At 33.8% G+C, this 51,622-nt stretch overlaps 1 protein-coding gene across 1 annotated transcript; it reads right to left on the minus strand.

Annotated features, from left to right (window-relative positions):
* Window positions 1-17,214: 17,214 nt before the first annotated feature.
* LOC114102064 (transmembrane protease serine 11G-like) lies at window positions 17,215-47,254 on the minus strand. Its single transcript, XM_027947315.2, has 9 exons — window positions 47,041-47,254; window positions 45,916-46,034; window positions 42,887-42,954; window positions 39,512-39,672; window positions 29,920-29,958; window positions 28,866-29,037; window positions 22,030-22,289; window positions 19,301-19,443; window positions 17,215-17,376 (listed from the first exon to the last, which is right to left on the minus strand). Exons 1-9 carry the CDS (start codon window positions 47,252-47,254, stop codon window positions 17,215-17,217), a joined length of 1,338 nt encoding a protein of 445 aa, XP_027803116.2.
* Between the last annotated feature and the right edge of the window lie 4,368 nt (window positions 47,255-51,622).

Below are 51,622 nucleotides of genomic sequence, written 5' to 3' on the forward strand. Positions count from 1 at the left end.
TGCCACCATGCGTGGCTTATGTTAAATTTTTTGAGAAAGCAGCTGTCATACCATTTTTGCAATAGCTATAACATTTTACATTCCTATCATTTTACATTCCTAAATTCTTGAGTTTTAGTTTCTCCACATCTTTTCCCATAGTTGCTATCTTTTCCTCATTCCATCAGGTACTGCTATGGTTTGCATATGGTTTGAGTGCATCTTTCAAGACTTCATGTATTGGAAATTGGTACTCTACATGGAAGTGTTGAGAGGTGATGTAGAACCTTTTAGAGGTGGGACCTAGTGAGAAGTTCTTAGGTCATGCAGTGCTGCCCTTGAAGAGAATTGATGTAGTTGTTATGGCACCCTGGTGGGGTTTCATGAAAAGGCTGTTACAAAAGAGCATGCCTTGGTTGTCTCTGGCTGTCTGACTTCTTGAATCACCATATGATCTCTCTCTTACACATACACTCCCATTATGATGCCATTGACCACAATGATCTGATGCAACCAAGTGACCCTCATCAGAACCAGCATCATGCTATTTGAACTTTCCACTTCTGAAACTGTGAGCTAAATAAATCTCTTTTCTTTATAAAGTGCTCAATCTTAGTTATTTTGTTATAATGGAAGAAAAACAGATCAATATAGGTACAAAGTGAAATCTTATTGTGTTTTTAAATTTATATTCCCTAATGATTAGTGATGTTTTAACATGCTTCAAGTGCTTATGGTCATTTGTATATCTTCATTTGAAAAATGTCTATTTAGTGCTTTGGTCACTTTTTAATGTGTTGTTTATTTTTTAATTATTGAGTTGTAGGAGTTCTTCTTATATTCTGGATATGAATCCTTAACAGACATATGATTTGCAAATATTTTCTCCCATTCTAAGGGGTCTTTTCACTTATCTTATAGTGTACTCAGATGCACAAAATTTTTAAATTTTGGGATAGTACAATTTTCTTTTTGTTCTTTTGTCATCAGTGCTTTTGGTATCATAAATGACAAACCATTACCAGATCTAATGTCATGAAGATTCCCTCTATGTTTTCTTCCAAAGGTTTTGCACTTTTAGCTCTTACTTTTATGTCTTAGATTCCATTTGAGTTAATTTTTGCACGTGGTATAAAACAAAGGTACAGGTTCATTTTTTGGCATGTATATATCGAGGTTTCACAGTACTATTTGTTGAAAAATTCTATTATATTTCCCTTTGGATGGTCTTGGTACCTTGTTGAAAATCATTTGATCATTTATACAAGGGCTTGTCTGGACCCTCTTTTCCATTCCATTACTGTCTTTGTCTTTCTTCAAGTACCACCGTCTTGTTTAGATCTGTACCAAGTTTTGAAATCAGGAAATGTGAATCATCCCACTTTCTTCCATTTTAGATTGTTTTAGACATATAGGGTCCTTTGAATTTTAGAAAGGATTTTTTTAATTCTGCAAAAAAGTCATTGGAGGTAATTTAAGGTCTTTGCCTAATAAGTCCAAAGGAAATTTTGTGAAACTAGCAAAGAGGTAAAGTAATTTGCAAAACATTCAAAGAAGAGACATGACTGATACTAAACAATTCAATAACTGGGAAGCCTTAGATTTTAATCACATATCAATGTAAAAAAATTGTGTCTCATATAACTTTAATTTTAATTATTAATATAACATGAATACACATATATGTATATATCATATATATATATATAATTACACATTTATAGAAAATATGAATAAATATTTTTTAAAAACTTCCATGACCCAATGCCTAACATCATTCAGTATTTTTAATACGATATTTTGTTATGGAATCATGAGTTGACTAATATAATCTGGTTGTAATGAGTGATTTCCAGTATCCTCTATCTCTAAAATTCCATTTAACAAACAAACAATAACAACAAAAAACCCTATTCATACCATATAATTGAAAAAAAAATTTTAAGAAGCCAGTCAATTGCATCTAATGTCAAATTCACAGGCATTTTTCTTAGTCCTTGCCTTTCTTGATCTTCTCTTTTTTTAAGAGAGAGAGAGAGAGAGAGAGAGAGAGAGAGAGAGAGAGAGAGAGAGAGAATTTTAATATTTATTTTTTAGTTTTCGGTGGACACAACATCTTTGTTTGTATGTGGTGCTGAGGATTGAACCTGGGCCGCACGCATGCCAGGCGAGCGCACAACCGCTTGAGCCACATCCCCAGCCCGTCTTGATCTTCTCTTAAAATAATTCATTCCTCATAAAATTCTCTTCTTTAGTTTCAAAGAACACAACTTTTTGGTTTTCCTTTATATTTCTATGGCACTATTCTAACTCCAGTTTTCCTGAGTACTTTTTTTCTCATTTGGTGGTCTATTTCATTTGACCTATAAATTTCTATACACATTTGATATTAAATTCTACACTAAAGTTCTGCATTCTCATCTGCCTCCTGAAATTCTGTGTTTCTGACATCTCAAATTTGATCTGTGCAAATTAGACATTATTGTCAAACTCCTCTTCATCCATTCCTTTATATCTCATATCCATTGAATTGTTCTTATCTCCCATATTCATTCACGTGTTCTCATATCCATTGAATTATCCTCCAAATCTCTCTCCTATTTACACAAGAATCTATACCTTACCTTTGTTCTTATCAATATTAAATTTGAGTCACAAAATATAACAAATAATGAATTACAATATAAGCTTTTGAAGGGAGGAGTAACAGTGGAATCATTTGTTCTAACTGAAATTTATTCTGAAGCTAAACACATAAAACAAATCACATTAAAGCAGTTCTGGTTGAAGTGGGCAGGGTATACCTAGAATCCCACCTAACCAGCATCTCTAACTCCTGAGTGATGGTGCATGTGACAACTCTTATCCTTGAGGTTTAAGGAGGAGCCTGTTTTCCCTGTTCCACATAAAACAAAAGGATATGGCTTGATAAAGATCTAGGAACATCACAGTGATGAGTATCATACTATTCGTGCTTTTAATTAAGTAGAACAGAAAGATGGAAATGTGTTAATTTTGTGCTTATTCCAATCAAAGTTACCAGTTAGTGCAATGAGTTACAAGTATTTGTTATAAATATGAAAATTTATTGAAATGAAAAGATTAATGTTCAAAAGATTTTCTGTCATCTGCCTGCAATGGGAGAGATCAATCATATTTTTTTTTTATTTTACATAGAATGCAAGAATATAAACTTTTAGTTTAAAAACCTTGAAAAATTTATTCAGTTTGAAAAAAAAACAACTCCTCTCCTCTCCTTTTAGCAATTAAATAGAATGGATCTTGATCATTAGTCTAATCTGAAGAAAATATTCAATTTGAAACTGACTTAGCACATGATGTAGAATGTAACAGAATATCTGGTGCATGGGACATGCATACAAGTAATTTAACTAGAACTGATTGCTGTGCCAGCATTCAATGAGGGCTCTACATCCTTGCCTACACTTGACATTTATACTTGTCTATTAGGTATAAAGTGATGCCTTACTTTGATTTTAATTGGATTTCTTTGGACACTAATTTTTTGAACATTTCTTTATATACGGGCTATCTTTTGGAAATTCTTTTTTTCCTTTTTATATATTGCCTTTTCATATTCTTTGACTACATTTCTACTGACAGTACTACTTTTCTTGTTGATTTCCCTGAGTGTTTTATATATTCTAGATATCCTGCCTTGTCAATTTTAGGCATTTAAGATAGCTTTAAACCTATCCACATTGTTAATTGCAAGACAGAAACAGTGAAGGCCAAATGCATCTATTCTTTATACTTTTTCTTTTTTATGCTTGGAATTGAAGTATAATCCTTAACCACTGCCACATTCCCAGCCAACCCCCATGTTTTAAAATTTTGAGACAGGACCTTGCTAAATTGCTTAGGGTCTTGCTAAGTTACTGAGGTTGGCTTTGAACTTAAGATTCTCCTGCCTCAACCTCTTGAGTCACTAGGATGACAGGTATGTTCCACCATGCCCAGCTTACACTTAATTCTTTTGATGCTTTGTTTTAACAAATTATTCCTTATCCTAAGTTGAAAGACATTCTTCCATTTCTTATATTAATATGATTGGTTTCTTCCTTTCTCACTTAGGTTTCTAATCCATTTTTGGAATCTATTTTTTGTGTATAATTTTTGGCAAGGATTTGCAGTTAAGGTGATCACGAAAATATGCCTCTCAGACCTACTGCTTTGGGGAATAAATATAATTGACAAGTGGCCTAGCCAGTGGGCTGCAAGCCAATATTTGCACTATTACTAAAGCAGCACCTCTCACTGGCTCCTCTCAGCCAATGTCTAAGCACAGCTGAGTTGTTAAGGCAGGTCTATAGATGAAAGACAGGATTCCTCAGAGATAACTTTGACTTGAGGACTCCCAAAGGCTTGGTCAAATTTTCTTGGAACTGCACCATCATATGGAACTCTTCCTATCCACCTTTTCTTCCTTCTTTCTCTATTTCACAAGGGTCAGACCTGCAGTGAATTCTGAAGTCTCTCTGACTCCTCTAGTGTGTAGTCATTTTCTTCATGTAAATGTCATTTTCATCACATAAATCTCCCTCTAATGAACTTCTTGCACTTCTAATATTATCTTGTGATCTGATAGGGTGATCCCAGAATATTTAGGATGGATTAACTTACTTCACTGACTGCTGGACAAAGAGGATACCATCCTAAGTGGCTTTGTATTAAAGATAATCCCTGGCAAAGCATAGCAGCTGATTTGCTAAAGATTTCACCAAAAGTTAGTGGGGAAACTTCCTGGTGCTTCAGGTTGAGAAGTCACTATTGCAGGTACAATGATTCTGAGAGTGCAAGAATAGGAGGAAGGAATGCCTTTTAAAAATATAGGGTAATTGGTTGTTTACTGTTAAATAGCCTTGTTTCCTGAATAAGGCTACAACTCTTATGCAAAATCTAAAAATGTTGATCTAATAGGAGTTGAGAATAAAATAGGGGTGAGCAGAGACTGAAGAAAGTACGGGGAAAGGAGTTAGGAAGAGGTTGGTCAATGGGTACAATGTTACATTTAGATAGGAGGAATTTTTGGTCTGTCACAGAATAGAATGAATGTAGTTAACAATAATGCACTGTTGTATTAGGGTTCTCTAGAGGAACAGAATCAATAGGAAGTATGATTATAAAAAGGGGATTTATTAGATTGGTTTACACGACCAGAAGATAGATAGTCTACAATGGCCATCTGCAGGCTGGACAGCTGAAGGAATTAGTAGCTGCACAGACCAAGAGGCTGAAGCCTCAGAACAAGAGGAATCATATTCCAAAAATATATCACATGGAATGTTTCAACATATTTCCTGGATTAAAACCATTTAAATTATGAAGTATCCATTTAGCAAGTAATGCAGGATCCATGAGATTGTTTCTGCTTTCCTGAATATCCTGGATGTGATGATGTAACTCCATAAGATCCAGATTGTCATTATTTTTATGCCAAATGCCCAAATGGTTTTTAACCTTTACCCAATCCCATTGGGAAACCTAGTTGGCTACAGTAACACAGACATATTTATAACTGGCATGGCATCGAAGCCTTTGCTTAAATTTGAGATCAGCAAGTTCATTTCTGATATTTATGATAGTAGCTTCCAAAGCATTTAAGTTAGTGTCAATCTTTTCATCAATATTTACCTGATGGTGTAGAGCTTTGGAAGTATTTTGAGCCAAATTATTAGGAAAATGAGCATTTCGAATGTTTTAAGATAAGGCCACAGAAGCTGTCATGTTAGAAACCAAAAAAGATATTAAAGTGACCACTCCAAGTACAATAAGACCAACAGCATGCTGGGGACACTTAGTTGGGCATTCATGTGTCATAAGACTTAAAATCCATCATCAGCATACCAAGGCCCTGAAATGTGGTTGGGCGTAAACCAAAGAAGGCTGATACACTACAAGTATACTCTTTCTCTTATTATATCTAGTAATGCAGTTGGTCAGATTACCTCTCTTACAAGTCACATGATATTTTTCTCCTATTCTTTTTACTTGTACTTTTAAATTTCCAGAAATCGAAACATAAGGAGATTGAACATAAGTCCGCAGGCCATAGTAGGAACCCTTTTTGCAGGTCTACAAAGTTAATCATGGGGCCATCTGTATAATGGATAAAATCCAAGACTGCTATTAAATGCCTCAGATCTTTTTGCATGCCACCACCACTGAAAGTCAGGACATTACCAACAAATCCTCCAGGAGTCATGGAATCCTGACATAGCTCTCTCATCAATTCTTGGAGACCAATCCAAAATATATCCACCACCACTTCTTGAGACTTTATGCTGTATTAGCAAGGTATTTGTATATTCCATCTACATAGGAAAGGTACCAAATTCTATTGAAGAACTATTAGGGGAGTAAGTCCTTCCCACAGAGCATCCACAATTACCATACAGCCCTAATAGTTCTGCAAAAGAACAAAACTGTTGAAAAGAAGAACTAGTATAAGCTGGGGCATTATCAGTTTTAATTTGTAGAGTGTGGCCCAGCACTGCAAAAGCAGCTAAGCAATGATAAAGAACTTGATGAGTATTTTCTCCTGTATAAGCAGTGGCAAAAATTAAATGAGAACAAGTATCAAAAATAACATGAACATAACACTGTTTAGCAAATTAAGGGATGTGAATTACATCCATCTGCCACAGTTGGTTTGGCCAAAGACCATGGGGATTAACCCCAGTGGGTGATACTGGAGTGTGCACTACACAGTGCACTGAAGAACGATTTGGCAAGCTTGTTCTTGAGTAATATGAAATTTCCTGTACAAGCTGGAAGCATTCTGATGATGTAAAGAATGAGAAGCTTGAGTGCAGTCATATGGAGACAACTGATGATTGGCTGCAACAAGATGATCAACTTTAGCATTACCTGATGTTAAAGGATCTGGAAGTTTGAAATAAGCTCTAATATGACCAATAGAACCAGTATAGTGATGTACTTGAATTGCTTTTTGTAAAGTATGGAATAAATGAAATAATTCTTCTGACTCTGAAGGTCCAATAGTAGCTGTTTCAATGTGTGTAGTGACTTCTATTGTATAGGCACTGTCATTGTAGATATTAACTGGCTCATTAGCAAAATGAAGAAAGGCCAAATGAGAGCTTGAAGCTCTGCTTGCTGTGCAAAGTTGTAGGGAGTCTATACCACCTTATAGCATGGCTATAAAAATGAACTTTTGTTGAACTGGAGTCATTGGTGAATACTGTGACTGCCCCAGCTATTGGCTGAGTACATACGATCTTTGGGGGAGAAAAAGAGGTTAAAGTAGTAAATTGAGTAAGTTTATCACAAAGATAATAACATTCTACTTGACCATGAGAATTAACAAAAGCTATTTGCCAAGTATTTAAAGTTTGCCAAAGCCAACTTTGTTGTTGATCAGAGAAAGGAATTATAAGAGTGGGCTCAGATCCTATTAATTGTATAACTTGGACTTTGCCTTTGAAGTTGGGCAACAAAATCATGCAATGGAGTTAAAGACTTTGGAGGAGAACAAGCAAGGTGAAACCATTCAATAACTCCTGAAGACTGCCATACTGCTCCTGTGGGAGTATGAGTAATGGGAAATATTAACACATATATAGATTATTGTAAATTAATTCTAGTAAGTTGTGCAGTCTTGAGGGCAGCTTCACCCTTTGTTAGTGCAGCCTTTGCTTCTTCAGTAAACTGTTGAGGAGAAGCAGGCGTAGGATCTCTACATAAAGTATCAAATAAAGGACTTAAATCTGCAGTAAATTGCTGTGGTTCTGGTCACTGATGTGGTCAATTAGTTGCTTGGCTACCTTGTCGCGGGGGCTAGAGACAAGGAATCAACACACAGACTCCAGGAGCTGGTGAGAGAACTGGCTGGAGACCCACCTCAGGTCGTCATCCAGTAGCTCAGTTTATTTTTGGAATGCATACAGTTATTATAGGGTTCGAGTGGGGCATGCCCATCAAACATACACAAGCAAGACAGTATCCGTAAGCCAATCATCTTATGCCTAATGTAACCTCACTATGAGGATGCTCTAAATGTTGCTATCATCAGAAAGGTCTTTGTCCCTAGGGGAGGGGGTTTCTAAGTTAAGAGTTCCATGTCTGAAGCTCCTGGCTATCAGTTTCCTGGCCTGGCAGATTGGCAACACTAACCACAAGTACTAAGGATGCGGTTTCACTAAAGGCTCGCTAGAGCAGAGCATCCCATCCTGCAGGCGTTCCTATCAGGCCTGAAGGAGCGTAGATTCTTCAAGCACTCCGAGCTGCTCATAGCTGCTAGCTGCTAGCTGTAAACTGAAAGTTATTCCAACAGTAAATAATTTTAGAGTAGGCCAAAGCCAATTAATATCTCTGAACAACTTTTGAAGATCATTAAGAGTATATAAAAAATCAGTTCTAATTTGTAAATTCTGTGGATGAATCATGCGTCCTTTAATTAAGTTGCCTTGATACTGAAAAGGAGGACTTTTTATACTTTTTCAGGTGCTATGTATAAACTTACTGTGGTAAATGAAGTTTCTAAGAGAGCAAAAAATTTTAAAGCATATCAGAATTAGAATGTGCCCAAAGTATATCATCCATATAGTGAACAATATGGAGCAATAGTTTGCACTATAAAATTCTGACACAAGGTGGGGCTGTTAGCCATTTCCTGGGGCAAGACCTTCCAGCAGTATCTCTTTCCTGACTCTTAGAAATTTATAGCTGGAATGCTAAAAGCAAAACTTTTATAATCAGCTGGATGTAAAGGTATAGTGAAAAAACAATTATTTAAATCTATTACTATTAAATAATAATCAAGAAGAATAGCTGTAGGAAAAGAAAGCACAGGCTGCAAAGCACCCATTAACTCCATAGTATGATTAATTTCTCCAAAATCTTTTAACAGTCTCCATTTACCAGATTTTTTTCTTTTTTACAGAAATAGTAGTATTCCATGGGCTAAAGTAGGCTCATTATGACCAGCTTGAAGCCGTTCTTGAATTAACATATGAGCCACTTGAAGTTTTTCCATTGTAAGGGGACACTGATCAACCCAGACAGGATCATCAGACAGCCAATTACTTTTTTCTGCCATTTTATGGGCCAGAGAAGATATCAACATCCCAATTGAAAAGGTAAATTTGACAACTATCCTAATTATTATCATCCTTGTTGAAAGGACTATGTTACAGGTGAACACCTTCATGTTAATTTTTTTCCCAGTCTCTTAGTGGGGATAAATCGTTTATTTAGCATTTGAGAAATAACCACTCATTAATAAAATTCCCATTTTCTTGTATATCACAACCCCATAAATTCACTGGCAAACTCTTAAAGACATAAGGTTTAAAAAGTCCTGTGTTGCCTTCCTCATCTTGCCATTAGAGATATTATGCACGATGGGCAGGCTGAGAAATATGCCCTATGCTTTCTAAGTCAGCAGGACTTCTATGTAATGCCCATCCTTTAGGCCAGTATCTTGTAGAGGTTACAGAGAAATCTGTCCCAGTATCAATGACCCCTTTAAAATTTTTTCCATTTATTTTAAGAACAAGGCTGAGTTGCTTTTGCTTAACTAAATGAGCCCAGTATTCTCTGAGTGCCTGAAACCTTTATCATCTGAAATTGAAAAACCAGCCTCTACCTCAGAGCAAAGCCTGTCCAAGGAATAGGGCTTAACCTTTGTCCTTGGAAAGACCCACAGAGCACTCCTAGGCACATACCCACCCTGCTGAGTTGTTCATCTACAAATAACAGGAGAGATCTGCTGCGCCAGGTGTCTCTGACTCAGTCAGGCTAGATGGGGACCCATAGCAACCCCCTAGCAGCCATCAATCAGCATGAGACAGGGAAATACCTGGGATGCCAGATGGCCCTCTCAGTAGTTTATGGTGGTTGATAACATGTTGGGAAACTATGTAGTTCAGCACATACTCCCCTCATGGCTTAAACCAAACAGTTCAAATGAATCTCCCTCTCGTACTAGCCAATCACCCTTACTCAACTTGTTCCCCCAGTGAATGTGCTAATTATGTTTTAGAGTTGTTTTATGATTTTCCCACGGTGCATGATGATTTGCTAAGAGATGCTATAATATATGTAAAGTCCCTACCTTCCCCAAAGAGTGTATAAAACTGCTGCAAACCCTGGGCTCGGGGCCTCTCAGTGTCACTAGTTGCTGTGGGCACAGAGGACCGAGCTTACATGGATCTTGGTCTCTGGTGGTCTTTTGGGGGTCCAGAACTCGAGCATAACAATATGTTTAAACATCAAAAGGATTTATTGAAAGAAAGCTTCTTCAAGGTAAATGAAAGGGAGGTTAAGCAGGAACAGGCTACTTGGGGTTTATCTACTTGGGCCACATCTTCTCTAGCTCTGGGCAAATGGTGCATCAAAGATGTTGATCACAGCGGTATTTCTCTTACCCCTGGGTAGCAGGCTTTTGAACTAAAAGCTATGAAACCTATAAATTCTGTGCCACGCATAGGATCTACCCCATTAACAGCAGCCACCTGTGAATGGGTGTCTCCCTCACTACCATCTCACTGAAAGATTTCTAGAAGCCTTATCTGGCTGTCCAGGGCCACAGGGTTCAAAGCAATGATTCATTCACTGCTCCCCACACTAATTGCTTGATTTGATTATTACATAACATATACAACTTCCCACCCCTCTGCCCTATCTAGAGTTCCTCTATTCCTCCCATGCTCCCCCTCCCTACCCCACTATGAATTGGCCTCCTTATATCAGAGAAAACATTCAGCATTTGTATTTTTGGGATTGGCTAATTTTACTTAGCATTGTCTTCTCTAACTCCATCCATTTATCTGCAAATGCCATGATTTTATTCTCCTTTATTGCTGAGTAATATTCCATTGTGTGGGTATATATGCCACATTTTTTGTTATCCATTCATCTATTGAAGGGTGTCTATGTTGGTTTCACAGTTTAGCTATTATAAATTGTAGTATGCTATTTTTAAGTTCTTTGGGTATAGACTGAGGAGTAGGATAGCTAGGTCAAATTGTGGTTCCATTCCCAGTTTTCCAAGGAATCTCCATACTGCTTTCCATATTGGTTGTACCAATTTGCAGTCCCACCAGCAAAATGTATGAGTGTACCTTTTCCCCCACATCCTCGCCAACACTTTTTTTTTTTCATAATAGCTGTCATTCTAACAGGAGTGCAATGTAATCTTAGAGTAGTTTTGACTTGCATTTCTCTAATTGCTAGTGATGATGAACATTTTTTCATATATTTGTTGATTTACTATATATCCTCTTCTGAGAAGTGTCTGTTCAGGTCCTTGGCCCATTTATTGATTGGATTATTATTATTTTTTTTGGTGTTTAGCTTTTTGAGTTCTTTATATACCCTAGAGATTAATGCTCTATCTGATATGTGAGGGGTGAAAATTTGCTCCCAAGATATAGACTCTCTATTCACCTCACAGATTGTTTCTTTTACTGAGAAGAAAATTTTTAGTTTGAATCCATCTGATTTATTGATTCTTGATTTTAATTCTTGCGCTATATGAGTCTTATTAAGGCAATTGGGGCCTAATACCACATGATGGAGATTAGGGCCTACTTTTTCTTCTATTAGATGCAGGGTCTCTGGTTTTATTCCTAGGTCCTTGATCCACTTTAAGTTGAATTTTGTGAATGGTGAGAGATAGTGGTTTAATTTAATTTTGTTGCATATGAGTTTCCAGTTTTGCCAGCACCATTTGTTGAAGAGGCTATCTTTTCTCCAATGTATGTTTTTTGCACCTTTGTCTAATATAAAGATAATTGTAATTTTGTGGGTTAGTCTCTGTGTCTTCTATTCTGTACCATTGATCTACCAGTGTGTTTTGGTGCCAATACCATGCTGTTTTTGTTACTATTACTCTGTAGTATAGAATATGGCCATTTTGACAATATTAATTTTGCCTATCCATGAGCATGGGAGATCTTTACATCTTCTAAGGACTTCTTCAATTTATTTCTTTAGTGTTCTATAGAGGTCTTTCACCTCTTTTGGTAAGTTCATTCCCAAGTATATTATTATTATTTTTTTTTGAGAATGGGGTAGTTTTTCTAATTTCTCTTTCAGAGGATTTATCACTAATGTATAGAAATGCATTTGATTTATGGGTATTGATTTTATATCCTGCTACTTTGCTGAATTTATGATTGCTGAGACTAGTTTTTGATAAAAAACTTAAAAAGCTTTTCTCTTAACTGTGTTCTTATTCTATCCTTGATTTCAGCCACCTCTCTCCTTATATACTCCAATTCAGGATAGCCTCTTTTCCAGTTCTGACCCAGTATCCTATGTTTACTTCATTTTTTTTCTGTAATTTATCTGGGATTTTAGAGGACGGAGCAAATATACTGTTCCAGGCCACCATTTTGGTAGAAACAAAAGCCTACACACAGTTCTCTTTCTCTCTCTCTCTCTCTCTCTCTCTCTCTCTCTCTCTCGCATACACACATACACACACACTTATTTGGATTTATAAAATTATGTGCATTCATAAAATTATCTATTTTTTTGAAACAAATTGGATAGATCCTTTATAAGTGAATAGATGTATTTGTTTATGTTTGTAACATAATAGAACAATGTAAAAGGATATACAAAGCCTTATGTTTCAATTTGCTTAGGACAATATTGGTGAAAGATTGCCAGATTTTTATTTGTACTACTACCCTGTATTGGGAAATATACATTGAAATTAAATTACAATAAACTGCGTTTTGAAAATAATCTGGACCAGAAGATGGCAGCATATAGCATATTTGGTCTAAGTGTTTTTACTCTCCTTCCTGCACACTAGTGTGAGTCTTGGTGACCTGCTGTTTCCCCATTTTCTGCATTTAGCTATAATAAAATAACATTCACAGACTGTATGATTCAATTCCTGTTTGTATTGGCTGCTTGCTTAAAATGTCATTAGCTGTTTTTAATCTGTGTGACTAAGTCACCTAATGTTCTTCCAATGGTTGTTATCCTTTTCTTTAATTGCCACTAATATATCTTCCTGAGTTATAAGAAATATTCCATCAATTAAAAAAAAAACAAACAACAATATAAGCATTCTTTGATTCTGTAATGTTCTGTTAATTGGAAATATTCTGGGATCTTTTTCTAAGGCAGGTTGAAAAACCAGCTTCTGATCACCTCAGCCTTACCTGCGATTCCTGCAGGCCTGCTGTAACTCACACAGTTCCTATTTATTTATTTCTAATTGACTGGGACACTTGAGGGAGGAAAGTCAAAAAACGATCATGCCATGTGGGGCTAATCTTATTCTCCATAAGTCTCCTACTTTCAAAAGCAGTTGTTAAGAAGACTTTTGCCTCTTCATATGGCCTTGAGAGTTGGGTCTTGATTTTATATACAATGTGTATTTAATGTCTAGAGTACTCAGTACCTAACACAAAGAAGTTCAAGAAGTGTTTGTTAGATGCACATAAGGTGATTATGTAAGTGGTTGCCTAGAGTGCTCTAGGTCAGTGATGTTCAGTGGAATTTTCTGTATTTATGGAAGTATTCTATAGCCACTAGTCACATGTGGCTATTTTGTGCTTGAAATGTCATTAGTATGACTAAAGAAATTAATTTTAAAGTTACTTAAATTTAATAAATTTAAATCTAAATAGCTTCATCTGGCTAATGGCTACCATATTGGAGACTACAGTTTTGGTGCTCAGTGTTGTTCTGTTCTCCATTCTACATGTTAGTAGATTATGAGTTTAAGGATTCTGCCTCAGTTGAATTCATAAACCTCTTCAAGTGGTATGTATTTAAACATTCTGAAGATAGTATACAGATACACTTGAAGCAGGATTTAGGCATTTGACAAATAAGCCATATATATATATATATATATATATATATATCTCCCCACCATCTCTCTCTCTCTCTCTCTCTCTCTCTCTCTCTCTCTCTCTCTCTCTCTCCATAAAAATATGGATAGATAGATAGAGAGAGAGAGACAGAGAGATGGTGGGGGAGATAGATTCTATCATAGTTCAGCCTTCAGTGTTTTTTCTCCAGCTTCTGCAACCAGGTTCAGTTTCCAAATGATCTTAATTTGTTTGGAATTTTATAGATATGAGTGATGATAGATTTTATTTTAGCATTTTAATGCATCAGCATTATAAAAATGAAGAGAATAAAATTATTTTCAAATGCATGTTGGAAATTGTGAGTGCATTATTTTAAATAGTGACTTTTTCCCTACAACTATTGACCTATTATAGTGGCTCTTAACTGAAGATTATCTTGCTCCCTAGAGGAGTTACTTTTTGTTGTTAAAACTTTTGGTGGCTCAAGCGGTAGCGCGCTCGCCTGGCATGCGTGCGGCCCGGGTTCGATCCTCAGCACCACATACAAACAGGGATGTTGTGTCCGCCGAAAACTAGAAAATAAATATTAAAAATTCTCTCTCTCTCTCTCTCCCTCCCTCCCTCCCTAAAAAAATAAAATAAAAATAACAGTTAAGATACCAATTTACATGCTGAAGTAAATATGATTTTTACTTAAAAAAATTTTTTTTAGATGTTGATGAACCTTTACTTTATTCATTTATTTGTATGCAGTTCTGAGTATCGAACCTAGTACCTCACACATGCTAGGCAAGTGCTCTACCACTGAGCCACAACCCCACGCCATGATTTTGATTTTTAATTAAAGAAATAAAAAGCAGATAAAGTAAGAAAATTTAGGAGATTTTTATTTATTTATATTGGTGTAAAATCCTTTTAAAATCTTTAAAATAATTGAATAAAGAAATTTTGAAGAATTATTCAAGCAATTCCAGAAGTACAAAGTTGATATAACAGTTACCAAACACATTACACTAATAAGAAATAATAAAATCTTTATCAGTGTAATGTATACTGAAAAGGCACTTAAAATTCAACTATCTCAAATGAAACTAAATGAAAAAAAATTCTAAAAGAGCATCTTTTTTTAGTTGTAGATGGACACTATACCTTTATTTTATTTTATTTTTATATTTGTTTTTTGGTTGTAGTTGGACACAATACCTTTATTTTATGTATTTATTTTTGTGTGGTGCTGAGGATCGAACCCAGAGCCTCGCACCTGCTAGGCAAGCACTCTACCACTGAGCTATAGCCCCAGCCCAAAAAAGAGCATGTTTTAAAACCTAAGAACAAACATAATATTTGGTGAAGAAGAAAGAATCACAGAACCTCAGAAAATTAGAGATGTAAGGGACTATAAAACTGTTACATTCTGGTAATGTTTTGCAAATGAAAAACACCCCCAGGGAGACGAAATGACTTATCCAAGGTCATTAGCTTGATGAAGGTCTTTTGACCACTAGCCTAGCTTCTGTTACTTGTTACTTTTCTTATAAGTAGAAACAAGCATGTTATCTGTCATGTCTTGTCTTTAACATAATAAAAAACTTGTTCAAAAGGAAAAAAAAAAAAAAAACTTTTGGTTGTTAAAACTTGGTGATGTACTACCAGCAGTTACTGAATAGAGGTAAGGAATGTTGCTAGGCATTCTATAATAAACATAGCAGCCTTTTCCCCCCTTCTAAATAAAGAATTATTTGTGACAAAATGACAATACCACAAAGGCTGAGAAACCCTACATATATTACATTGATGATCAGAGAGGATGAGTTTGAGTTTATTATCATAAATATATTCTAACATATATAAAATATAATATGAAATATTATATTTCATGGGGTAAGAGAGATTCTTACTGAATATAAAACCCCAAAGAAAACCTTAGACCACAGTTATATTATTAGCTAAATTATTATAAAAAGAGGGGATAAAGATTTAGATGTACAGAATAAGTTTAAATTTTGTTTAATACTAGTCTATAGTCATGTACAATACTATAAGATATGCAATTAAATACATATGAAAATGATAATTTTATCATAAAATTAAGCTATTCCAAAAATGCTTTCTTATTATCTCAATATTTTCTGTAAATACAATTCTTCAAAATGTGCCTGCCATTTTAAAGCTAAATTCAAATACTATACAATAAGGTCTTTACCAAAATCTCATAGCAAATTGTTTATGAATATATAACTTTATTTTGGTTTCCCATGCAAGTTATGAATATCCAAATTATATTTACATCCAAATCTTCAGGCCTATTAATTGTTCTGAAGTTATTTAAAAATAAAAATAAAACCATTTAAATAAAATGAATTAAGAGATAATGAGACAGGATTGTGGCTCAGTGGTAGAGTGCTCACCTATCTCGTGTGAGGCACTGGGTTCAATCCACAGCACTACATAAAAATAAAATAAAGATATTGTGTCCACCTACAACTAAAAAAATACATGTTTTTTTAAAAGAGATAATGAAATACAAGTGAAAATTAAATTTACACAAGGATTGGAACATATCTTCCTTTTAGAGCAGAAAATAGCTGCTTCTTATTAAATCCTTGCATCTTTACATTTTCAATCAATGAAAAGTCCAAGCAAATTTGCCTTTAATTTCTTAACACCAAAGGTATTTTTACATAGTTTAGAGAAGAATCCAGTGAAAGGCAGTATGTGACTATTCTCCTGCTCTCTGATCCAAGGATTTAGTCAGTGCTTAAAGATATACCTCAGTTTATTTAAAAAAAATTAAAATTTGCACCATTGAATGAAAATATAAATATCAATTTATTTCCAAGTTTCAAAGAAAAGTTAAATGCACATCTAAGGGCAAAAGGGGATGGTTTCACAGCAGTGCCAACTCAATTATTAAGTCTTAGTTTCAGGTCTAGTGCTTCCTCTTTCATTTGTGTCAACATCAGCTAAAATTATCTTGTCTAGTCAGTGGATCAAGAGATTCTTTTTGAGGATTATTTGATGAAGACAAAAACTTGGAGTCATCAGGGAAGGAAAGAATGCTCTGTCAGAAAAAAGTAGAGAATCCCTTGTCAGTTTGTACTTATCTGGTTAAACTGCCAGATTACTCTAAAATGAATTGTGGGAAAAGAAAGATGAGCAAGAGATAATCAGAGACTTTTCAGGAATGGCAGATTTTTGTGGAGCTAACAGTGTGGTCTGCACTCATGGTCAGCAAATCACTTCAGGTGACTTGAAAATATCCTTTCTTCATTTTTAAGGGGAAGGGCATCAGACCACACTTATTTGCATCTTGAACTTTATGATAATACACAAGACAACACACACTGAATACATGTTGCTAGAGACCACATATGACAACTGCAGTTTAGTTGTTGAGCTAGTTGTTATATTAGATGTTGGTTTTAGATTTAATCCAGTCCCGATAATGAGTCACTCTGGTATAAAGTCCAGGTTTGTTTTCTTTTCCACAGTCTATTCCCCAGCTTACTATTCCAATTAGATACCAGATGTTTCTACCCTGTGCAATAACCAGAGGTCCTCCAGAATCACCCTGAAGAAGAAGAAAATATGGTCAATGTGATAAATGAAAGGGTGCCAGAAATGAAAGTCAGTTGGCATCTAAAGAAAATCAATAATTTGGACTGAAATATGTGAAACTAATTTTAATATACTTCCCATTACTATTAATACGATAATCTATTTCTTAATGTTTTGCTAATGCCTTTTTCTCTGTCTAAATAGGAACCACAACGAGAACTATCTAGATAGGCAATTCTTTCATAAGCAATGACCTAAAAATTCAACTAACATGTCACTTTCTCTATGAAGACACTCCAAACTCTATTAGCTAGGAATATAATCTCTTACTTTTGAATTAGTGTCTCACTTTGTTCTAATCACACTAGTTAATAGAAAGGTGTCTGGAATGTTGTATCAAATGTGCACTATTTATTACTGAAAGGATTTTGCTTGAAACTAAGGTGGAATCTCTACCCCTAACGAACCAGTGCAAAGTATCTAAATCATGAGAACTTCTCTGTGTTATCTTTAAACCAGGGTTTAGTCAAAGGATGTTAAGTGTGTCTTTTAGCAATGGACCAGTTCATCCAAAACAATTGTCATATGAAAGTCCACTGTAAATTTCTTAAATAAGAGAAATGATCCTGTTTGAGCAGGCAAGGAGTTCTAGAGTCTTATGTCTTTAGTCCGGTCCCTTCTATTTTCATCCCATTTTTCCCTGGTGCATAGAGTATGAAAATCCTGTTCTACCAGAAAAAAAAAACCCTTGACTCTTAGTTCCCTCAGGCCCACTTCCTAATTTAGGTCCTCGCTATTTTACTGGGCTAATAGTGAAAGAAAGCAAGGCAGAGTGAACTCATGAAAAAAAGAACATCTGTATGTACATATACATGTGTATGTTTCTTCTCTAAGTCATAATTGAGTTTTATTTTTGACCACCATGTTGTTTCTCTCTCTTGGGAAGTAAAGTGAGTGTTAATAATACCCTGTATTTTGGTATATTTAGGCAAATTCTGACATCTCTTCCTTTGTTTAAGTTACTTGTGTGCTAGATTGTAAATGCATTATGATTCTTCTAAGGTGTTTGTTTCTTTCAACAACTTCCAAGTGCCTTACAAGTCAAAATTTTTTTGAATGGATAAGTGAAAGAATGTTTATTACCCTCACATGACAGTCAAAAGCAGATCAATAGTGGCATGTTTGCATGTAAGAAATGTGCACATATAACTCAAATTCTCAAAGGGATGTTATTCTTAAAAAAAAAAATCACTAAATTGTTGTACTCAGTTTCAAATACTGTAGGTAAAATCTTTATTATTTTAGTTATTTGGGTTTAGTCCTTTAAATAACAAATTTTGACATTCTCCTTAAATTATGCTTATTGCCTAAAATTAATGTTTTGTTGGGGAAAATGCTAAGTGCATCTTTTAGTTTTTAGATATGATCAATGAGATAGCACATTATAAGGAATAAATGTACATAAATACATTATTTTTTATTGGTTTCTAAATAATGTAATTATATCTGGATGTACATTACTTAAGGTCAAATATTTAGGTACCAATGAGGTAAAAACTTCATTGGCCACGGAGATATTTGCAGATCTCATCTCACAGCAGCTTGCTTTTAGTAGTGATTAGATACCTAAATCTTGGATATGAACATGCCTTGAAACACTGAATATATGCTTTCTAGATTAGTTTCTACTATCTGTTTGTATTATTTCTCTCTAATCAAAGCTCTACTTTGCAACTGATTACTTTTTATTTTACATGGTCTGTAAAGTATTAAATAAGGTATATGTCTTATGATTCTTTCATCTCTTCTTTTTATACTCTCCTCTCCTCCATAAGTTAATATCATAGAATTGTGTGATGTGACATTGGTCTGTGGTTAGTAAGATCATCTTTATTCAACAGAGTCTTTTTTTTTTTTTGATTTGAGACTATTCTTACCTCACAGGCATCGAGTTTTCCTGTCAAGAATCCAGCACATATCATTCCTGATGATACAGCACCACCATACACCTTAACTTGATTACATATATCATTACTTATGATCTCTACTTCAACTTGTCTCAGTGTATTTGAAAGGGGACCTAAATGAGGAAAAAGGTAAATAGACTATATTTACTCTGAAAACAGCTTGACTTGCTTTTCAGAACAAATACTAGAACAAGTAACTAATTCTAGGACAAGAAATGATCATGTTTTATTAATTAACTACGCATTTGTTAATTCATTATAATATTAAAAGTATTATTTTGTTGCATACATATTGTTTTAGCCATTATATTTTCCTTTTCCTACCTAATACCTTCTATTTTAAAATTATATTAATAATTCACATAAAGATAGATCTCTGAAACAGATTCAAAGACAAAGGAGAAGATGAGGGATTCATTTGAGTAGTAATTTGAGCAGTGAGTCAGGGCAATTCTATGCTTAAGAATCCTGGTCTTAGAGTTGGCAGATGTAAATTTGAACACTATTTGCACAATTTAAGAGCTATGTGACCTTGGAAAAGTTATTAAGGATCTCTGTACTCACCTGTAGACAGGATAAAATGATACCTATCTCATGTTTTTTGTGGGAGTAAAATATGATACATAAAATCAGTTATGGTGGTAACTTACCCACATTCAGTTCTCAATAAATGAAAGTTATTATGATGAATTGAAGATATTAGGGTAATGTAAATAAAATTCTCATGGTCTTGAAGCTGCACTTCAGTGTTAATGATGGATAGTTAGAAAGTTAGAGCTCTTCTAAGAGTTGACCTAGATTTCTGGGGTTTTTGTAAGAAACTTTTGAATACAGAAATCCAATTCTCTGTTTTGAAACTTGCAAGTACACGCTCCTAATATTGACTGGCTTGCTGAAAAATTAAGTTCCATTTCTCTACATTCTTTAAAGATTATCTGGAGTCTAGTGAAATTTTTTACCTCAGTTATTATCTTTAAGCATGGAAGGGTCATTGAACATTTTCTCTTCTCTCCATCTCTGATTTTGCTTGAAATGCTCCTAGAGAGAGAATTTAATCACAAACTGCTCTTTGTACAGTTTTTTACACAGTCTGATCTATTTATTGTGTAAGTGCTTCAGCAATATTTAGTACTATTTTGCTGTCTGTAATGGCATTTAAAAAATTTTAGATATCCCCAGGGTTTAATCAACTGCATTCCAACTACTTGTAATTTTTGTGTAACAATATTTAGTTTAGCTAATTGTCAACGATGCTAGTTTTAAATTGCAAATGCTTATAATTTTTAAATCTCAACTTTAAAAATTTCAATTAAAGTGCCTAACAATATAAAAAGTTATTCTATATTATCAACTACTCAAGGAAGAAACTATCTAGAAAGTAGAAATTTTAGTTTTGTAAACTATCTAGTAAGAAGATTTCTATCTAGAAAGACTGAATAATTTTGAGGAGGGAAGAGAAAAAATTGAGTAGTCCATATCAGCTTTAAAATGCAGAAAGAAACCATAATAAAATATGTATATGTATGCAGTTAACGTTAGTCTGTTGTCTTACAAGTTCATAATGTTATATCTGAAAATATGCAACTTATTAGAATAAATAGGTACACTAACTTGCATACTATTGGACTTTAAAGAATTCATAATGAAATATCAAATTACTCCCAAAGTATAACTCTGTATTGATGAGTTACTAATTTTACATGTAAAGAAAGTGTAATGGTGCTACTCAAGTGGTAGATGTTTTCCATTTCTACTGTGACTCAAATGGCTTTAAAACTCAAAGGATTTAATTCCTCTTCCTTCTTATCACATTTCCTATAGAACAATGCAAATGCCTCAGACATGAGGAAAAGAACTCTTCAAGATATGACAATAGTGTATCAGCCTGGATTGAAGTTTAGAATTGTTAAGTGCATTTGTAAGGAAGTAAGTTTCTATAAAACTCAACTGATAAAAATTTAGTAGATCAAAGCTATGCTGTGAGTAGTACATAAATAAGATTCAAATTTATTAATAGCCTAGAATAAGAATCAGTAATCTAAGGGCAGAATAAACCATAGGTAAGAAAACATTCAGCTAAAAAACATAGGAACTGAAGACTCATCAAGATTTAAAAGATTATTTTTGCAATTTATTGTCTGTCATTAAGTGGAGTAAAATATAAAAATGTAGTTTCAGACTTTAATAATAAAGTAAAATAATGAAGTCACATACTCAAGAATAGCTGTATAGGTACATGAGTCAGAAGAACCCCATTTAGTACTCCTTTCTGGGTAAAGAACAACAATTCAGATCCCTTTCTTGGGCTGTTTCTGCTTAGTTGCATGATACTGAAGTTTATCATACCAGTGCTTGCAAATTGTATACTTTAGGAATCATGCAGCCATGGTAGAATCTTTACATATGAAAGATGATAAATAAAGAAAAACATTATGTGAGAAGATATGCTTTGTTCATTTTGAAAAGATGGTTCCAACATGTTTCCAAAATAGTGTGTAAAAATGACAATAAATATAGGTATTGTGTTTTACTAATAGTAATGAAGTTTTCAAAATCCATCATATCTGTTTTAATTTTGGTGTATTTGACATGAGGTGTTTTGATATTTTGATTTTATGCTTTATTTCATATATTTATGAAAAAAGAAGCTAGGTCCAAGTTTGTATTTTTTGCTTTGTTGTTTTTACTGAGATACTCACCATTTGCCTTTAATGCTCCCCATCCAGTGACAAACACTTTACTCTTAGGCAAGACTTCAAACGTAGCATTTGGGAGACAGACTCTGTGCACATCTTCAGAAAATAGGACTGGGGTGGAGAGCTTCACCACAGCGATGTCATCATCACGCTTGTGGGCAGCATAGTTTTCATGAACAATGATTGACTGCACCTGTCTTCTCATCAGTGGAGGGTTCAGGGTTGTTCCAAAACTTGCCGTCCATAGTTTGGGGTTTTTGTAACTGATCACAGATTAAAAGGAGCACAGTGTGTTCACTTATGATATAGTCTAGAGTTGCCCGGACTCTGGATGGCATGGGGCACTAGTGTGAAAAAAGGGCACATTTTCAAATGTAATGGTTGAGTGGAACCTTCTCACCTTCTTATTTGAGGCTTCTCTCCTAGAACAGCTTTACTTTCAACTAGCGGATTATTTCAACAGTCCTCATTCTCAGGTAGCTTAAATTACTCCCTGAGCAAGAGTTTGAGGGGAGTTTGTATTTTTTAAAGGAAAAAACATATTTTGCCATTTTGATTATGAAATAATACTGATTAATTGAAGAAAATATAAATAAATAAATAGGAGACATATTTGCCTACATATTTTCACATACACAAACATGTACTCATGTATCCTTGTATAGCTATATAAATATATGCATAGCTATGGAGAGAAAGAGAAAGGGGTAAAAAACTGAGTCGGGCTGAGAAAGATATCTTAGAGATATATATGTTATGTATTGTTTTCTCTTGCTCCCTTTCTATTTAGCATTTTAACCAGAATATGATCCCATTTATGTGAGTTTCACTATGGTTACTGTATATCTTCATTATCTCCAATGGTCTCAGATGTTAAAACTTCAAAAAGCATACATGGGTAAAAGTACAGCACTAAAGATGTTCATTTGGAAGGTAGGCAGACCTGCTACCGACCGGCAGAACAGGCCCAGCGGCCAGCCGGCATGGTAGGCACATTGCCCCAATTGGAGGAGGGGCAGAGCCACTGCCCGCGCCTGCGAGGGAGACTTTGCAACTATATGAGAGCAATATAAATATATAGGGGGAAAATTCAATAACACAACAGTTTCACCAAGCAGAAAGAAACACGAACAGTATGAAAAGACAAGGAAAGAAAGGACCACAAGCAGTGCAGTTCAACTCAACGTTAGAAGAGGTAATATCTGCAGCAGATGGAATGTCAGATAAAGAATTCAGGATATACATGCTTCAGATGATCTGGAGTCTCAAGGAAGACATTAGACAGCCAAATCAGACAATGAAAGATCATTTCAACAATGAATTACATAAACAAATCCAAGAAGCAAAAGATCAACTATACAGGGAGATAGAGGTTATAAAAAACAAACAGAAATCCTAGAAATGCAGGAAGCAATAAACCAACTTAAAAACTCAATTGAGAATACTACCAGCAGAGTAGAACACTTAGAAAACAGAACATCAGACAATGAAGACAAAGTATTTCAACTTGAAAAGAACATAGACAGCTCAGCAAGACTGTTAAGAAACCATGAGCAGAACATCCAAGAAATATGGGATAACATAAAGAGACCAAACTTAAGAGTCATTGGGATACAGGAAGGTATAGAGGTCCAAACCAAAGGAATGAGCAATCTATTCAATGAAATAATACGAGAAAACTTCCCAGACTTGAAGAATGAGACAGAATCCCAAATCCTAGAAGCCTACAGGACGCCGGATGTGCAAAATCATAAGAGATCCACACCTAGACACATTATAATGAAGATGCCCAACATACAGAATAAGGAGAGAATTTTAAAAGCTACAAGAGAAAGGAAGCAGATTACATTTAGGGGTAAGCCAATCAGGATAACAGCTGATCTTTCAACACAGACTCTGAAAGCTAGAAGATCCTGGAATAACATATTTCAAACACTGAAAGAAAATGGGTTCCAACCAAGAATTGTGTATCCAGCGAAATTAAGCTTCAGGATGGAAGATGAAATTAAAACCTTCCACGATAAACAAAAGTTAAAAGAATTTGCAGCTAGAAAACCATCTCTTCAAAACATCCTCACCAAAACATTACAGGAAGAGGAAATGGAAAATAACAATGAAAACCAACAGTGGGAGGTAGGACAGTAAAGGGGGGAAAATAATCAAAGAGGAAAACAAGCCATGTTTAGTAACATAAATAAACAAATATGACTGGAAGAACAACCCATATCTCAATAATAACCCTAAATGTTAATGGCTTAAACTCACCAATTAAGAGACACAGGCTAGTAGAATGGATCACAAAACAAGACCCAACAATATGCTGCCTACAGGAGACACATTTGATAGGAAAAGACATACATAGACTGAAGGTGAAAGGTTGGGAAAAATCATATCACTCATATGGACTTCGGAAACAAGCAGGAGTGTCCATACTCATATCAAACTAAATAGATTTCAAGCCCAAGTTAATCAAAAGGGTTAAAGAGGGACACTACATACTGCTCAAGGGAACCATACACCAACAAGACATAACAATCATAAATATATATGCCCCAAACAATGGTGCAGCTATATTCATCAAACAAACTCTTCTCAACTTCAAGAGTCTAATAGACCACCATACAATAATCATGGGAGACTTCAACACACCTCTCTCACCACTGGACAGATCTTCCAAACAAAAGTTGAATAAGAAAACTATAGAACTCAATAACACAATTAATAACCTAGACTTAATTGACATATATAGAATATACCACCCAACATCAAGCAGTTACACTTTTTTCTCAGCAGCACATGGATCCTTCTCAAAAATAGATCATATATTATGTCACAGGGCAACTCTTAGACAATATAAAGGAGTAGAGATAATACCATGCATCTTATCTGATCATAATGGAATGAAACTGAAAATCAATGATAAAAGAAGGAAGGAAAAATCATGCATCACTTGGAGAATGAACAATAGGTTACTGAATGATCAATGGGTTATAGAAGACATCAAGGAGGAAATTAAAAAATTCTTAGAGATAAATGAAAACACAGACACAACATATCGGAATCTATGGGACACATTGAAAGCAGTTCTAAGAGGAAAATTCATTGCTTGGAGTTCATTCCTTAAAAAAAGAAAAAAACCAACAAATAAATGATCTCATACTTCATCTCAAAATCCTAGAAAAAGAAGAGCAAAACAACAGCAAAAGAAGTAGAAGGCAAGAAATAATTAAAATCAGAGCTGAAATTAATGAAATCAAAACAAAAGAAACAATTGAAAAAATTGACAAAACTAAAAGTTGGTTCTTTGAAAAAATAAATAAAATCGACAGACCCTTAGCCATGCTAATGAAGAGAAGAAGAGAGAGAACTCAAATTACTAGCATACGGGATGAAAAAGGCAATATCACAACAGACACTTCAGAAATACAGAAGATAATCAGAAATTATTTTGAATCCTTATACTCCAATAAAATAGAAGATAGTGAAGGCATCGATAAATTTCGTAAGTCATATGATCTGCCCAGATTGAGTCAGGAGGATATAGACAACCTAAAGAGACCAATATCAATTGAGGAAATAGAAGAAACCATCAAAAGACTACCAACTAAGAAAAGCCCAGGACTGGATGCGTATACAGCAGAGTTTTACAAAGCCTTTAAAGAGGAACTAATACCAATACTTTTCAAGCTATTTCAGGAAATAGAAAAAGAGGGAGAACTTCCAAATTCATTCTATGAGGCCAACATCACCCTGATTCCTAAACCAGACAAAGACACTTCAAAGAAAGAAAACTACAGACCAGTATCTCTAATGAACCTAGATGCAAAAATCCTCAATAATATTCTGGTGAATCAGATACAAAAACATATCAAAAAAATTGTGCACCATGATCAAGTAGGATTCATCCCTAGGATGCAAGGCTGGTTCAATATACGGAAATCAATAAATGTTATTCACCACATCAATAGACTTAAAAATAAGAACCATATGATCATCTCGATAGATGCAGAAAAAGCATTAGACAAAGTACAGCATCCCTTTATGTTCAAAACTCTAGAAAAATCTAGGGATAACAGGAACATACCTCAAAATTGTAAAAGCAATCTATGCTAAGCCTCAGGCTAGCATCATTCTGAATGGAGAAAAATTGAAGGCATTCCCTCTAAAATCTGGAACAAGACAGGGATGCCCTCTCTCACCACTTCTGTTCAACATAGTTCTCGAAACACTGGCCAGAGCAATTAGACAGACGAAAGAAATTAAAGGCATAAAAATAGGAAAAGAAGAACTTAAATTATCACTATTTTCAGAAGACATGATTCTATACCTAGAAGACCCAAAAGGGTCTACAAAGAAACTACTAGAACTAATAAATGAATTCAGCAAAGAGGCAGGATATAAAATCAACACGCATAAATCAAAGGCATTTCTGATTATCAGCTTCGGAAACGGAAATGAGGAAAAACACCCCATTCACAATATCCTCAAAAAAAATAAAATACTTGGGAATCAACCTAACAAAAGAGGTGAAAGACTTATACAATGAAAATTACAGAACCCTAAAGAGAGAAATAGAAGAAGATCTTAGAAGATGGAAAAATATACCCTGTTCATGGATAGGCAGAACTAACATCATCAAAATGGCGATATTACCAAAAGTTCTCTATAGGTTTAATGCAATGCCAATCAAAATCCCAATGGCATTTCTTGTAGAAATAGATAAAGCAATTATGAAATTCATATGGAAAAATAAAAGACCCAGAATAGCAAAAACAACTCTAAGCAGGAAGTGTGAATCAGGCGGTATAGCGATACCAGACCTCAAACTATACTACAGAGCAATAGTAACAAAAACAGCATGGTACTGGTACCAAAACAGGTGGGTGGACCAATGGTACAGAATAGAGGACACAGAAACCAATCCACAAAACTACAACTATTTTATATTTGATAAAGGGGCTAAAAGCATGAAATGGAGAAAGGATAGCATCTTCAACAAATGGTGCTGGGAAAACTGGAAATCCATATGCAACAAAATGAAACTGAATCCCTTTCTCTCGCCATGCACAAAAGTTAACTCAAAATGGATCAAGGAGCTTGATATCAAATTAGAGACACGGCATCTGATACAAGAAAAAGTTGGCAACGATCTACATACTGTGGGATCGGGCTCCAAATTCCTCAATAGGACACCCATAGTACAAGAGTTAATAACTAGAATCAACAAATGGGACTTACTCAAACTAAAAAGTTTTTTGTCAGCAAAAGAAACAATAAGAGAGGTAAATAGGGAACCTACATCCTGGGAACAAATCTTTACTCCTCACACTTCAGATAGCGCCCTAATATCCAGAGTATACAAAGAACTCAAAAAATTAAACAATAAGAAAACAAATAACCCAATCAACAAATGGGCCAAGGACCTGAACAGACACTTCTCAGAGGAGGACATACAATCAATCAACAAGTACATGAAAAAATGCTCACCATCTCTAGCAGTCAGAGAAATGCAAATCAAAACCACCCTAAGATACCATCTCACTCCAGTAAGATTGGCAGCCATTATGAAGTCAAACAACAACAAGTGCTGGCGAGGATGTGGGTAAAAGGGTACACTTGTACATTGCTGGTGGGACTGCAAATTGCTACAGCCAATTTGGAAAGCAGTATGGAGATTTCTTGGAAAGCTGGGAATGGAACCACCATTTGACCCAGCTATTCCCCTTCTCGTTCTATTCCCTAAAGACCTAAAAAGAGCATGCTACAGGGACACTGCTACATCGATGTTCATAGCAGCACAATTCACAATAGTAAGACTGTGGAACCAACCTAGATGCCCTTCAATAGACGAATGGATAAAAAAAATGTGGCATTTATACACAATGGAGTATTACTCTGCATTAAAAAATGACAAAATCATAGAATTTGCAGGGAAATGGATGGCATTAGAACAGATTATGCTAAGTGAAGCTAGCCAATCCCTAAAAAACAAATGCCAAATGTTTTCTTTGATATAAGGAGAGTAACTAAGAACAGAGTTGGGAGGAAGAGCATGAGAAGAAGATTAACTTTAAACAGGGGTGAGAGGTGGGAGGGAAAAGGAAAGAGAAGGGAAATTGCATGGAAATGCAAGGAGACCCTCATGGTTATACAAAATTACATACAAGAGGAAGTGAGGGGAAAGGGGGAAAAAAAACAAGGGGGAGAAATGAATTACAGTAGATGGGGTAGAGAGAGAAGATGGGAGGGGAGGGGATGGGGGATAGTAGAGGATAGGAAAGGCAGCAGAACACAACAGACACTAGTATGGCAATATGTAAAACAGTGGATGTTTAACTGATGTGATTCTGCAATCTGTATACGGGGTAAAAATGGGAGTTCATAACCCACTTGAATCAAAGTGTGAAATATGATATGTCAAGAACTATGTAATGTTTTGAACAACCAACAATAAAAAATTAAAGGAAAAAATAAATAAAAAAATAAAGATGTTCATTTGGGTTAATCAGATATAAATACTATTAACAGAGCTTTAAAATATCTATAGTATATCTCAGGAAAACTAGTGAAAGTGTTTAATTTTTTCCAGTGTTCGCTTGTTTCTTGTTAAAATTGAGATCACTAGAGAATGTATTTTTGGATGGAGCTGAAGATTGTCTATAAATTTTCTGCTACTCCTTAGTAATTGCCACTCTTTGCAAGCCTGTGGGCAATCATAAGTGCCATTGGGAGGTTCTGGGTGTTCATGAAGGAAATGAAAAGAAGATAAGAATTACTGGCTTTGAAAATGAGAAAAAGAGCTGAATTTGGTGATCCTGTGGTATGGATTGAGGACTTACAGTTCAAAACAGTGAGCAGCTGTCAATAGCCACTCTTCGCTGATCAAAGATGCTCCACAGAAATGGCCCCCGTCTATCTGCAGGCTGGCTTGCCATGGCCAGTCAGCTTTATTTGCTACTTGGCCATTAGCAATTCTTTCCATGGGTGGGTACTCCTTCCCTAAACCACAACCTGTCAGAAGGGAAAAGATGTTTAATTCCAGAGTTATAGACGTGTCTAGGTATGTTTGGTACATAATTAAAGTTAGAAACATTTTTAGATGGGACTTTCCTTAAAAAATTTCATTGACATTAACATTACATATAATAATAATTATTTACATTGAAAGTGGGATGTTCCTATTTTGAATAATTAATAACATTTTAATAATTACTTAATACCAGATTTTATGTTTTTAAAGCAATTTCCTTTAAAATTTTTTTTCATATTTTCCTGGATCATGTTCTCAATGTGTAACAATTTATCTCAGTGATATTGAATATATTTGAGTGTTATTTATTGCAGAAAAACAATTGTGCTCTTGAAATACTTTAAAATACACTACTATAGCATAAATTTAAGCTTCTATATTAGAGTTGGTGGATATAATTTAACGTTAAGCAAAAATTTCTACTCTAAGAAAAGGAGCCAAATAAAAATAAATATGAAAAAATACAAGAAAATTGGGGCTGGGGTTGTAGCTCAGCAATAGAGTGCTTGCCTTGCACGTGTGAGACACTGGGTTCGATCCTCAACACCACATAAAAATAAATAAACAAAAAAAAGAATAAAAAAAGAAAGGTTGAAAATATATTATTAAAAAAAGAAAAAAATACAAGGAAATTGTTAAAGAAGTCATCAGTGAAATTTTCTTGGGAGAAGAGAAAATATTGTCAAAGAACAATTCCCAAACTATTAGTAGTAATTGTTTCCCTTGAATATAATCACATTACATATCAATTTAGAGATAATATATGCATTTGAGAAACTGTAAACATGGAAATACAGAAAGGCTATGAATGTTGTGCTTTATTCTTTGATTTATAAAAATCTCCATGATATTTTTGAACTTACAACTGTTCAGAATATGTTCTGCTTGTGCTCCATTCATTTCTGGAAAAAAAAAACCAAATTCATTGCTTGGTGATGGAACTGTTTTAATTTAAAACACTATGCATACTTAACATGATTTTTGCTGACTGGGAAGAACTGCATTAGTCAGGAAATTCTTAATTTAAATTTAGTAGAATAAAATTTTACCAAAACTAGTGACCTACATGTAAATTGAATTCTTCTGACACATGTGGACTCTAGGAAATTCCTGGCTCATGACTATAAAATCATGGGTATAGAGTAGGATATTGTTTTTCATGAAGGAGAATTCCATTGACTTAATTAACACCATACTAATTTATAAAAACAGAAGTTAAACAAGGTGTAAGACCAATGTCACATGCTTACTCTTATATATCTAGAGACCATTTCTTTCTATCTTCATTTGTATGGTTGGATTATAGTAAAGCTATTTAAGGCATCCTTGAAGCCTGATATCTAAGTTTGGTCCAAAGAAGCAAAATAAAGGTATTGTGTGCTTCCTATGGAATCCAAATTCACCAGTATACTAATAAATCCTCAAAACATGTTACCTTGTTAGTCCTATTGTTCATAAAGTAAAACAGAGAAAGAATACAATCTGTGACTGTTTCCCCAAGTTACTTTTATTGTTCCTTATGCCGCCCAGTATAATGAGAATTCAGACCCATACTGTGTTAAGATGAAAGCTGGGCTAGACTTTTGGTGAGCCTGCAAAGGAATAAGTCTTTAATATAGGTCAGACTCTAAAGAGGAACATTAAGATCATCTGAAAGGACTATGCTTAGGGAGTTTGTGTAAATCTTGGAGTTAGATTTTGCCAATAACAGTAACAATTCCCTAATGGCTTCCCTAGCCTTTAGAATAAACACAGCCTTCCTTCCTAGACTATGTGACATGGTCACCATTTATGTTCTTGATGTCATTCTGAATAGCTCTTGCTCTGAGCCATTACTCAGTGGCCACCTTGGCATTTCTGTTTCTTGACTGTGTGGAGGTTGTCATTACCTTCAGTTTTTCTTCATGATGACCCCTTCATCAGAAATGTTTTCCCTTGGTCTTTTTATGGTTGTCAATCATATCACAACTTAAAAATCCCCTCTTCAGGGAGACTTTCCATGACAACCAAATCTAACATAGTCTCCTATTTTCTGCTCTCTGCATGGGGTTTCAGTGTTTGATATTACCTTGTTTATTTAATTACTTTTTTGGTCATTATCTTTCTTACTGCAATTAGAATATTAGTTGTATGAGGACAGAGACTTCTGTTCCTGCATCAAATAGACTTCCAACACATTCTTGCTAAGGAAAAAATGAACAATAATAACAACTACTAATTTACTGAGTCCTATGCACTAGAGCGGTGGGGTTACGGTTAGTTCACAAATTAGTTTAATTTAACCCTAAATTCATTGCTGTGCATTCAGAAATTTTTGATCAACTTCTATGAAAGGGCTACACATCTTATATATGAACATTATATAGTAGATGTACACCTCTTTCAGAATGAAAAATTGAACAGCTTCAGTTCTAGAATAAGATTGTATAAACCAACTTTTCCCTACTTTTCTATAAATATAATTGCCATTGGCATTCTATATTTGTGGGTTGTGTATCTGTAAATTCAACCAACTTTGGACCAAAAATATTTGAAAAAGTTGTATATTACAACATATACGTTGTTTCCTGTCATCCTTACCTAAATAATACAGTATAACTAGTATTTGCACAGTATTTGCTGTGTATTAGGTATTATAAGTAATCTAGATATGAGTTAAAATACATTTGAGGATTGGGTAGGTTATATGCAAACACTAAGCCACTTTATGTAAGGGAATTGCTACTGAGAGACAACTATATTCTGAAAATTCTTTGTTAGATAGCAATAAGCTAGAAAAAAAAGTATAGTTAAAGTCTTCAAAATTTGAGGAAGGACAAATGGTGGAATTTTTTGGTTTTCTTTTTGTTTTAAACATAGCCTAGACTGGGGACCAGAAAGGCCAACAATCTGTCATTATTAACAAGCATAGATAAAATATCCCGAGAATACTCTATTCTCTCTATCCAAAATAATGGGAAGAGGTAAAGACAACAGAGATCTACGTTACAATTTAAGCCTGGCAGTTAATTCTTCTAGAAACAGTAATCAAAACCTTCACCATTCCAATCCTATGTTAAAACCAAGCCACTGGCAGGCAAACTGAAGTACCCACAGAGACAGTGTCAGCAGATACCTGCATCCACCCACTGGCGAAAGGAAACTCAAGCCCAATTCAGCCTCCATAGAGGGAAGCCTCCTGATTCAGGTAGCCAAGAAAAGCATATTCTACTCTCACAGGTGGCACTGACAACAGTGATTGAGAGGAAGCCCCAGCATAACAGGGTAGCCCTGCAAAGATCTGAAAACTGAACTTTCATTGAAATAACAAAAGTAGGTAAGAATCTATACTCCTCACCTAAGTAGATTGACTGGTAAAATGGAAGAATTAAATAGGATTAAGGGTCTCCTAAAATAATAATTAAAATATTCAGGATATAAAAAATTTACTTTCCATACCCTAAAACAGAAAAAGTATAATGTGAATACGACAACTACCAATGCTAATTTTGAGTCAAATAAGATGTTAGAAGTATATGATATGGATTTTAAAGAGCTGCTAAAAATTCATTCAGAAATCAAGTATAAATTATCTTGAAACAAATGAAAATAGAAACTATCAACAAAGCAACACAAGTAATAAATAACCATGGAAAATTATAGGACTGAGAAATATAATAACCATGATAATAATACTGATAACAACAATAACAGTAATAACCAAACAGTTTGGTGGATTATGCCAACAGTATAGGGAAAATGATAGAGACTAGAATCAGTGAACCTGAAATCAAGTCAGTAGAATGTACTCAGTGTGAAGAGCAGAGCAAAAATAAATCAGAGTGAAATGAACAAAACTTCTGGGATAGGTGGGATAATAATAAAAAAAATCTAGGAGTTATGTAATCAGATAACTAGAAAAAGTGGAGGAAGAATATGGGACTTAAATAGTAATTTTTAAAAAATGGTTGAAAATTCTTCAAATTTGGTGAAATACAGAGCTTTACAGATTCAAGAAGCTGAGAAAATGCCAAAGAGGATAAATTCAAAGAAATTTACCTCAATATCCATTATAATTAAATTACTAAAAACTAAAGACAAAGAAAAAATTCATAAAAACAGAAATATGATACATTATCTATGAAGGTACATTATATTAAATGACAGTGGTTTTCTCATCTGAAGTCACGGAAGCCAAAATTATTGCATAGTATTTTTCAAGTTCTGAAAAGAAATAACTATCAACCCTAAGTCCTATATCAAGTGAAAATATCCTTAAGGAATGGAGAGGAAATAAATATATTCCTAGATGAGCAAACAGAAACTGAAGTAATATGTTTCTAACAGATTTACTCTTAAATATGGCTAAGAAAACTGTCCAAACAGAAAAGCAAATTATAACCAAAGAGGGTTAAAACTTTCAGAAAGGAAAGGCACAGAATGAATAAATGTACAAATAAAAATAAAAGACTATTTTTTACTTCATGAATTTCTTTAAACATATTTTATGGTTCAAACAAAACACAACTGATGTTGTGTTGGATGTATGGTGAAGAAATACTTAGGAAAAGTATATTTAAAAAGTGGAGAGAGTAAAGATACCCAAAAGGAAGTGAAGTTTTTACATTTAATTTGAAGTGGTACAATGTTGATACTTATAGGCTGTGTTAATTACATGTGTATGTGATGACACTTGCAACAGTCTATAAGTAAATCAAAATGAAACTGCAAAAAAAATGTTCCAGTTACCCATAGGGAAGCAAAAAGTGAGGAACTGTGGAGCAAGATACTGTACAAGCAGAAAACAAATAATGAAGTGAAAGATTTAAGCCTTAACATATCCATAGTTATTTTAATATGTAAATAGTTTAAACACTACAATTAAGAGACAGATTGGCAGAAAGGAATTGAAAAATATGACTCAACTATGTGCTATCTACAAGAAACTCATTTCAGACATATCTACATATCTGAATGTGAAAAGAAAGAAAACAGTATAACAATAATCCATAAAAAGCAGGAATAACTATATTAATATTAGATTTTGATATTGATATTAGATTTTGATTTTGCTATTGATATTGGTATTTCTTTGCTCTGAACTTCAGAACAAAGAAATTACTAGGGACAAATAGGGAACTTATATAACAATGGAAGGATAAATACACCAAGAATATGTAGCAATCTATGTTTGTAAATTATACAACACAATTTCTAAATAAATGAAGCAAAAGCTGAAAGAGATGAAAAGAAATATAGAAAAATACACAATTATAGATAGGAACTTCATTATACCCCAATTTCAACAATTAATTAATTATTACACAGAAAATTTGCAAGGATATAGAACTAATAACATTAGCAATCAATAATATCTAATAGAACTTAAAAATACTTTGCACAACAATAGCAAGAATATACTCAAAACACTCATGGGAATATTCTTCTAGTAGACATATCCTGAGTCATAGTCCTCAACATACTTGAAAGTACTGAACAGATCATCTACTCTGTCCATAATGGAGTCAAACTGAGAATTAAAACCATAAAAATAATGGGAAAATCTCCAAATGCTTGGAAATTAAAATACACTACAAAATAGATCATTGGTCCAACAAGAAATCTCAAAGAAAATAAAAATTACAGGGAACAGAATGAATCTGAAAATAAAGCATGCCAATTATTGTTGGATGCAGATAAAACAGTTTGGAGAGAGAAATTTATAACACTTAATGTTTTATACATTATAAATGAATACTGATATTAATATTCTAAATTCCTATTTCAAAAAACTAGCAACATAAAAGAATAGACCTAAAGTAAAGAAGAGAAAGGAAATAATAAAGATAAAAAGCAATCCAGATAAAAATCTTAATGAAACTGAAAACAGAAAAAATAGAGAAAAAATCATGACACACAGAAAACATGTTACAAAAAAATTCAAGAAAATCTATAAACCTCTGGGAAAAATGACAAAGAAATAGAGAAGATTGAAATCACCAATATCAAGAGTAAAATGAGGGGATATGATAAAAGAGCTTAATGAGAAAATAATATTCATTATTAATTAAGAAATACTACAAGTAACTTCATAAGTTAGATAGCTTAGAAGTCCAGATGAACAAATTGCTTTAAAATCACAAACTGTCAATCCCAGCAGTTTGGGAGGCTGAGGCAGGAGGATCGAGAGTTCAAAGCCAGACTCAGCAATGGTGAGGCACTAAGCAACTCAGTGAGACTCTGTCTCTAAATAAAATTACAAAATAGGGCTGGGGATGTGGCTCAGTGATGGAGTGCCCCTGAGTTCTAACCCCAGTACTAAATAAATAAATAAATAAATATCACAAACTATTAAAACTTGCAAAGATGGTATAGATAAACTTAATATTGCTACTAGTAAAGAAATTGCATTTGTAATAAAAAGAATCTTAAGGTCCACTTTCACTGGAGAATTTTTACAACAGTATTCAAAGAAGAAAATTTTTTCCGAGCTCATTTGGGGAGCCCAGTATTACTCTGATACCAAAATCAGACAAACAGGAAAAAAATTTACCATTGCTCCTGAATTTAGATAAAAATTTCTCACAAAAAATTTAGCATATACATGCAGTGTTACAGATTTCTCTACGTATACAAGGGAAAGGGTGCAAGGGAATGAGGTTTTCCTGTAAATTTGTAACTTTGTGTGAATCTATAATTATTTCCAAATAAAACTTTAAGAAATTAAGCATAGTAGTAGAAAGTCTGAATTATTTTCCTACTCTTTTTATAGAAAATATTCCCAAAGTATTGTCATTTGAAGAGGAAATTCAAGCATATGCGGTCAAAAAAAGAAAAAAGTAAGGGGAAAATGGTAAAATATTACTGAGACATACATACATCTGAAAAGAGAATTTTTTTTCTTGATAGTATGTAATTTAGAATATTAGTTTTAATTTTTTGATTTGTTAGGATTTCTTTCAGTTCTACTAAATATTCATTTTCCTACCTAACAAAATAAATAGTGGATGAAGTATCCAATCCAACTGAAAAAGAGCACTATTTTTGTTTGAAATAGAACCACAAAATGAGACAAATGAAATATTAAAGATTAATGTTTTTAGTTAACCTACTCTAATGTTAAAGCTGCTATAAATATGGTAAATACAAAATTTAGAAGGTAAAAGTGTCAGTGACTGAAAACTGCAAATAGCAGTATTATTGTAAAAACTTAAAAACTTTTAGATTATGGTATTTTGAATAAAAGTAATACCAAATATTATTTGATATTTAGATTTTTGATGTTTGTATCTGAAGTGATTCTGATAGATTTAGAGGAAGAGCTTAAACATTATATGACATAGAACAAACATAGTTGACATAAAATGAAGTTTTTATGACCACTATCTCCATACAATCTATTTTTCTTTTGATTATGGTGTAAACTAGAAACTTCTGTAAAAATATAGTCATTTTTAAAAGCAACCCCAAAATTACCACTTCTCGCTTTTCCTAAAATGAATTCTATGTGTTTTTTTCTAATATATTATGTGCACTTGAATGATGAAAAGAAATGAATATATATTTTAGGATAAATAAAATAATTATCCAAAAATTTCATGAAAGATTATAAAAAACAAAAGCAACAACTCAAAATACAGATTTAAAAAATAATTAACAATTTTGGCTGATTTGCTCTTTAACTAATTGTTTTCTCTTTTTTGTTGATCTTCTTTTTAACTTAGTCACTTGAAACCACTGGGGTGAATTCTAACTTCTACAAAATGAAAATAAATGTTCACATATAATAAATGTTAAAATAAAGTCTTAACTTTATTTTAAAGTTAAAATTAATTATGTTTAATCTGCAGTGTTTCTTCAAAGATACAGACAACTGTTTCTGTAATCTACGTTATATTACCTCAGAAAACTAAACTCAAACTGACCCTCATTCTTTATTATAATCTTATAAAAACATTTTAAATGATTTAGCTTAATACATTTCTATATTGTTTCTTTTGTGTTGAGCTTTGTATCCAGATAACTCTTATAATATCCATTTGTGGGCCCATGTATGTGTTTTATCTCTTCACTTATCTTTCAAAGCAAGTTAATCAGTTCTCTAACTTCCCAGAATCAAGATTGTTAAAAATAGATACATGAGAAAATATGTAAACAATATATTAAATCAATTTATTTGTCCTTAGAACCTTTCTGAGTTTTTTTTTACACCTTCTTAAAGAATTAGTTCCATAGTTATTAATGATCTTCATCTCGTAAAGCAGACACTGAGACATGATGTTTCATCAACTTCTCTTAACTAACCTACTATTGATTTACCGTGGTTATACAGGTCTTCTGAGTTTTGATCTAGGGTATTTTCCTCCATCACTCAGTCTCTCCTACAGTACATTTCATGCATTTGTTTCTCTATACTATATGCAGTAGGCCCTTCACACCTGCAGGTTTCACTTCTGCAGATTCAAGTAATGGAAAATAAAAAATACGCAGAAAAAAATTTGTGTCTGTACTGAACACATACAGACTTTTTTCTTGTCATTATTCCCTAGAAAATACAGTATAACAATTATTTATATACCATTTATAGGGTATTAGGTATTATAAGCAACCTAGAAATAATTTAAACCATAGGGAACATTATGCATAGGTTATATGCAAATACTACTGTATTTTATATAAGGGACTAAAGCATTTCCAGATTTTGGTATCTGGGGTCTGTGGAGGGTACTGGAACCAATCTCCCAAGAATACCAAGGAATGAAATATATTTAAATGTATTTACTTAATAAAACTCAAGTTTGTGTAAAAAATATTAAAGTATAAATATCTCACTTGTTTTTTTAATACATTTCTAAGACTGTGGAAAAAGGAATGATTTCAGATTACTCATGTTCTTTACATTACTAATTTTAAAAGACTCCTTTTTTTTCTTGCCCACTTTCAAGGGACTGTGTTAATTTACAGAGTTAAAAATCAAACATTTTACAAATACTGAGTTCGTACCCTATGTGGAGTGTTATTCTAATTTTGGGATGGTCTTATGACTACAGAAGTCATAGTTCCTACGTTCAAGGAATATATAGGCTTTTGCAAAGAGATGAAACAAAAACATGCAATCCAAATTGCCAAACATCCTTGTGAAGCATAGAAGTATTAGGAAGAATTACTACTCTGAGGGGCTTTTGATGGGAATGGGGATGTCTAACAACTTGTTTAGATAGGCAACTGAGGATATGGCAGTAAAGAGATCAGCAGATGCCTGCATGAACCAATAACTGCCACCTAAACCCCCTAACCCTCATCCAGCAACATTGTGAAGGGCCTAGATTCCCATAATATCCTAGGGGTGGGAGTAGATTCAGAAATTAGGAATTTATGTTTCTAACATTTGACTTAACAGGAGCTCAACATCAAAATTAAAGTTCTTAAAAGTAAAGTTACTTTTTCACACATATCTGCATCTTCTCAAAAAAATCTTTCCTTGAGGAAGTCTTATCTCTGCTGTCTAAAGTTCAGTGCATAGATTGAGAGTCCACTATGTTTTAGCTGCATGACTAATAGAACTAGATGTTGGGCATTATAGAGACCTCAAGTTCTTATCTTCAAGATATTTTTTTCTTCATTCTGACTTTGGCCAAATATGTAATGTAATTTTCTCCCTTATTAACGTAAGGGCTCTAACCCTCTGAAACCTTTTCGGGGGAAAAAGTACAGAAGGAAGATTTATTGGTAGCTTGTAATTTTCTATCAGACTTCCAATCTTGTTTTATAACTTAAATAAGTTCTGGTAAAATATGACAACTTTGAAGATAATTCATAGGCTAGCAACCATCTGCAAATTATAATGAACTTTGTTGAATCTCATACCCCAAACATTTATCAACCAGCTTTTTATGTCTGTGTCTAAAGTGAGATAGCGTATTTATGCTTGAGACAGGGCCTATCAGTGTCTGGCATCTCTTTTCTCCTGCCAACTCCATGTAATTTAATCCTGTCCTGTGTGATATAGGAAGAATGTGATAGGGTAATCTAAAATCGTCAGGTTTTTTTTCTACTTGAGCCTATATCATGTTCATTTTCCATATATTGTAGTTCATGTGTCTACATCACTCTTAAATTATGGATTCAGATTAGAGAAAGCATTGGAAAATAGCCAGTCTTAACAGATTACTGTATCAAAAGCAGAATGTAGGTTTGTACCCCATGCATCCTTACTCCAAAGAATTTCACTAACATTAATTAAAAGGGAATAAGTACCATTGTATCATCACACAATTCTTTTTTGTATTTATTTCCAGACTAGAAGAAGGAAGATAATCTTTGGTGTTGTGTGGAGATTTCTTTATTATCAAGTCACTAAGATCCTTAAATGAAAGTGGTTTCATTTTATGATGAAATAAAGATAATTTCTGTTAATGAGCAGATTGTTAAAATCATTAGCCATCATAAGAGAAGAAAAAAAGCAGTATTTCTTGCCTCTAAGATAAGGTAATGAAGGGTCTTTCTTCAAGAAGCTCTCATTTGAGTTCAACATCCTGTGTAAAATGTCATCAGCCTGCCTTTTTATAGTGTTTGCACTGTTAGAAGTAAACTGTAATTTAATCAGTACATCCACTTTCAAACCCTTATCACTTGGCCTGAAAAACAAAGACACCAGAATGAGTGAGGTCATAGTCATAGTAATTATTATGTCCTACATTTATACTTAAATATCTTTAAGAAAGTACAACATAAATATTCTAGGCATTTTATTGTTGTGATTTTTCTACTTTCTATATTAAACAGATATCAATTCCTGTATTGTTCCTTGCTTAGAAAACTTGATGACATTCAGGGAGAGGAGAGTTTCTAAAACTTCTAAAATTTTTCCTGGTAAATAAATAAAAAATGCTTTCCAAATTGGCTGCACCAATTTGCAGTCCCACCAGCAATGTACAAGAGTACCCTTTTCCCCACATCCTCGCCAGCACTTGTTGTTGTTTGACTTCATAATGGCTGCCAATCTTACTGGAGTGAGATGGTATCTTAGGGTGGTTTTGATTTGCATTTCTCTGACTGCTAGAGATGGTGAGCATTTTTTCATGTACTTGTTGATTGATTGTATGTCCTCCTCTGAGAAGTGTCTGTTCAGGTCCTTGGCCCATTTGTTGATTGGGTTATTTGTTATCTTATTGTTTAATTTTTTTAGTTCTTTGTATACTCTGGGTATTAGGGCTCTATCTGAAGTGTGAGGAGTAAATATTTGTTCCCATGATGTAGGCTCCCTATTTACCTCTCTTTTTTTTCCATTTATTTATTTATTTTTCCTTTAATTTTTATCGTTGGTTGTTCAAAACATTACATAGTTCTTGACATATCATATTTCACACTTTGATTCAAGTGGGTTATGAACTCCCATTTTTACCCCGTATACAGATTGCAGCATCACATCGGTTACACATCCACTGTTTTACATATTGCCATACTAGTCTCTGTTGTATTCTGCTGCCTTTCCTATCCTCTACTATCCCCCAACCCCTCCCCTCCCATCTTCTCTCTCTACCCCATCTACTGTAATTCATTTTTCCCCCTTGTTTTTTTTTCCCCTTTCCCCTCACTTCCTCTTGTATGTAATTTTGTATAACCATGAGGGTCTCCTTGCATTTCCATGCAATTTCCCTTCTCTTTCCTTTTCCCTCCCACCTCTCACCCCTGTTTAATGTTAATCTTCTTCTCATGCTCTTCCTCCCAACTCTGTTCTTAGTTACTCTCCTTATATCAAAGAAAACATTTGGCATTTGTTTTTTAGGGATTGGCTAGCTTCACTTAGCATAATCTGTTCTAATGCCATCCATTTCCCTGCAAATTCTATGATTTTGTCATTTTTTAATGCAGAGTAATACTCCATTGTGTATAAATGCCACATTTTTTTTATCCATTCGTCTATTGAAGGGCATCTAGGTTGGTTCCACAGTCTTGCTATTGTGAATTGTGCTGCTATGAACATCGATGTAGCAGTGTCCCTGTAGCATGCTCTTTTTAGGTCTTTAGGGAATAGAACGAGAAGGGGAATAGCTGGGTCAAATGGTGGTTCCATTCCCAGCTTTCCAAGAAATCTCCATACTGCTTTCCAAATTGGCTGTAGCAATTTGCAGTCCCACCAGCAATGTACAAGTGTACCCTTTTCCCCACATCCTCGCCAGCACTTGTTGTTGTTTGACTTCATAATGGCTGCCAATCTTACTGGAGTGAGATGGTATCTTAGGGTGGTTTTGATTTGCATTTCTCTGAGTGCTAGAAATGGTGAGCATTTTTTCATGTACTTGTTGATTGATTGTTTGTCCTCCTCTGAGAAGTGTCTGTTCAGGTCCTTGGCCCATTTGTTGATTGGGTTATTTGTTTTCTTATTGTTTAATTTTTTGAGTTCTTTGTATACTCTGGATATTAGGGCTCTATCTGAAGTGTGAGGAGTAAAGATTTGTTCCCAGGATGTAGGCTCCCTATTTACCTCTCTTATTGTTTCTTTTGCTGAGAAAAAACTTTTTAGTTTAAGTAAGTCCCATTTGTTGATTCTTGTTATTAACTCTTGTGCTATGGGTGTCCTATTAAGGAATTTGGAGCCCGACCCCACAATATGTAGATCGGAGCCAACTTTTTCTTCTATCAGACGCGGAGTCTCTGATTTGATATCAAGCTCCTTTATCCATTTTGGAAAGCAGTATGGAGATTCCTGGGAAAGCTGGGAATGGAACCACCATTTGACCCAGCTATTGCCCTTCTCGGACTATCCCTGAAGACCTTAAAAGAGCATACTACAGGGATACTGCCACATTGATGTTCATAGCAGCTAGACTGTGGAACCAACCCAGATGCCCTTCAATAGATGAATGGATAAAAAAAATGTGGCATTTATACACAATGGAGTATTACTCTGCACTAAAAATGACAAAATCATGGAATTTGCAGGGAAATGGATGGCATTAGAGCAGATTATGCTAAGTGAAGCTAGCCAATCCCTAAAAAACAAATGCCAAATGTCTTCTTTGATATAATGAGAGCAACTAAGAACAGAGCAGGGAGGAAGAGCAGGAGGAAAAGATTAACATTAAACAGAGACATGAGGTGGGAGGGAAAGGGAGAGAAAAGGGAAATTGCATGGAAATGGAAGGAGACCCTCACTGTTACACAAAATTACATATAAGAGGTTGTGAGGGGAATGGGAAAAAAAACAAGGAGAGAAATGAATTATAGTAGATGGGGTAGAGAGAGAATTTGGGAGGGGAGGGGAGGGGGGATAGTAGAGGATAGGAAAGGTAGCAGAATACAACAGTTACTAATATGACATTATGTAAAAATGTGGATGTGTAACCGATGTGATTCTGCAATCTGTATTTGGGGTAAAAATGGGAGTTCATAACCCACTTGAATCTAATGTATGAAATATGATATGTCAAGAGCTTTGTAATGTTTTGAACAACTAATAAAAAAATAAATAAAAAATGCTTGTTAAATCAACTAATTTTGTATGTATATCTTATACATGTGAATATACACTCATGTTTATAAAAAATAATAGTTGCTTATTGTAAAAAAAATTCAGTAAAATGAGAAAAGTACTTAATGATTTTCAGAATCTTCAATTAAAATGCTAAAGTCTCAAAAGGACAACCAATAGAATATATTTCATAATTACTCAAGAAACACTCCCACATAAATGCATTGTATATGAAGAATAACAATTTAATAATACTATGCTAGTTTTTCTCTTGGGTTTCTGAGATCTTTAGGTCTTGTCCACAAAGAAAATAATGTAAGAAATGTGATAACTCAAAGTTGGCTTTTCTATCATACAAATTAATTATTTGTAATTACCTAAAGTTGACAGCATGAGACTTGATGTAATGATGCTTTAAATTGGAAGTTTGAAATATCTTATCTATCTGAAGAAAGAACAAAAATCAGAATACAATTGTGTTAAATATGAATTTGAAGCATTTCAAAACATCACAAAATGCTTATTTAACGTCTACTGTGATACAAATATTATTTACTTCTATATTGTTTGTTATTACCAAAGAGCTCATTTGGGCATAATCTCGTTTTCATAAAATCATCCCTGTAAAGGATATTGATATTTGAACAACTTTCCATATGTTCAAAGATGATCAAAATAAAGAGTTAAGTATTTCAACAATCATTATAACATATACAAAGCATTGGAGAATGAGTAGCTTTGACAACTTGATATACATGGACTCATTACCTGCTCATCAGTCAATGTTATTCAAACTCAGTTATCAGTCTTGTGGACGTGACTGAAGGATCAGGTTTTAGGTTTTAGTGAAACAATTTAGGTCAAATTTGGATTCTGTGGTAAATGAGGAGGGGAGGAGAACATGTAGGTATTGGACATTTCTCAAAAATCAATTATTTAGCGTGAGAAATGCATGAAATGATTACTTAGATAAGATTATGAATGCCACTTGTGTGTTATTTTAGATTTCCTCATGAGGTAATTTCTCTGTGATACCCTCATAAAATTGTAGCTTGTGTAGGACCTGTGGTCTTACAAGCCTGTGTATTACCATTGGCTCATTGAGCCGGCTTCTCAAGAAAACAACTGATCATATGCCAAACATTATGTGAACCCAAGTTTGAATACTAATTGTACAAATCAGTAAAGAGCTGCAAAGTTGTGAAACAGACTGTGTGTCAAAAAAGTATGCTTTCCACTCATCTAATTTAATATTTGTAACTTTCATAGAGAAATGTTGTGTGATATCATACTGGACAGGTTGGTAAGAAGTTTATTAAGAAATCAATATTCATTAAAAAACAAATGGCCATGTGTTTTCTTTTTGACCATGAAGGGAAACTTTTTTAAAGAAACAGTTTTATATATATATATGTAGTTTATATAACAAAACTAATACATATGCATTATAAAAATATTTATAAAGTAATCAATATATAAAACTATAATAAAAAACATTAATACCACTTGTAAATCACAGTCTAAAGAAACTATTATTTATGTTTTTGGAATATGCACGTCCATATTTAACATACATACACATTATTGTTATATACTGTTATATAGAATATTGTCTACATTATTGAACTTCAGAAGAAATCTATAAAATTCAGTTTAGGTATTTGTTTTAATCATTTATTTTAGGAAAATATTTACTGTAGCTATAACTTATACTGTAAATCAGGAGTCAGTAAACTATAATCAAAGGTCAACTATGTCCTGCCATTGCTTTTTTTCCCCATGGTCTAAGAATGGTCTTCACATTTTTTTAATAGTTAAAAAAAATTCAGAAGAAAAATAATATTTTCTGACATTCAACATTTTTACAAAGTTCAAATTTTTCCAGTGTTCATAATAAAGTTTTCTTATGTATTTTCTGTGACTGCTTTTACACTACAATGACAGCTGTAATTACACAAAGACTATATAATTGCAAAGCCAAAAATATTTATTATTTTGCATTTTACGAAAATATTTTCTGACTTCTGGTCTAAATTATTGCATTTCCCTTTCTATATTATCTCCACTTATACTTTAAGGGGCAGGAAAAATAATAATGAATTGGTCATTTAGTTATTAGTTATCCCCTTGATGAAATCGTACCATATGACAGGTACCGAGAGGCATCAGAAATACTAGAAGGAGACAGCCCCAGCCTGAATGAATTCACAAGTCCAGAGGGGGCACAGGCATAATCAATAATATATTACTGTAAGGTGTTAAGTGCTCTAGAAAAGGGATATGAAATTTTTGTGAGATGCTAACATTTATTAAGACATTTTGTGATTTTTATTAAATGTATGTATTTATCCTTAGAAAACTCTTGAGAGGTGGGTAACTTTATCTCCAGTTTAGAGTTGAAAATTTGAGGAGTCAAATCACTTTTTTTAAAAGTTGTTAGGGTGGCAGAATAAGATTGTAATGTAAATCTAGATGTTTCTGACTCCATGGATTTGGGTTCAATATATTAGTTTCATATATAAAAATATTACAAATGCTATCCTGCTTTTTTTCTTCTCCTCCAATCAAAATTTCTTAGGATTTGGTTTTGAAAAGAAATTCCCATCTTATTGAATTACATTGTTCAACTCATTTCATCAGCTTCTACTTCTGATTGTGAAATGAGTGAAGAAATATTTTAAATAAGGCAGGAATGATGTTCCATCTCTCATCAATGCTGAATTCAGTAAAGCCTGTGGATATAGCTAAAATCTTCAGGGAAAGAGCTGTTCGGTGTGTTTCTGGGGTAATATTTTCCAGAGTAGGTGTTCGAGGTAAGTTGCCTAATAGGGAGGGCATCAGGGTCATCCACAGAATGTCTTAATAAATGGTGTGTGGTAATGTTGTTTGTACCTAAATGATTCAGTTGTTTTTAGATGACTCATAATATGTTTTATATTCCAGCTATTCATTTTTCTGTTGGACTTATGTGTTTTAATCTCTCAGTGCAATTATCTTTTGTTTAATGTATTTTTTTTCTATACTTCCTGAGACAAAATTGGTTAGAATTGCTTTACTTGGGAAATAAAAATAAAGTTAAATTTGAATTTCAGATAAACAATGAATGATTTTTAAACTACAAGTATCTTTCAAATACTACATTAAGATATTTTTAGGAGGTCCTGAAATTTAACTGGGTATTGAATATTTTAATTGGCAACTCAATTAAACACTCTCAATTTGCCTCTTGCTATCAAAAAATTGGGACATAAATCTAGATTTTTCTGACTTTTAAGTTTGGGCCGTCTCCCATTCAATGTATTACTTTCTCTAACAAAATATTCTGTAATCTGCCCTGTTTTCCACCCCACTACCACAACAATGAAAATTTCAGGGTAGCAATGATGCCAGGAAAGCTCAGACTTACCTCATTATTGATTTTATTTTTCAGGTTGGTCCTAATTTTTGAGTGTTCTACAGAAAAATCAGGACTATATTCAATAGTGGGAATCCGGAAGGAGGCCTGGTAATACTGAAACTTCTGATCTGGAAGTGAAAACAGAAACAAAATACTTATGTCTAGTGTATTTGAGTTGTATATACGTAAGTATAGGGAATGAAAACAAAAAATATGGGGGATATGATTTATCCCCCATAGATTCCTATGCTGGAAATCTTATTCTCAATGTCGCAGTATTGAAGCATGGGAGGACCTGTACAGGTGGGGCTTAGTAGGAGGCAATTGGGTCATGACTGCTCTTGAGAAGAGATTAATTCTGGTCTTGAAGAATGGGTTAGTTTTCAGAGGACTGGATTAATTCTTGTGAAAGTGGGTTGTTACAAAGGATCAAGACTGCCACCCCCCTGGTTTCTTGCTTTCTCTCTTGCTCCATAATCTCTTCTGCAGGCACTACTCACCTCTTATATGTACTCCAATGCTGTCCACTATGTTGTTATGTGACCAAGGGTCTCTTATCAGGTACACTCACCCAATATAGGCTTCAGAATAGTGAGCCAAAATAGTCTCTTTTTAAAGTACTCAGCTTCAGCTACTTTGTTATAGCAACACTAAGCAAAATAAGGCAGTTGTATAATTGATGAACTCCTAAATATTAAGCATTCAATAGCTATGAAAAATATCTTCCCCTAACCCTTTTTTAAGATCCTATGTTTTCCTAGTCACCATGGTTTTAAGTTGTATCCTGACACCTGGTTGTGATCATTCATACTTTCAAGCTACTAATTAGTGATGGAATGTCTCATAAATTGACCTCAAAGTTAAAATTTCTACTAAAAAATTTTTTCTCCCAGCATGTTGAATATTATTGTACCATAAAGTAACAGCATGTAAATATGTGCATTGAGATATAATATTGTTTGAACCACACTAGATTTTAAGTGCTAGAAATAATTTTTATCATTAAGGATTATTATTTCCCAAATGTATGTAAAATTATTCAAATGCAAATTTCATTCTGAAATATAAGAAAATATTAAGGTTTTGAAATAGAACATCAGATTTCCAAAATAATACAATTGGATAGATACTTACCATATGCCAAAAAATAAACAAGGAGACCAACAATTATTGCCAGAGCTAATACGACAGTTGTGATAATAATGGCAATCACCCATGGTTTCAATGAACTTCTTCTTCCACTCAGTATCCCTGGTCTTTTGAGAAAGATATATATATTAAAAACAAATAGGACTTTATAATTATTCTTTTTGGTATAGAATATTGTTTTCTGGAATTCTTGGTTCATATTATATTTGTTAACATTTGGATGTGTTATTCTGTAGACTACTGGAAAAAAAATTCTATGAAAAGTTGAATTGGCATTTAACTTTATATTTTGACTTTACAAAGTCAGCATTATACTACAATGAATTCTTATTTTACATACTTTCTGGTCCATAATACTAGATGTTCTGAATTTCAGTATTTTTGTTAACAAACTAATATCATATATTTGGCTCATATGCTTCAGATGAACCTCAGGGAACAAAAGCATCTCAGTCACTCTTCTAATTCTAACATAAACAGACAGAAGTACAGAGATTACTGAAATCTAGTTAAATATTGACAAAGCCAGAAATATTGGGCTGTTAGAACTTTGTTTCGTACCTTTATACTTAAACCTATGGCTCCCATTTGTAGGAGGTACAATCTATGATGCATATGAAAAACATCTAAAATAGAGGAGATTTAAGAAAATAAAATAGAAGAAAATTATGAAGAAAAAAACAAGAGAAAGTTACTGATATTATGAACAAACAAGTCAATAGTGTTAACTTAAGACGTTGGACCCAGGTACTCTGGTATGATAGAGTTATCTATCACATAGGGTTACATTTCAAGCATGTGATTTTTATAGATGATATTGCTTAGGATAAAGTCACATTTATTTGAGTAAGCATAAAATAAATTTAAAGAAAAATATTAAGGCAATAATAGTTTCAGTAACTACTGTTTCATATGTGGTTAAAAAAAAGGTGTTAAGCAAATTGATTGATATTTTGGAGACCCAATGGAAACAGGGTAATGTGACAAAGTTCTGTCCCATGCCAGTGGCAGGGCCAACAGTCTGAAAGAAAAATATGAACAATTACGGAGTTGAGGCAGGCTCACATAATGCCAATATGGGTTGTCCATATGAGGTCTAAACCATAGGGAAAGTGGATAGGAATATGGTTCTGAGAATTCGAGGTGCTGGTTTTTGCTCTGTCAAAATTATACATGAAGAAAAAGGAATTATTTTTCTTGGATTAATGCCTGGTAATAGTAAAGAGGAAAGCAGGCCCCAATAAATATCTGAAGGAATCAGTTGAGTTACTCCTTTAGGCAATAATAAATTGGAAGGGGTGAAAATGTCCCTGATGTCCTTGGATTTGGGCAAAGGGGAATTCATAGGTTTTCTTTCTATACCACAACCATCAACTAGAGCTCTGCTAAGTAGTCAGGTAGCACTAATTCTGAGTTCAGCTGGGTTTCTGAAAAGATCTAGAGTCACACTGGCCTGTAACTTTTTGGTTGGCAGCAAGACAAAAGCATAACAATCTGCAAACATCTGAAGTGTCTTAAGAAGAATGGGAATGAAGCTAGGCACAGGCAAAAGCTGATGGAAAAACATATCTCCTTTATTAATAGAAGCCATGGCAATCATGAACTCATTCAGTTAATCTTTAGTGAGTTTCTTTTGCATGCCAATTAATCATCTGCTACAGATTCAAAATAATAAAGATACATTCTCTTATATTTTATGATGTATAATCGAGGCACATGGAATAACTACTATAATAAAAGTGCTATATGTTATTGTGGAATTATGCCCAAAACACTATCAAGATGAATGGATACAAATGGTTTTTGCCTTAGAGAAGTTGTCAGGTGAACTGAGCTTTGAAGGCTGATGAGGAAGAATTAACTGCAAGGCCAACATGTACCTCAGGAAGAGAGAACTGCATAAGCAAAGACAAGGGGACATGAGAACCTAGGACAAATTCAAGAAAATGGAATATGCAGATGAGATGGTAGGAAGACTTAATTAATACACTTATTTATTAACTGGCTCAACAGGTATTCATCAAGAGTTATTATATACAAAACATAGGAGAAGATGGAGAAGAATCTTCAGTAGCTCTTCTCTTAGAGGAATAAAGGAGGAGTACAGTGTTCACAAAATGCTACCAGAATTGCAGAAAATTTCTAAGAGAATTCCAGAGAAGAACCAATACTTCCTTTTTAGAGGAAGTATATAAAAGCCATTATAGTTTCCATATGAGGTGTCTCACAAAAGCTCATGCAGAGACAGCACAAGAAAGTCTAGAGGTGAAATGATTGGCTTGTGAGAGCCTTAACTAATTGGCGCGTTAATCCACTTAAATGGATTAACTGGGTGATCACTATAGGCAGATAGTGTGGCTGGAGGAGATAGGTCACTAGTGGCATGCCTTTGGGGTCTAGATTTTGTTCTTGGTAAGCTGACCGTAGTCTTTCTCTGCTTCCTGGTGGCCATGTCCTGAGCAGCTTTCCCCTGCCACATTCTTTTGCCATAATGTCCTGTCTCACCTCAGGCCCAAAGGAACGGAGTGGACATCTGTGGACCTGAAACCCCTGAAACTGTGACCCCCCAAATAAACTTTTCCTCCTCTAAAATTAATCTTGTCAGCTTTTTGGTTACAGCAGTAACAAAGCTGACTAAAACAATGACTAAAAAAATAAATATTTTTTTAAAAGTTTAAAAACACTGTCCCCACCCTCTTAATGTGTTTGTCTCTGAGTCAGATATAGAAAACAATTCATAAAGAGGGATCTTGTTTTGCAACAACATTTATATCTTCCAAAGGATATGATTAGCTATTGAATTATTATGCTTCTAACACCAGAAACATCACTGTGACTAAACTGCAGTCTTAGGTGTCACAAGTGAGAAAATGTTTCAGTTTATTTCCTTAACCATGCAGAGACACTCCAAAATATTTATTCCTATTTTTTTAAATAAAATATTTTTCTCCCTATTTTTTTAATAAGAACCTGTTTAACTTAAACAGTGGCTATAAATAAATATTTATATTTTTTAATAAGAACCTGTTTAACTGAAACAGTGGCTATAAATAAATATAAATATTTATAAATATATTTATATATAAATATAAATAATATAAATATTTATATGTATTTAGATAATATAAATATAAATATTTATATAAATATATATATATATAAATGTTTATATATATAACAAAAAAGATATTAGCCACTGTTTAAGTTAAACAGGTTCTTATTAAAAAAATAGGGAGAAAAATATTTTATTTAAAAAAAAGGAATAAATATTTTGGAGTATATATATATATATTTATATATGATAATAGAATAAATATATATTTATATATGATAACAGAATGTATTACAATTCTCATTGCACATATAGAGCACAAATTTTCATATCTCTGGTTGTATACATAATATGTTTACACCAATTTGTGTCTCTATACCTGTACTTTGGATAATAATGGTCATCACATTCCACCATCATTAATAACTCCATGCCCCCTCCCTTCCCCTCTAACCCCTCTGCCCTATCTGGAGTTCGTCTATTTCTCCCATGCTCCCTCTCTCTGTCCCACTATGAATCAGCCTGCTTATATCAAAGTAAGCATTTGGCATTTGTTTTTTTGGGAGATTGGCTAACTTCACTTAAAATTATCTTCTCTAACTCCATCTATTTACCTGCAAATGCCATGATTTTATTCTCTTTTATTGCTGAGTATATTCCATTGTGTATATATGAACAGTGGCTAATTTCAGTGGCTGTTCTAGACAGGGGGAAGCATATGCCTCTTAGGAACTTGATAAATATTTGTCTACTGAATAAAGAATGTACAATAAAGTAGGAGACAGTCATAAGCTATTTGTAACACAAAATCATAGAGTTTTACTGGAGATAAATTTCTTTATCCATGGCAGGAGGAAGATGAAAGTAAGCATTTATCTGGAATCAAGTTACAATTATAATTTTATTTATAAAAATCATTCTCTTTTCTTCTTGGCTTTTGCCTTCCTCTAATCCTTTCATTTCCAAGCATTTAGCTTTGGTCAGACTATGCCAGTGAGAAGACTAAGTGGATTCATTGTAGCAGAGGAAATTCTAGCCTTAGCATAACATCTGATACACAAAAAAGGAAAAGCCATAAGTGACCTCATCCTTACACGGTGTATTCATACCACCATGAAGGTAAGCATGATAAAAACTATCCATTGACAAAGAGTCAAAGCATTTTTGAAAAGCATTCTCCTTTTAATTCCATCCCTACCTTCATTTAAATTCCAAGTGATTCACTGTCTAAACTGTCTCAGGGTCTGTTTTTATAGAAACAAACTTCAGCAGAATAAAAAGCACTCTTCTCGCTTCTTCAATATGTCACTTTCTTTCAATGTTACCATACTTTACTAAGGTACATCTTCAGGTTCTTTTCCCTTAGATAAATCTTGCACCTGTTCTAGCTCCTGCAGATTTTCAAATGCTATTTAACCAAAATGCTGTGATTTAGAGATGAAGAATAAAGGCATACAGTGAGACTTTCATAAAATTGGTCATGTGGTCACAAACACTAAAAGTCATGGAAAGAGT

Source organism: Marmota flaviventris, chromosome 7 (assembly GCF_047511675.1).
Source record: "Marmota flaviventris isolate mMarFla1 chromosome 7, mMarFla1.hap1, whole genome shotgun sequence".
NCBI lineage: Eukaryota > Metazoa > Chordata > Mammalia > Rodentia > Sciuridae > Marmota > Marmota flaviventris.

Bases quoted from the DNA above. Each gene is read 5' to 3' on its own strand.
- LOC114102064 (XM_027947315.2), bottom strand. From the start codon at position 47,254: ATGAACCAAGAATTCCAGAAAACAATATTCTATACCAAAAAGAATAAT. The intron at 46,035-47,040 runs GTAAGTATCTAT...TTTCACTTCCAG, and splicing joins TGTTTATTTTTTGGCATATG to ATCAGAAGTTTCAGTATTAC. The intron at 39,673-42,886 runs GTAATTACAAAT...TTTGTTTTTCAG, and splicing joins TCTCATGCTGTCAACTTTAG to GCCAAGTGATAAGGGTTTGA.